Raw genomic sequence first — 60,948 nt, forward strand, 5'->3', positions numbered from 1 at the left:
CTTTGCAATTGGGGGGAATATAAATCCAACCATGTTTGCTGGAAACGTGTAGGTATGTCTCATCTCTGAGTTCCCACTTTTAAGGAAGACCCAAATATTCACATTACAATGACGGTGTAAATATTTTCAAAGAAGATCAAACAAAAACAAAAATTTAGTTATTTCTAACATCTGTCAAAATATATTTTTAGACCTTCTAAATATTTATAGATCATTTATTAAAGGATTTTGCTCTTCTGTGGCATTAAGTTAAGCATATTATTAAAAAAATATTTTAATATTATTTATTACTAAATATTTTTTTTATAGTATATTTAACCTATATTCTTAGAACACACGATAGCAAAATCTTTTATTAAAATAGTCTTACACTAACAATGAAAATTAAATTTGCATTATGAGATACGGGCGATTTATTTATTAGTAAATGATTCGGTCATTTTTTTACATAATTATAATTATAAATATTATGTTAATTGAAAACTATTTTAACTAACATGTATCCTTAAACATACATGCTAATGTTATTAATTAAATTTTTTTTATAAAAATATATAAAATTTAATTTTTTAATATATTTATTAAAGTAAAAATTTTACTTAATATATATTTTAAAATACAAGATAACAAAGCCTATTAGAAAATTGAAAGAAAAACATGATATTATATTTATAATTTTGGGGAATGGAAGATACACAGTCAGCAATGAGTTGGATAATGTAAATCTTATCCTTGAGAACCTAATTCCTGCTACCAAGTAAAGTATATGTCTCCACATTCTTCAACACATTAAAGAAGAATGAAGCGTTCAAGAAAGTGCAAAATCAGATCTTGGGAAAAAGTTAAGCAGGCTTTACTCCTAAGAAAAAGTGGACTTTTGAAAAATGAAAACCATAATATATAACTTAAGGTCTTTGCTGGCTACCCCTTTTACCCCAACTTGGTGTATACCTCTATTGAATGGAATGGGTCAACAAAGGTGACCCCATTTTTTGAATATCTTGATATTGCTTGAGTAATGCTCACATCACTCATTGTTTTGCATCTTCTTGTCATGACTCATCAGCAACTACTATTCCTTTTTGCATGTGAACCATGATGTATCCTCCTACCACACTTGAAGGGGCCTCTAATTTTATATTTAAATTTAGACATTATATTTTTATACCATTAATTTCTTATTGTGGGACTCATAAACTCAATTCTCATACAAGATTAGATATAAGATTGGTTTTGTTCGTCTGCTCGGGTTCTTCACCGATCAGGTTGAAGTGGTGTCTGAACAGATGCGAAGGGGGGTCGGGACCTGAGCACGAGTTGAAGGGTGAAATCTGCTTACAACGTTGGTTGGACGGCGGGTGAGGCCTCTTGTAAGGACATTCTGATGCCAAAGTCAGTATTCGTAATAGGAGAGGACTAATTAAAGTTAAAAAGGTGATTTAGTTTTGAGATGAGTAAGTTATCTCCTTTTTATACTGTGTACTTAGGTGGGCCCTTTGTGAACAGACCTACTTGTTTGGAAGTTTCGGCCAGCTGTCTAGATTCCTGGGAAAAAGGAGGTGTCTCCTTTTGGTTCGAATCGGTGGCTCGCGTCCGAACCTTGGTTCTTAGCAGGTTGGACCGGAACAGATTTAGTCGTAACTCAATTACTAATGTGCTATATTTTTTCAAAATTTATTATTAAAATAACATTTTTTAAAATTAATTATCTAACTACCCCACTTTTGTTAAGTTGATAATTAATTTGTCAGTTTATTTTTAATTAGAATTAATTATCATAATATAAAAAAGATGACATTTAAGCGTTAAGTTTTGGATTTAACCGTTGAATTTTTAATATAATTGTACATTTGTAGAACTTATTAAACTTAAACATATGGATAAACTAGTATAACTCTTTGGGTGTGTTTGTGAAACACGTTGAAGAGGATAAAAGTGCGTTTCAATGCTTTGAACGCTGTTCTTTGATGTTTGGCAACTTTTCTTCTCTCAACGCCAACGTGATTCTGCATCCCAAAAGCTCGTTCACTAGAAGCAATAAATTATAGCTTCTGCGTTTACTCAACGCACGTTTAGGTTGTTGCTAGTTATTATTGGTTTTTCCATAATTTTTTTTATATAAATACTGATAATATTAAAACAATTATTTTAATTTTTCATAATATATATTATTGTTCCTATTAAAAATGATAAATTAAATAAAAAATTAATTATAAATAATAATAAAAATATAACTTGTAAAAAATTAGAACCTAAAATAATAATAAAAATAAGATTATTAAGAGTACTTAAAAAGAGTACTAAAATATATTATTTTATATATTATTTTTAATTTAATAAATAAATATTAATTTTTATTATAAAAAAATACTTAAAAAGTTGTTAATTTTTATATGTTATTTTTAATTTTATAAATAAATATTAATTTTTATTATAAGAATAAAAAATTATAATATATTAAAATAGAGTATTATAAAAAATATTATATAAAAAATAATAAAAAATATATAAAAATTAAATATATTTAAAAAATAATATTATAATTTAATATTATATTTTTTTAGTAATTAATTAATTATTTATCTAGAAGTGATTTTAATTAATATTATCCAAATAATATTTATTTTATCAAAATCAATTTTAGTAAAAATTGCCAAACATAAATTATATTAGCACAAACTCACTTCTAACCAAAATCAATTCTACAAAATCACTTCCAATCAAACTCCAATTTGACCAACGTGAATCCAAACACACACTTTGTCAACTAAGATTCATGCTTATCTATTAGTTTGTAGTTACTATATAATAATATTATTATTATTTCTCTGGTTGGAGTAGGTAGAATTTTTTTAGCTTCAGATAGAGTAGGGTCTGATTGTGTATGTTGCAAGGTTCTATTTTCTATGTGCCCTTTCTTTATTTTCCATCTAAGGTATTTTCTCCAGCTAAAGTGGCCTGCCATAAAAAGACCATTGACCAAATTTTGGCACATACCCTGGTCGTTCAACACCCTTCTTTTTTCTTTTCATCTGGGAATGTACCCTCATAATTTTTTTTAATGGAAGATGTAAAATGTAATTTTTAATTTTTTTATTTTTTTATATTTTTTTATTTTATTTATAAAATATATAATAAAAGATCTCACTTTATCCGTTCGAGTGAAAAAAAAATCCAATCCCCCAAAACTAAGACACTTTTTTACCTTCAATGATGGATATAAAATCAATTTTATTCTGACAAAAAAAGATTAGCTACTTTGTCTTGGGTCTCAAGTCTCAACCTCGAGTTATTTTCTAAATTAGTAAATTCTAAACATAAAAAATAATAACTCTGCACAGATAATATATTAGAGATACTCATACACCTTCCTTGATAATTTAAAGATGAGAAGTGCAACGGAAACGAGAGTTTTTGTAATTTATAACCATCAATTAGTTATCATTAGTATTTTTGATAGTATATAATTATATCTAATGATATAAGATTACACACTTTTTTTTTGTTAATTAAATACTACCTAATTTTTAATAAAAATGCTGATCCCTAGACTTTCTTTTTAAAGATAATAGAACTATAAACTATCTAAACAAAATTAAATTCATTTATTATTTTCTTTTTGGGGTGTCAAGAAACAGAATTAACTTTTAATAACATCACTTTAGAAATAGTGAGGAATTGATGGGAATTGGGGATGGTATTTGTCGCAAAAAAAGATAGTGCAATTCTCAAAGTCTTAGAAGTCATTTATTAAAAAGAAATCTTAACAAACATTATTGTTCTTTCATAGGCATGCCTCGGTGTGCTTAGTTATGCGATAGCCGTTAACTAGGGAAGGTCATTTTGATTTAGATACAAATCCAAATGTCGAACGTAGACTGCATATTTCTCTACCATTTTCTTTACCTCATTAAGTTTTTCCTGCTTTTGCAACATGTTTTTAATATTTGCAGGAGGCTAAGTATATCTTATTAACTTACCATGATCTAATGACGAGAACATAAATCTCAATTGCAGTTTCACTATGTGGATTTTACCGTTTATTTTTTTAGATATGGGTAAAACTATGGTGTAATACTCAGTTATTAAATTTTTTAGTTTTTTTTTAAAAGAAAAAATCTAAAGAACCAACTATAATTTAACTCAACTTTTTTTTATTTTTTATTTTGAAATTCAAAAAATTAAGATAATGGGAAGTTTTTTTTTATATAGAAAAATCTATTTTTTAACTAATTGGCTAAAGTTGGGTTCACGCCGATTAGTTCCTAGCAGAACCATTTTTAAAATTATGGGGGCGGGACAATACATTCTGCGTATTATCTAGTCCCATAATTTTTAAAAAAAAAATCGCGAATTTAATAATTGAATATTGCACCAAAATTTTTTCAATATTTAAAAAAATAGCCGAATTTTTACTTTTATATTAAAATATAAAAAGAATAAAAGGTGCCCAGATTCCCGAGAATTTCTAGGGGGAGAATCTCTAACCTAATTGGGTTTCATCTGCCAAATATGACCGGATATTTTTGTTACCCAAACTAACCAAATGTCGACTTTTTGTAATATTGGTTGACATTTGGTATAAATATAATGCATTGTTATTGGAGGCATTGAAGAAAACGCTGCGGCTGATTTGTAGAAAGCAACAAAAAGACGAAAATAAGAAAGCAAAAAATGGGGAGCGAGTTGAGGTATGATGAGGCGATTTCATGTATGGTGAGAACGATTTGTAAGGAAAAATAAAAAATTTAAATATGAGTAAGTTATAATTAACAAGTTAGGAAAAATTAAATGGTCCAAAATTAAATGGTATCACATTTAAAATTAACACCTCAACAATCTATGATTAAAAAAAAAAAAAAAAAACACCATTATCAATCCAATATAAAAAATAAAGAGTGTCCCCTAACTTATTTATACCCACTCACATTTGAATATTTTATTTTTTTTTACAAATCACCCCCACTATACATGAAATCGCCTTCACCATACGTCAATTCGCCCCCTCCATTTTCTGCTTTTCGAAAAAAAAAAAATTCGCTTTCTGCAGTAATCACTACCTCCATTTTAACAGTAATTACACCAAATATCAACCAATATTAAAAAAATTAGCCCACCAAATGTAAGGGGTCAATGATGCGCAGCCCAACTCACATAAAGTCATAAACAATGATCAAGGGGCACTGCAATTGCTAAAAAGTATTGATTGTTAAAGAAAATATCTTAGGAAACATTGCAAATCTTAGAGAAAGAAAAAGGTGGTGGGGGTTCACATGCCATAGGTATACGGCGGGGATTCCACCTAGAGAGGTTACTTTGCTTCCTAGAACTGTGTATACTCATTCAATTAAATATATGACTAACTTTTATTTCAAAAATCTGAAACACACCATATCATACTAATAGTGTATAATAATATAGCAGATGACCATTCATTGGACATTGATCCAGGTAAATCATACCACACATCAATTTCAATTGAATACATCAAGCTATATTAAAGGAAACACTGGATAGTTTCCCTAATCAAGCAAATGCCCAGGTCATTCATTCATTCACAGGAAACCAGTAATCTTCAGAACTATTTTTCCAAAAGAGGTATGGTATTAAAATCATCCAATTTCATAAGCACTAATTCCACCTGGATAAAGTACATAGGTACAACAGCTACAACAATGGCAGTGCTTAAAGCATCTGCATTCCAATATATAATTGAACAATCCCATTTACATTCCACTAAGATATAAGACTACTTGTTTAAGGAAACCTTAATCTCTCACTGATCTTTTAAGATATTAGCAAGCTACTAAGATGGGTTAAAGGGATTAGCTTCTATCCTAGCGGCGAGACCTAGAACCACTTATGCTATCCAATGTTGCCCCAAAAGCTCTACGGCTGGACTCAAAATCATGGCCACTGTGGTAAGATCCATGGCCACTGGGTAGGTCAGTTACTCGGCGACGAGGAGCTGGCGTTGGGTGTGAAAAATTAAATAAAAAATCAATTGTTCAGCAAGCAAATTATTAAATTCCAATAGATAACTTCTAGTGACTGAAACGACAATGCCACCAAGAAACCAACGAGAGTGAGCGAAAGCATGTGTTACCTGCATAATCTGAAAAACGGTCATGTGCTGATAGCTTATCAGATTCTGAGTTATTAAACGGCACTGGATAAGGCCTTGATCTTTGAGAAGAATTTGATGTTGGTGTAACTCCAGCAGAACCGTTAGGGGTTTTGTCTCTCCCAGATATCTGTTTTTTAGTAGATTGTGCAAATTATTAACATAGCCCGACACCAGGACAAATAACTACATTATAAAATTTGAATTTATTATTTTACTGCATGGTTCACCAGTCTATGTACAAAACTATTCAAACATGTTATATGATGGCCCAAAGAATAGTTTCAGAAATGGATGCATCCAAAAAGCATAAATTATATCCAGCTACAGCCTATACTATGCTGATACATAATAGAGTCGTGAACTTTCGAAAAAAACAAAGCCAAATTTACATTTAATGATTGCTAATAGCGATTGAGAACATCCAGGGCACCACACATGTAAACCATAGATGTCAAGAACGCACCGCAAACTTCAGTGTTCTGTTGTAGAGTGTTACAAGGCCTGAGAAAAGCTTGACAGCATAATCCGCAATCTCCTCAGTTTCATATTCTGCAAAGGCAAAGCCTTTCGGTTTTTCTGATTCCTTATCTTTAGGAATATGTAAATCTACCACTCGTCCGGCTTGAATTAAAATATCATACAAGACTCTGTCTGTGACCCTCTCATCCAGATTACCTGAGTCAAATAGTAGACATTGTTATGTTAAAAACTCATTTTAGTAAAACAAAAAAACATATAAACAGCATCAATCAAACCTAACTATCGAGAACAGAAAAAGCATATATGACAGACAAGATTGAATGGAAAAGTGCATAAACATGGCACACGACTGTAGATGTTGAGTGTAACTATGAATAACAGAAATAATTTTCCATTGTCACACTGTATTGCACAACAGATCATCCAAACATAATTTGGGAAGCATGTTTATTATAGAATCATTTGCATTAATTGATTGACTTTTCTACACAGATTAATAACTTAACAAACTAAAAGAGAAAGGAGATACAATGCATTTTATAGGAAAGTGTCAGAAAAAAACTTCGTGAAACAAATCGTCCACTCATTAAAAGAGAAACATATCAAGATGTAAACAAGTATGGAGGGCATTTGAGCAAGCAAACTTCTAACCAACTGTCAGTTAATTTTCCACAGTGGCACAAACCCAACAAAATCTCCTGCCAAATGCATTATTGTTGAGTACATAAATGACACACAAGTCCCATGTATTTCCAAATGGAAAAGTTATCTCACTTTAATCAAGAATGACATTTTCAAAAAGCCACACTCAGGCAACCTATTTCACAACAGATTGGGTGCAAAGATGCAGAAGAGATTGAAGAGAAAGAAAATTAGTGAGCTCACCTATGTAAACAGTGCAATTAGTATTGCCGGACATAACTGTATCTAGATATAATGCCAAGTCCTGGCACACGAGAAACTCAAAATTTAGCACAAGAAGTGAACCAGCAGCAAAATAATACCACACAACCTGGAGGAAAAAATAAATAAAAAAGGGAACACCAAATTCTTAATAGAGACTTAAGTTGTATTCGAGATTTTTAGCAATCAGTAAAGGAAACAAAGAGTTTGATCATTGCAGGCAGCACACTGAAGTTCAAAGTAAATAAATAACGTTGCATATAACAATATAGAATTTCTGCAATCTATTCTCATAAAAATTATGGGAGAAAAAAGTTTTTTTTTTCCCCTTTAAATTTTATTTTTAAGTAAGCACATCAAATACAGGAAGAATAAACGAAATTCTGAATCTAGATTATGAGTGTTTCTTTCAACACTTCTTTTACTAGTAGGTGATGTATTAAATTACCCTGACAAGATCTCAGGGTACAAACTACAAAGCACAAAGCTCTAAGTATAGGTCTACAATATGTTTTAATAATTCTGAGGCCAGAAATTTCAGTACTTAGGAACCTAACAAGGTTAAATAAGCAAATACATTTCATTCCTCCCTCAATCTATGTTAATTCACTATAGATTGGTACCCTACCTGATAATAACAACTTGAATTCTAAGTCATATTTTTATTCCTAAAGTCTACAAACAAACTACAATCTTGAGTGAAATTTCTCCTTTAAGTTAAGAAAACAGAGTATTGAAGAAAAAATAACCAAGTAAAATTCAATAACAAAATGCCACATCTCATATACTTGCTCTTAAACAAGCTACAAGTCTATAACAATCTATATGAAGAAGAGAAAGTGCTGAAAAAGAAAAAGGGAGTACTGAAGCTAATTTAATAGTCTTGCCGAGTCTAACTTTCTCATATATGCTAAAAAATGAAATAACACCAATCATCACAAAAGCTATTCCTACGAATTTTCCTTGGCGTAACAGCAATATAATTATAATATAAAGCAGCTAAGTAAGTGCCAAATTGAGCTACAGTGAATAATTGTAAAGAAGCTTGCGTACCAGTTGAAGGGCGAAACAGCATTCGGAGATTCAGGGGTGCGATTGCTGGTTGCGGCAATGAACTTGCATAAGCTGAAGAAGAAATTCGAAGGGACTGGGGAATTAGGGATTAGGTAATACTGTAATAGGATTAGGGTTCGGAATTTTTTAGGCACGTGACTTAGGTTGGAAGAGGAAGAATCAGTGAGGACCAGATTATTCTAGAAGCGACGTGAGCGTGGACCAGTTTCCTCTTCCAGCGTGACATTTCCTTTTTTCAGTCTCTCTGCTGTTTTGTTTTTTATTTTTTATTTTTTTTATTATCTTTAAGATTTAATTTATTTAATTTTACTTTTAAAAAATAAAATAAAATTCAATTTTATCTTTCTTTTAATTTTTTAACAGTAATTTGTTTCTAGAATACCATCTCATCCGTCTCATCTTTGTGATTCGTAAACCAAACTAAAACTGAATTTTAAAAAATAAATCAGTTTAAAATTGAATTAAAAAATTAAAACTAATTTTGTAACATTTTTTTAATCAAAAATATAAGTTTAAAATTGGTTTTATATACAATATATTTTAGAAATCCAGTACTAGTATTTATCAAGTATGATTCATTCATGTAATAATTATTTGAGTAAACTACCATTTCTATTCATAAAAGTTTTAAATGTCGATAAATCTATCTACCAAAAACTAAAATTAAAATTGTATCCTTAGAATATGGATTTCGAATAACAAACTATCCAAATCCTAAAAAACCATTTGTAAACTTTAAATTACTCTTTTTCTAACCTTAATTCCTTTCACTCCTTATCTACCTCTATCCTTACTGCAAATACTATAAGTAACATAATTAATTCCATAAAATTATTAAAGACAAATTCAATCAAAGACCTAAATGTTAACAAACTTGTTTTAATTTGATAATTTTTATTGTCGACCATGCAAGAGAGTTTGACAACCTTGTAATCTTGATTGAGAGGATCAAAAGAGATAGCAATAATGACAATATAGACTGTAGAGAGAGTGGTAGTGACAAGGTCACAAGAGGCCAATATAGTGACAGACAGAAAGGTTGCAGAAGACAAGGGAGTGACAATAATGGCCGATGGTGATGCAAACAAAGCTATGGATGACTCCAACGACAAAGAATTTGTAGTAGAATGCGATAGGAGGGTAGAGCTGGTGTCGGAGAGAAAGGAATTGTCATGGCAGAAGGAGTGGCAAACGACAGCGAAAGAGGGGTTGAGGTGGGAGCCCTCATCAACTCGAGCTCCTCCTTATCCACCTCCCATCCCCGCAGAAGTCAATTTCTTAGCGGCACTAATTGCACTACTGTTGGACCTGCCAAAAGTATCTCAATAGCCTTTAAAAGCTCCCATTTTATCTCAAATTGCGTTTTCTTCCTGTAGCCAAGGCTCAAATATCTTGAAAACTTCAATGCTTTCAGGAGTTTTCAGTGGTACCTCTTCACCTTCATTGAGGCTCTTCTGATCTAAATTAGCTTCAGGAGTGAGGATTTTTTTTCCATAGCATCCAACTACAATAGATCTAATTTTATCGATGAGTTTTGTCTTCGATTTCTTTGTCCATGAGGATGAATTTTTCAGAGAAGCTAAGACTTTGTCAATGAAGAAAAGGGGAGGATGGTAGTGGTAAAGAGGAGATGACGGCGGTAATTATCATGACGATTGTACTGGCGGTTGTGATAGATGAAGAGAGTTGGTGGGGAAGAATTTCAGTGATGGTAAAGCCATAAAGGGTTAGGGATTAGGATGGTTAGACTAAGAAGGGTAATTTGGAGTTTTTAGGTAATTTTTAGGGTTTAAATAGTTTTATCGTACGGAACTGATCTTTTACAGGTGCAACTCAATTTCGTTATTTCGTAGATAAATTTATCAGTATTTAAAATTTTTGTGGATAAAAATAGTAGCTTACTCATAATTAACTAGTTTTCAATCTAATTAGTCATATATTTAAGAACACCGCTAGGGAGACAATGAGATATGTATACAATGTATACAATGGGCTCTTTATTAGGCTCAATTAATATTAATAGAAAGAATTAACCAATTAATAACCCTAATCCTATTTTAGCTGTTTAGTTTAACATACCACCCAATTTCTCATATTTACATTTTTTTCCCAAATCACTCAACCCTTTTGTTTCAGCGTGTTTTCCCAACCCCCCTCCCCCCCCCCACCCCCACCCAAACCCTTCCTAATCTTTGCACACACCACCAACGGCGCAGAACCCAAACCCTCCCACTCTTTGCACACACCCAAACCCATTTGCAACCGAGGAAGGGCACCCATCAACCCATTAATCCTCATCGTTGGCATCAAGGACGGCGCCCTCTTGGTCCTTAACTTCCCGCCGTCTCTGCAAAGGAGCCGCTGTGCGCGACGCCGCCAACCAGGAACGTAATCAAGGAGCGCTCACCCACAAACCGAGCAGCAGCAGAGTTTTCATCGCGTGGGCGCTTACCTCTCCTATCAACGGAGCAGCCGACCCGGGAACAAACAACCACCTGCTCGTCAACACACCGTTCACTGGAAGCACAAAGAACATCACCTCTAGAAGAATCATAACCATCCAATGTAAGTGGGTTTGTTGTTCATTTCTGGATTGGCAATAGCTGTTGCATGTTTGAAAGTAAATATATTTTGTTGATTAAATCACTGATGACCCATGGTGAAAAAGCAGTGGTTGCTGTTTATTATCACAGAGACTGTGGAGTATGTAGTTAGTCTATGATCTTGATATGCTTGGTGATTTAATTTTTGCGCGGGAAAGGTCGGAAAATGTTTTGGATCGTGTTTATATAGCAGTCAAATTTAAATCTTTTTTGTCCCTTTCCGTGTGGACCGTGTGCATGCAACGTGACGTATACAGGCTGACCATTGTTGAAAATGGGTTGATATTTGTTGGATGGTTACTTTAATAGTATGTTGGATGGTTATTTTAATAGTTTATTGGATGGTTATTCATCAAATTTTTTTCTAGTGTCGTTAATTTTTTTCCTATTGCCACTGCAACCAAAGAATTAGCTGAAACTGTTGTTATTGGTTTGTAATAAAGTTAAAGTAATTTTCATAACAGGCTTGGACCGTTAGATTTTTAAACCCGGACAAGAAAATTGTATTTAGGACACTCTAACAAGGTATTATATGCTGTATGGATCTAAGGAAAGGTTTGATGCACTTGAGGTGCAACTTGTGTGATGTGCTGTTGATATAACTTTTTATCTCATTTATAGATGGTGACAAGGGGGAAATTATGAGGTTTGATCTTTGTATGAAACATTTCAATTAAATGTTTGTGTCCAATATTTTTCTAAATGAACTCATTTTCTGTTATTTGTTTTAATTAAAGCAAGATATTAACCCATAATTGAACTGATTATCATGATTATATGTTGGAAGAGAACCTACTATTTAACCATTCGTATATGCTTCTTTGGCCATTTGTGGCCTTGTTTTTACATTATAGAAGATGATGTTTTTTACATAAAATAAACTATTTTGCATAGATACCTAACTCACTCTTTATTACTAGGAATTTTCTAGTTTCATGCAGAAGAACTAGTGCTTCTTTATGCTACTACATGCACCTACAAATTTTATTCATTCCAGGACAATTTAAGACTAATAGGATTCTGCACTATTTTGTTAACTACTTTACTCTAATCTCTGAAGATATTATACCTGCATGTGGATGATGATGAAGCAACCCATCATTAATGTGAATGTTAAGACTAAAATGGTAGGGAACATGAAAGAAGCGTGATGAACTTGAATTGGGCTGAACTGAAGTGATTACTATTCAACAAACTTAATTAGTAAACAGTTTTTTTTTTAAAGTAAAGCTAATACTACCATTTCTTTGTTGGATTGGTGGAATTTTACAAGACTGAATTATGCACAAGATTGTCCCAAGCATTTAAGTCAGCAGGGTTTTGTATTCTACTATACTTCTGCTACCCAAGATTTTCTTTATATGAAAAATGCTATAATCTTTGTGTTCAATATTTTCTTATTTGTCTGGATACATAAGTATGATATTGTCGTGCCATATAGCGTTCAATGATTAAGTTTACATCAATTGCAATGTAATATAATGCTATTATTTACGTTATTTGGCTGCAGTTTACCAGCTTCTTTTGTAAGACTTTACGACTCAGATTGCTGGCTGAATATTGCGTGTGTAAATTATCACGGTGCTCGACCAAACCAATCCCTAAACCGGCCGACGACACACTCAGATGGGTAAAAAGGTATCCCATTGATTACATGAATAAATGAACATAGTTGGTTATTTTTTATGAAAATATTCTGATCCTTTTTTGTTTTGCTCAACAGAAACTAGTTGAGACGCGATGCTCACCCTGCTACGTCAACAATTTATTTACCCATTTGGAACGACATAATGGGCAAGCTAAGTTAGCAGAGATTGAGGCCATTGGATTTGACTTCCTGCGCCGAGTACCACAATGGTATGTGAAGCAGAGCATCATGCTCCAACTAGCTAGGGCCTATGACGTGGAGACAAACACTCTAAAGGTCGATGCCGGGGACATTCGAATTACCGCCGAACTTATCGGCAATGTATTCGGCATACCTTCTCAAGGTTAGTGTAAGTTATGTAAGATGTAAAACTCCCGGTTCGTGGTTATGCTTTTTCCCATGTTGACACGTACTAATTGTGGTAAACTGTTTCGTTTCGCGCAGGTGACCCAATACCGGTATTGCAGAAAAAAATGAGTCGCATTTGGCAATAAAGAGAGAATTTTAGAAGATAACTACAACCCAGTTGCGGGACTTTCTGTTTGCCTGTCCGATGGAGACCGAGCAACAAAGGATGACCTTTAGAAGATACTTTATCTTGATTGTATTGAAAATGTTTTTTAACCCTACAAGCCAGCAGACTATTTCTCCATGGCACCTCCCTCCGATATTGGACGTCTCTAACCCAAGAAGATTTCATTGGCCGTATCAGATATTAAAGTGGCTGCGGGATGCGATAAGGAAATTCCAAGACGAAAACCGGGAAACATGCGGCGGGTGCATGTTCGTGTTGCTGGTCTTGCAAATAAATTACGTAAATTTAAAAACGATCTATGGCTTTATGTATAAGTCCTAATATTCAAGTTACTTGTGTATAGGTTTTGTACTTTCACCGCCTAAAGCATGATCCATTGCATGCATGTCGTGTGCCCGAGCCTTGGATTGTTGAATGGACCACTAATAAACTTGATAAGAAGGCCGACCATGTGATCTCACAAGTTCAATCTCTACTACTCTCTTTTTAACAGTACAGTAGAACACAGATGTAATTGGAGATTCACGTTGATTTTTTTCATGTATTTGTTGTCCCATGTTGAACACACAGGGTTGCGTAGTCAACAATGCAAGGAAACAGAAAAAAAAATAGAAAACAGACTACTAGTGAAGCAGTTAACGAGAAAGGAAGGAGTAAAAGGCCCCGCAAGGACGCTGACCAATCACCGTCTATCAAAGGCAGCACTAAATCTCAGCCAAGCTATAAGGAGTCGGATAAGGTGATCCGCTTTCTTTATGATATGTTGTGCGCTCATTTGAACTAGATATATAACTTGTGATTTATTTATTTCCATGGCTTTTTATGTTTGAAATAATTTATTTATGCGGCTACCAAGTTGATGGAGTGTGTGAAAATAGTTTGCATTGGTGCGGTTGTATGGTATGGTTTTATCTTGAATGCTTGTTTGAACATATTTGTTGTGTTTATATTTGTTAAGTTCTAATTTCGGTTGACTTAGGTAATTGAACAGATGCAGCTAACATGCTCAACTCAGGTTCTGATCTGAACTAGATATATGGCTTATGAGTTGTTTATTTCCATGGCTTTTCGTGTATGAAATAATTGATTTATGCGGCTGCCAAGATGATTCAGTGTGTGAAAGTAGTATGCAATGCTGATTGCTGTGGTTGTATGGCATGATTTTATTTTGAATGCTTGTTTGAATACATTTGTTGTGTGTTACTTTTGTTAAGTTTTTATTTGGGTTGAGTTTGGTAATTAAATATATGTAGCTAACATGCTCAGCTTAGGTTCTGATCTGAACCAGAAATATAAATTATGATTTATTTATTTCCATCGCTTTTCGTGTATGAAGTAATTGATTGATGCGGCTGCCAAGATGATGGATTGTGTGAAAATAGTTTCATTGATGATTTGTGTGGTAGCAATTGAGATATTTGATGCTCAACGATGGATGTTCATGTTTTTTGTAGCCCTTTTAGATGTTCACTTTAGTGGTGTTGTTGATGTTCGCTTTAGTAGGGCTTTTGGATGTTCACTTTAGTGATGTTGTTGATGTTCGCTTATGCTCGTGTTTTTCATTCAAATGAGGATATCTATTATGAAGAGTTATAGTATTCTTAGTGCAAGTGACGATATGTATGAATATACACCACAGGAATACAGGCCTGGTACGAGGAGAAAGTTACCTGTCCGCAGAAGCCGATCTAGAATCGGCACCAAAAAAGCAATTCCAAGAGAAAAAAACCTAGTAAGCAATGCTGCGGCATTGGTAGTCCTAGACTCTGATGAGGATGACCACATGCCGCTTTCTAGAAGGATACGATTATTCCAACAGCGGCCTCGGCCACATGATGCAGAACAAGCAGAGCCCGTGTGCAAGGCCAATCATAAAAGTCCGCAACAAGAAAACACTCAACACACGGATGCATCTCCACACACGCCACCAGCAGCACATGTCCAGCTCAGTGACTATGATTTTGACCGGTTAGTAATTTCAGGCTAACCATGCTGTATGTTTCTCTTCTTTATTTTTCATACCCTGCCTTGTGATTAGCCGTCTAGGTAGTCATAAATTGTTATTTTAGCTAACTTCATGTCGCATTCCTTTGCAGCAAATTCGACATCTCGATCGTTCAGTGTCCTGAATTTGAGGAAGTTCTGAATAATGTTAAAAAGGGGTGCGAATCAAAGGCCATAGTTATGCAGCCCCTGCAAACTGTATTGCCAAACAAATCAGGCTACCATACACTGAGTCCAGAGAGACCTAGCTTTTCACTCAGTTTAACTCAATTTGAGAAGACTCCAACCCCTTCCCCGATTCAATCAATTCATCCAAGCCTAAAAAAAATAAAGTTGGGAGAGACTAAGGAGAAAAAAAATCAGAACATGGATAGTGGACTCGTCCTTGAACGGAGATCAAGATTTAGCTAAGTATGAGGGACGGGAATATATGGTATTACAAAGGAAGGACTTCTGGTCCTTGAAACCCCGCAATTGGGTCAACAGCTGCGTAAGTATATGATCTTGATCATGCGTTTTAATTCCGTGTCTTTATATTGGGATATAGTTGACAATTGCTAGATAAATTGTTTAGGTAATTCAATGGATGTGCTACTCTTTCAACGACACCGACTCAACTAGGTTCAAGCGAGATTTCTATTGCGTGTCTCCAGGCATCTTGGTAATTTCATTCTTCTGGTTACACAACCGCTTAGTTTTTGTTTGGATTCTGACTATGTGTGTGGGTTTGCAGGAATCAGTGACACGAAATGATAGTCTGGCTTCATTTATTGACGGTGTGAGGCCAATTTATGCTGGTCTTAGTCCAAGCTTCGGTGAGGATACAAGGTTCTTTGACAAAGTAGTCGCAGCAAAGAGAAAATGGGTAAGTTGCTTTTTCAGTTATGAAATATTTAACCACGATTTGTATATGTGGCATCACGCGGTCTTTGGATTCAAATATTAAATACATGGTTAAAGTTGATTGAGTTTACTATACTATGCTGTTGGAAATGGGTTATCCTATGATGTGAGGATGTTGTGGTTCTTGAATGCTCGGGGTAGATCAATATGCTTTTTTTTTATCTTCAAATTTTTTTCTAACGAGATAGAGCTATTCATATGCACTGTTTGCTGCAGTGGTTATTTCCTTACTGTCGGGGGGGGGGGGTCATTGGTGGGTATATGCATTTGAGGTGAATGCGAAGCGAATAGCTATACTCGACAGTTTGCATTCTGCACCAGTAGATGATGAACGAGATAAGCTCGATACGTATGTGGTAATATACTATACTTCTTTTATTTAGTATACAGCTATATTATCTATTACGATAGCATGTTATAAGCGATTTTTTGGTTCCATGATTTTCAGGGGAGACTGTGTGAGGATATGGCAAGCATTGCTATTCCTGGCTTCGTTCGTAGTACGTACGGCCCAGCTCGTTCCTATGCTAAGGTCCCAATGCAACCGAACAAGTGAGATGAAATTATAACCCAAATTTGAGAATTTTTTAGTTTTCTTTAACTACTGTGGCATAGCACGTTACAGGTTTTTGAAATCCTAATTGTAATAGTATTTTGTTTTCATGTATCTTTTACTGTGGCATGTGCGTTATTAAACTAATGGAAAGGTGGACAGAAGATCGTGAACTTTACGAATGGAACCAGATTTGTTAAGTAAACATTTGCCCGGATGTCATCATTCATGTTGTATGAATATCACTGTAACGGTTCTTAATACCAAATTGCCTGATAAATGTTCTCCCAGGATTCACTCAGTTCATACAGGATGGAGTTGATGCTTGACATTATTTATGGCCAACACAATGTATTGATTCAGCAGCTTATTTCATTTTTGGAGGAAACGGTTACTGTTTGGCGCAATGCACCACGGAACAAGAAGAAGGACGTTAGTTCACCATACACTGCACTTAGCACGAGGTCATTGATTGAATGTGCGGAAGGATTACCGAAGGGGGCAATGCGTAAAGGAAGGAAGAAGTTGCTTACTTAGGCTTATCTCCAGTGAATTAAACTACCTTATTGTGATTATTTTACTTGCTGACGATATGGCTACGGATTTATTTATGTCACATTAGAATTACATGATTCTAGGATGAAATTTTCTTAGCTTGACATTAAAATGATACGTTGGTTATGTTACCGTGTAAGGGTCTTTGTTTTCTTGCAGCTTAGATTCCTGGAGTTATCAAAGCTGGATAGTAAAGTAGTCATATTTATTAATACTGGACTATAGGAACAATAACCATCCACAGATATAGTTAAACTAAACATCTTATAATGTACTATAATGAACATCCATGCGAATAGTGAAATTCAACATCCGCTCAAGAATAAGAAATTGTTATTTTTAACTTTGATTCGAAGTCTTGATAAAAACCAAAAATTTATAGTCCCCCGAGTGTAGAAACAAATAATAAAGAATTTTTTATGTAATATTTTACATTTTAATAATGTTTATAAAATAATATAAGCATCATAATTGATAATAAATATAATATATGTTCTCTTTCTTGTGAATTTATAACGAGGTAAATTATGTAAATTAACAATAGAATATTAGTTAAAAATACATTTGAAGTTAATACCATAGATATAAGTTTTTATTAAACTAAGATAATTATGTTTTGTGTTACTATTAAAAATTAAAGAATACTATGTATTAAAGAGGCAAATATTGTAATTTACTAATAACAGACATATATGCAAATCATTAAAAAATAAGGAGTATATATGCTAATGCACTTTTAGAACATAATAAAAATGCATTTAAAAAAATAATGACTTTTTATTAATTGAATAATGACCTTTCACGTATGGCTACCATACTATAGTTATGAAAGTTGCTGCTAATATGCTTAGCGATTTAGTTATGCCTAATTAGAATGACATGCTGATATGCCTAGGGATTTATTAAAGTCACCTTTGAATGATATCATGATTAATTTTGTTGTTGCACATGAGAAGAATTTAGTGGTTATGTTACCGTAAAAGACTCTATGGTTTTAATTCTCTTGCAACTTAGATTTCTGTGGTTATCAAAGTTGTTTAGTAAAGTAAGCATGTGTGCGTATATTGGAGTAGGCGGACAATGACCATCCACATATATAGTTAAACTAAACATCATATACTTTACTGTAATGAACATCCAGTATAACTTGGTCACATTAATCAAAACAAACAAACGCTGAACACAGAAATACTCACGGATACCCATCCATGCTTAGGGTGAAGACCGATACTCCGAAGTAAAAGGAAAACCATGGTATATACTAATTATGCATTCAATTCATTGGAATAAAATAACGCAAAAGGGTTCACTCGGGTGACATTAACATGCTTCATGTAATCAATCTAATCTTATTCTCTGATTAACTGCATAGAAACTTAAACCCTATATGTTTACCCCATCCAACCAGCCTCTTCCACTAATCTTGAAAAAAAAATGAATGCATTGTATAACAAATCTTAACTTTTGCTAAAGGAGCTTAACAAAGACATGAAGCCACCAACTTGTTCGGGATCAGCCTGGCCTACAACACCACCGAATCTTACATCTTGAGTTGACTCCAGACAAACCACTTGGTTAACAAAACAAAAGGTCAACATTTAACTTCTTCCATAGTACTATACCAAATAAAGATGCTGGGTCGAGGTTGATACACACATTTACCGGGGGGTCATGCTTGTTTTTCCTCCGAGCAGATTTTTTAAATGACTTCTCCAGGGCAATGCCGAGCCTCTTACTCTTTGGCCGGCCCTGACCTTCGATGGGGCTTGGATGTCCATCACAGCGGCAACGTTCGAACTTGTTGAGCCATTGTTGTTGTGGGAGTCCGCCACAGTCTCGTACCTTTTCTTGACACGGTGAGCAGTCAACTTAGCTCTTGTTTCTTCTAGAGCAGCATGAAGCAAGGCTGTTTCTTCATCATCGTTTACAAAATCCTGAGCAATGTTGTAGAAGTGTGCACATAGTCCCTTGAATGCAACATGACTCTCATCCGACCGACTGACGTTGTGACTACTCTTGACATATGTATGCTTGCGCTTTGTGTTCTTGCTCCAACGAAGGAGAACATATCGATTAGGTACTTTATAAACCTTGTAAGAATGGAAGACTTCAAGACAATGACAGCATAACACTCTTGAACTCTCAAATAGATTGCACTCACAACGAACCTCCTGTGTGGATCGATCGAAGTGGATGTCGTACGGAACACAAAGAATACTATCATTCACTAGTTTTTCCTCTTCAACCTTCATACATACCACTGGCCCCTCTTCAGCAACAACAGAGACCCTACAATTAGCCTTCTTGACAAACTCAATTTGAACATCCCTAAACATGCAGATAGTGTACTCCTGCTGAAATTGTCTCTCCATAGGTGAGGTCGTTGCACAAGGGATAACCCCCCTCGAGTCTGCTGCATCATCCTCCAGTTCCCTTTGCTCCTTAATTCCAAGAACATTGTCATATTCGTGAACAAATTGGACCAAGCTAGTCCGACTGTGTAAGAAATTTCCGTAGAATGAGTGCATACTCTCACTCCTTTGCGTGCTCCTCATGGCAGTCCAAAATTCACCCTTGAAGAATATTGGGACCCACATGCGTCGATCATCAAAGAGGTCTACAGAAAGAAAAATAAACTTCTTATTAAATCATATAAAGCCACCTACCAAAAAGATTGCAACTAATGAGCAAAAAATAATTGTACACTAACAGACCTGACAGCCATGTGTTGTTATGTAAGTTGTGCTCGTCTATGAATTCATACCAGTTATCCTCAAATGACTGTTCGGTCCGAGAGTTCCACACAATATCATTGAACTCATCATACAACTCTCTGTACCGGCGATAACCTCCAAGCTTGTGCGGTAACTTTTTCGTAATGTGCCAGATGCACCACTGGTGGCGTGTATCGGGTAACACATTTTTTATTGCACGAAAAATGGATTTGCATTGATCGGTAATGATCCGCTGTGGAGCAGTTCCCATGCACTTGACCCATTGGCGGAAAACCCACTCATAACTTGAGATTTCCTCATTTCCAAAAAGAGCACAACCAAGGATGGTCGACTTACCATGGTGGTTGACACCGACGAACGACGCAAACGGTAATCCATGCCTACATGAAAAAACAGTGACAAAAAACAAATATCAGTCACGACCAAGCTAGGAAAGAAAAGAATAAAGCTAACCCCATAAAAATAACTCCATACTTGTTTGTGTTGTATGTGCTATCAAGTGACACAACATCTCCATAATATTCGTACGACGCCCTACACCTTGCATCCACCCATACTGCACTCCGAAATTTACACTTATCGTCCAAATTCACCGCGTAAAAGAAGTTTGGATTGATGTCCTTCATTCTCATGAAATAGTTCATCATCTCTCTGACATCCACGTTGACGTTGCTGGTTCGGAGCTTAGCTGTAATATAGTTTCGTAAATCCTTTTCTGAATATCCCAGGTTAGATGGGCCCCCAGACTCATTTGCCAAAGCTAGGAAAGTCTTGTTTGGTCAAATCACAGCCTCATCATTGTCTTTGATCACGCACTTCGCATGCATGGTCAGCTTCCTATACTCATGGTAGTGCACCGCTTTTCTCGCTGAACATGGGTGCGAGTGACTCAACTCCACCTTGAAGAAAAACCAGTCTTGCGTCTCCTTGTCAAACTTCACGTATATCCTTGCCTTGCACCCAGCGGCTGAGATCATGTTCTTCCGCTTTGACACGAGACACACGGAACCCATTCCTATTATAGTGAATAGCTTGATTAATGGGTTGATTTGTGATCTTAGCACAGGTTGTCGTCCGTATCTTAGTAGCAAACCCGACTTTCTTTGTGTATGTCACATAGAATTCATGAGCCATTTGCAATTGCTCAAACCGCATTCCAACACATGGTATTTCATTTTCCCGAAGGCCATCGTGATCCGGTACCTAAGTATCAAATTTATTTAAAAAAAAATAAAACCGTTAAAGTTCAAATCAACCATGCGGTTCAGGACTACCAAAAATTAAACTTGAGACCAAACCTGGTGACCATGATCCATCTTTTCACTTCCAACCTGCGAAAGATCCAAAAGCGGCATGTCCTATATTCGCAAAATAAACGAACAAAATGTAAAATCACGATGGTTATTGTCCCAAGCATTATAATACAGGATGAAACTAGAATCCAAACCTCGTAACATCTATCTCTTCACTTCCAACCTCAGTAACATCCAATCTTGGCATGGCCTATAATCACGAAAACAAACACCAAAAATCATATTCATGAAAACTATTTAGATAATCCACTAGTAAATAAGATGCACAAAAATCCTTTTCAAACTCCATATATAAGGATACAAAAATATAACTGGACCGCATCATCCTACCCATATTAATTTGGATAAAAATGCATCGGTATCACCTATTGATAGAAACTATTATATTTAACCTATTATATAAGCATTTTAACTACTAATATCCTCTGTGCTACATCACACTGTGTACCACCGATATCAAAAAGCAGCACATACAACCAACATGCACTTATTTCATTACTGAGTTTGTGAATCCAATGTCACTAAAGTGGCATTTTTAATGCATATGCTATCTATCATGTATACTCATATATATAATATGTATCTAAACATGCATGACTCTTATTATTCTATTTATCTTACATTTTCGGGAAAAGTCTTTAACAATAACAATGCAGTTATTTTTATCTTATTATATTTAACAATATAATAATCTCCTCATCGTTTTATTCTCTTGGCATCAAGCACATCATGAGTGATTACTTCAGAACCTGCTATTTGTCCAGTGTACCAATTAAATTGCTTATACATGCTGATTTAAATTTGCATATTAATATTCCATGACTCATTAACGCACTCATATCCTTCATGCAAAGATGAACATCTAAATCTTATATAAATAAGCATCCATGGTGTGTTAATCTTTGTGTCCAAAATTTACCTAAATGAACTCATTTTCTGTTATTTGTTTTAATTAAAGCAATATATTAATCCATAATTCATCTGATTATCATGATTATATGTTGGAAGAAAACCTACTATTTAACCATTCGTATATGCTTCTTTGGCCATTTATGGCCTTGTTTTTACATTATAGAATATGATATTTTTTACATAAAATAAACTATTTTGCATAGATACCTAACTCACTCTTTATTAATAGGAATTTTCTAGTTTAATGCAGAAGAACTAGTGCTTCTTTATGCTAGTACATGCACCTACATATTTTATTCATTCCAGGTCAATTTAAGACTAATAGGATTCTGCACTATTTTGTTAACTACTTTACTCTAATCTCTGAAGATATTATACCTGCATGCAAAGATAAACATCTATAACTTATATAAATAAGCATCTATGGTGAACAATTCAACGAACCATTCTCACCTTATTAGGCTGCTGACCGTTGGCGAAAAAATGTTCTGGAGCTTCTTCCGGTGGTTTCGATGGATTGTGGTCAAGAATGGATGATGGAACATGACATAGAGACTGCACGACCTTACAAGCCATTTACGAACTACCACACGGTGATGCACGTATCAAAGGAGAGACAATATTAACTCCTTTATCTTGCACGATGAATAAACCGAATAGACCACAGGCCGGCTGGGCAGGTGGACTTGATGCAGTGCCGCCGGAAGGAGCCACACGTTGGGAATGCGCTTCTGGGCGTTCACCGGTGTGGACCTCGACGTCTCCGGGAGCGACTTCTGGTGATAACACACGAGCCAGTGAGAAGATGAGATAGTAACGTCAGCGAGAGGGGTTGGGTTCTTGGTTGTGTCGACGCCGTTCATAGAGAAATGATCATGGTTTGTGTTTTGGTATAACTGAATCCTAATTTTTTGAACCATTCAAATTAGAAAATCTTCATAATTAATGATTGTAACTATAATTCAATATTAATTTCAATTAAACCCCCCAATACCCATAATTTAATTTTAATTTCAATTAAACCCCCATTGTATGCATTGTATAATAAGAGCATTGGTTCCTCATACTTTTCCTATATTTAATTCCTACCTGCAAAAATTTGACTAAGTTATAGTCATGTATAATGTAGCAACCACACTTCAAGAAACACGCTAAATACCGTCGGATTTACCGTCGAATTTAGTGGCAGCTATTACCATCGAATTTAACGGCGATTTTTGTGTTGGATACAAGCTAGAATTAGTTTCCCAAATTAGTTAACATAAGATTTTATATTTGAACACTAAATCTGATGGTAATCAGTGGTACGAAATCTTATTTCAAATGCGAACTCCCTCCCCCTCACTTCTGCGAACTCACACTCTCTCTTCTCTCCTCTTGTATCCTCTCTTTTTCCCTGAAGCTGCCGGTGTCGCCACCACCAACTGGAGCCTCTGCTGCTGTTGCCGCTGGACGTTATCGTCGTTGGAGCTGTCGGTCACTGCTGGAGCTGTCAGGAACGTTGGCGCTGTTTATGTTTGTGTTCACTGCCATCGGTGTTGGTGACGTTGTCGTGGTCACTGCTGCCTCCTGTCACCACCACGCCTCCACCATCCCGCAGCCACCATCAAAGGTAATTTTGGCATATTTTTTATTTTTTAGATTTTTATGTGAGTTTAGAATTTTATTAAGTAATTTATAAAATTATTGATTAAATTAGTATAATGAAGTTTATGATTAGGATTTGGTATAGTTTTTTTTTTCAGATTTTTTTTGTGAGTTTAGGATTTTGTTAGGTATTTTATCATATTATTGACTAAATTAGTGTAATGAAGTTTGTGATTAAGGTTTGATTTTTTTTTCCAGATTTTTTTTGTAAATTTAGAATTTTGTTAGGTATTTTATTATCAAATAATTGATTAAATTAGTGTAATAAAGTTTGTGATTAGAATTTTTTATGTTAATTTAATATAAATATAAATTAAATTAAGCTAAGGAAGGTTAAGTAGGGTGAGATTAATAGTGCTCGAGCTGTTGGAAGACTTTGTTTAGTTTGGAGAATTAATTTTACCTTGTGAATTTAATAAGTTTTTTTATTAGGACGGTGTTATTTCTTTAAGTGCAATTGGAGTTCGCTTCTTCAGTATTCTATATATCCATGTTTCATGTAGGTTTTCTATCTCTAAATATAATCAATTGTTTAAGTTTTATCCCGAACTCACTTTTCCTAGGATAGAGTTTTAGGACGGAAGTGGGAGAAGTTCGTGTAGAGGCGCCTTCTCGAAATCCTTGTTTGCTGGAAAACTATAGAGTTATAAGAGATTGTGCACTAGAACGGTTAGGATTTGATGTGTTATTAAATTCGTGTTTGCTTTAATTTATGCTGCAATTGTTTTTCTATGAAAACTATTAAATTTATTCGGTGGATATCTCTGAATTAAGGGAAAGTTCTGCCAAAATTTTGTTTTTATTGTTTAAAACATATTTGGTTTGTGAGAAAATGATAATCGGATTTGGTTAGAGATTCTAATTATAGGAGACACCCTTCTGAATTTTCTAAAAAATTTAATAAGTTGTGTTTTTAGATGAATTCTAGAATGTTTGTTGCAAGATGATTCCAAGTTATCGTTTGTGGATGTATGATAGGGACAACAGTGGCTGAGGGGTTTAAAACATGAATTCTTTGAGGGGGTTGACATGTTTGTTGTGTATGTCTTCAACATGGAACTGTTTATGTCTCAAGGGTTATCTAGGTGTCCGTGCTATAAGTGTCATTTGACTAAGTGGTTAGGACCTTTGGATATAACACTTCACCTCTACCGTAATGGGTGGATGTGGACGGAACACGAAGAAGTAGATGAGCAGGGAGTTAACCAAAATACAAACCAAACTATTACATCAAAAAAGCATAATCATTTGTCTTCAGTCACTTTTGTCTCGGATGCTTGAACCCGAGATTGGGAATAAACTGGAACATCCTTGATGTAGTGCCCTTACTTGCCGCTACAATTATTTCTGCCAAGACGCTTTGACTTGGTCTAGGTGGTGGAATAGGAGATGGCGTATTAGACTGAACTTGTGCAAGATAATGTGGTCTAATGATAGGTTGCTTGACCCTTGCACTTTAGAAAATTATTGCTCCAAAATTTGCTGCACCCTATGATAAAGGAGATAGCATATGTAAAGAGTAAACAAAGCTATGTTAGCAAACCTAACAGTGCAGTAACACAAATTGCAGATCTTTAACTCCAATTTTACTCACCATACTAGACACAAAACCTGGTGCATTAGCTGCGGGCTGAGTTGGATTAGGATGATCAACCACATTCTAAAATAATAAAAAAATTAGCCAAATATAATTCCAAGTCAATCCTTGTGGAATTTAAAAAAAGACATATAAGTCCCCAATAATTTTTAAAATATCCAACTAAGTCCCTATGGAAACATTAAAAACCCAATTTAATCCTCGCGATCAATCATTAGTACATTATTTATGGTGGTTTACCTGCACCTGGGCTGCTGATTGTGAGACATGCATCTCCTCTGCTGCTTGGTTAGTGGTTCCAGCAGTTGACTGAGCATTTGTACTTCTTCTTGAGTTGGTTAATCTTCTATTTGGAACGGGAGGACCTTTGCATGTTTTCTAGTTATGTCCAGTCTTTCCACATTTAGAACATGTAACTTGAAATGTCTTTTTCACCTTTGAATCGCTTGTCTCATTCTCAGATGGCTCCTTCCTTTTTCTCTTCACTGATCTTCCAATTCTCTTCAATTTAGGTGGAATTGGATGAATAACTTCAATCTTGTCCCAATACTTTTCTGAATTCACTGGTTAGATGCAAGATTGGTATGTGGCACTTGCTGTCCCAATTTTTAGTAATGGATGTACATAGCCTTCAGGCCTGTCACCCCTCCTAGCAATAGCAGCTAAAGCATGAATGCATGGAATGCCTGCAATTTAACATTATTTGAGAATTTGTTACAAACAGATGCAATTATCACAATTGTAATATGGTATATTATTAGAGATTTTTACTAGTCAATTGTCACGCGTTACATGTACACTTGTTCTGGGCCAAGTTCACAGACAGCTTCTTTGTACCTCGCTGGACTTCGAATACTCTCCTATCGTCATCACCAACCCACATTGGGTGCCAATACTTCACCTCCTTGATGATATCATCTAGTCTTTTTCTGCTGCATAGGAGCCAAGTCAGTACCTCTAAATATGTCTAACACCTGTTTGTATTTTGTCATTCGTCTCATAATGTAACACCGAAACTCCTCACACGTTGTGAGAATCGGTTTTGCTCGGTAGTTAACTATCTTTACATTCCAAACCTTGCAAAGATTGTTGGTTAGATTGTCAACCTTTGGTCCATGGCTAAAATGGAATTTTGTCCAGCATGCAGGGTAGAATTTCACAAGGTACACCCATGCCTCTTCATTCACTCTCCGCAATCTCTCCATGCTTGCCTTGAACTCTACAACAGTTGTGCACTTTGCACATTCCCAAACCATGTTCTTGACTCGCTTGTCCTTGAATCTGTTACTAAAATTCTTTCAAATATGTCTGACACAGTTTTAGTGACGTGCATGCGACATCACCTCCTTCAAGGCTGGTAACAGGCCCTACATAAAACAGTGACAACAATGTACAACATGTTTATTGAACACAACATAATAAAACATGTTTATTGATAAGTCACTTAGATCGTGGGCCATGCACATTTCAATATAAGAGGCTGAAGTTCTATTCACTATATCAATTTTTTATTTTAACAAATACACATTTCAATATAAGAGGCTGAAGTTGTATTCACTATATCAAATTTTTATTTTAACAAGTCATATCAGTAAGCTTTAGCTTCTCAATCTCCCTGCCAATATCTTAATATCTTACAGAATGAGTCAGCTATCTCAAGACCAATTTGACTCAGATCAAGAAAGAAAACAAGTTGAGATCTTCAAAGGTTATAACATGAACTAAATATATAGCCGAGACTGAAAAAAACAATTACAACCCATCATCAAAAATAAAAAAATATTGCAAGAATAACAAAATTCAAGCTTCCCATGCTCCATGCAATATCTAAACATCACTATTTACCTAGATATAATATATTTTACACCTTATATACATAGAGAAACGGATATTACATTACAGCATGTACATAAAATAACCATCGACCACATATACACACAAACCAAATTCAAATATCTCCATTTTATTAAAATGTTGTTTATTAATTTAAAATGAGGATTAAAATGCTGTTTATTAATTTAAATGAGGATTAAAATAAAATTCAGTAAATGGACCTTTTGTTGATCGGATATGAAGTTCCAACCATGAATGTAATGATCTCTAAGATCCTCTTACAGCAAGATATGAAACCACTTCCAGTTTCTTTTGTCTCACTGTCAACCACTACATATGCAATCACATAAAAGTGATTATTCGTATCTTGTCCTATGGCTGACAAGAGTTGTCCATCAAAATAACCCTTCAGAAAGCACCCGTCAAGCCCAATCAGCTTCCTACAACCGACTTTAAAGCCTCTCTTGCAAGCATCTAGACATATGTATAGTTTGTTGAATATCGAAAGAGATTCAGGTATTGGTGTCACACCCAATAGTGCAGTGCTACCAGGATTACTCCTCAAAATCTCAAGAAGGTAATGTCTCAGCTTGCTGTATTGTGCTTTCTCATTCCTAATGACACGCTCTCTGGCTTCTCTAAGTACTTTATAAATCATCTTCCCGTTGATCATCATATTATAGACAATTTTGATGTGTTCATAGCTAGGCTTCATTCAATGTCATGTGTGGTTGAGTCCAATAGCCTCTTTTCCAACTTCTTGGCAACCCACTTCTGGTCAGCCATATTACTCCCAAACTCTCTAGCGCATGTATGATTAGGGACACAAGTCTTGATCTGGCATGACTTGTGTTGATTATCCCAAGCACAATAGATAAGCCATGAACAATGATTTGGATTGATAGCCTGAGTTGTCCCGGATACTACAATGGTTGAGCCATTTGTCTCTTTAGCAGTTCCTTCACTTCCACCATCTACATGTCCCTCCTCCACAGTTGCAAATTCTTCAACATTCTCAAAGTCACCATCAATTGCATTTTGATCGTTGTCCTTGTTAGACTCTTCATTCTCTTTAGATGCATCCTTGTTTTTCTTGGATTTTTTTGGCTTCTTAATCCTCTAAACCTCATATTCACAATCACATCTGACACTCCTTTGATTATTTTTGATATACCTAATCTTCCTCCTCTCAAATATCACATGGTCCTTCAAAGCATTCTTGAAGGGCTCAATTGTTGCAAATTCTATGCCGAACTCAAAGTAAACCTCTCCAAACCTGGTGCTTCATTGTATTGTGGAAACTCATACTTCTCTCTTTCATCTTTAGCGTTTTCTGGTGTCATTAAAGTTTCTAGCTCATACTCAAAAATAGAGTCAGGCTCAACCATGGTGGAATACAAGAACCATAAAATCCTCCATCACTGAACATAATCCTTAATAAGTTATTAAAAACAAGCACCACTACAAAGTTCAATAAAAATTCCTACTTTGTTCATTTTTTTTCATTTTATGTTGTAATAATAACCAAAACAAAGAGAATGAATAAACTATTACAATATTCCATCACAAATTTTTAAACCCTAGTCCAAATAATAAAATACTCATCACTATTACTATAATGGTAGCTAAGAACAAATAATGAGTTTCTAACCTTCTTCAATGCAAGTCTTCAATGATCACATCCATTTGTTCGTTGCGTCTGACTCGACGCTAACAGTAACAGCGACGAACAGAATGGTGACGTTGGGGGTGACACGGTTAAATGTGGGTGACGAAAGTTGAAGGTGAAATGGATGAAATAGGATGATGGCAATGATGTGGGCAATGATATGGGATTTACATTGAAGAGTGGTTACAATTCTCTCTATAAATTGAAGAAGAAATGGTGGGTTTTGAGTCTTTTGATTTTTAAAAGAGGGAAACACACAGGATGTACATGGGCCAATTTCTAAAATGACACAGTTTAAGTCCACATCAGTGTTTTCCGTTTGTTATGGACGGAAAAACATTGCTAGAGACCGATTTGTGTGCTGGAGTCAAACTTGTGAGAGTTTTTTGTATATTTCATAAGTTAGGGAACTAAAGTTTTTGATTTTAAAAACCTCGAGGACTAATTTGGGTAATTACTCTTTATAGAATTATGAACAAAAATCTAACAATTGGTTATTTTTGTTGAACGAAACTTATCTTCTTATATGAGTATAATTTTAATTTCAATTTTTCATGGTCATTTTTATTAGCATCCGAATCTTTCGTAATAAAAAATGACTATTTACTCCACAAAATAATCAACGACATAATAAAATACAGAGTATGAGTTCTCGAACGAAAAATCAATGAAAATTAGAAAATTAAAAGTAGCATTAGCTATACCAACTTAGTTCAATAAAAATAAAACAAAAGAAAAAGAAGTGCTAATAATTAGCACAAAAGTTAAAGGAATTGAAATTCATAGATTAGCAAAGAAGAGAAAAATACAAACAAGTATAAAAGACGCAATAGAAGTAGCAAAAAGCAAGAGTGATATTTTTTTTCAACGTTTTTAATTTGACAAATTATTGATTAATTTATCATGAATTTAAAATTCTATTTAAAAGTCTAACACTAATCAATAAATTGTTATATATAAATGATAAAATTTAAATTTTAACACTTATTTGAACTGTGATTATTTAAGCGAGTCAGTGAGTTGTTTATCTGAAAACCTAAATTAATTATTAGACCCATGTTTTAAGGTGTGTACAAATACGTTGAAAGGAAAGAAGCACAGATAAACTTTTGAAAACTTCAATTTTTGGTTTGACAAACTTTTTTATTCATGAACGCATAAGTAATTTTGTATTTATAAGGAGCAACAATTTTTAGCTTATGCAAGGAGCAACTTTTTTTTTATTATTTATTATTTTTCTTTTTGAGAAAATATGAAAAACAATGAAATTAGTATACAATGTGCACAATACGGATAAAATTAAAATTAAATGATAATTACGTTAATTAATTTTTAATAATTTTCAATTTAAAAATTAAAATAAATAAGAATTTGTAACAGTTATCTTCGCTTCAAAACGGCCTCCTTCTCTTCCATGCGAGATCTCTTCCCTTCTCTCTGCGCCGCCATCAACCTCAGTCGTCGCTGCCCATAGCACCGACGCTGTCCTGCGCACCGCAAACGTCCGAGCAGCACACAACAGCTACTAATTATATAACACCAAAATTATCCCGTGATGTTTTTATTCAGAGGTTGAGGTTCATAGTTGGAGATAATCTCTTGAGAACTACAGTACAAAAACTTCAATACAAGGTATAAATAACTTGAGCATTACAAGCAATTCCTTGCTTTTAAGGATATCACTTTACTTGTCTTCTGCGGCTTACACCTCCTAAATAATTAAATGGTTACTTGCACAGATACCGCGGAGTGGTGAATTAAAGATACCAGCCAAGGAGTAACCATGATATGCTTGAATGAGGAAGTGGGGATCTTTGTAGTCTGGTTGGACTCTTCAACTTTTGAGTAAGAATAAAGTTCTGAATGTTAAGTCGTAGGCAAAACACACTCATCTTCTTTTGTTCTCATTTTCATTCAGACCTTACTTCATATAAGATACCAGTACTTTAGGTGATTGGAAGGTATATACATTAAAAGACAAATTTAAATGTTGAATATTCAATTTACTAAATATGTAGATAGTTATTTTAATTTTTAATTGAATGGTTATTTTTTTTTATTCAGTTATTATGTGGAGTTGTTTGATGGCCGATGAGAGAGCTTTTAACGTCGAAGAGGTGAGATGATTGATGAGGGTGGGGTAGAAGACGATTTGAAGAGAGAAGAGGGTGTTTGGGTAAAAAATTAGGGTTGTAATGGTTATTTTTTTGAAATAACTATTTGGGTCTTTTTCTCTGGTATTGAGACAAATTCAAAACCCATTGTACATCTTGTCAAGATTTCTCGTTGTCTCCATAGTAGAGTTTTTTATTTTTTGTTAACTATTTGTTTGACCTTATACACTTTTATAATTGTAATTTTTGTGTATTATTTTTTTTATTATCTTTTTATAATATGATTTATTAATTCCATTAGATAAAGTAAATTAAACAAAAAATTAATTATAAATAATAATAATAGTAAAAAATTATAACATACTAAAAAAAATTATTAAGATTCTAAGAGTACTAAAAATATACTATATAAAAAATAGGACAATTTACGTAAATAAATTGTTACACCTTCAAAATTACGTAAATACATTGTTTCCAAAATGAAGACGCAAATACATTGTTTCACGTATCTATATAAACTGCTACTGGCAGTAGCGATTTACAAATATACAGAAACCGCTAGAGCCTGTCGCAGTTTCTGTTTGATTTGGTTTGGTCATAAATCGCTACTGCTAGTAGCGGTTTATGTGCGTTGGTGTTCGTGCATAAACCGCTAGAGCCTATAGCGGTTTACGTTCAGTATGTGTGAGCATTGCTGCCTATATAAAATGTGGAAGGGCCAAAGGTGGAGGAAGAGTGTTATTTCTCACAAATGGATGGTGAGGAAAATTTTGTGGCTCTAGTCCACTGCTCTGAAAAAATTCAAAAAAGCAAAAGGCATGGTGTGAAATTCACGAATAGAGAACCGTTTAGTATTTTTATCCGATCTTCGAGTATGTTGGCGGAGATTAAGCTCAGCATATTACGGAAGCTCAGTGCATGTGGGACGAAGTGGATAAAAAAGTTGTTTTACAAGATTCCCATTGCCGTTGTGTCAGTTGGTGTGAGATATAAGACCTTTGTGATATGGTCGGATGAAGACCTGCAGGTCTTGTTTCACTGCCGGCGTAGTTTTCCCGAGGTGAGAATACCTGAGCTGCTTGCAAAGTTGGAAGATGGTGTCGACAACTCTGGGACATTGGCACCGAATCCTCAGTCAACCACGGTCGGTAGTGCCTTGACATCGATGCCTGTGGTAGCAGCGACAGTTCTGATTCCTAAGCCCCAACGTGCTGGCGCTGTTCATGCTAGTGTGCCTCCTGTTGTGCCTGATTTTGAATTTGAGGCCGGACCGGATCGAGTTGAGAATGCGTTGCATGACGATGATTCGGATGAGGAGCCGGTCGATATTGGTGGGGACCGTGATGATGATATTCCAAGAGGTACACCTACAGCCCATGGAGGTTCTGGTTCTAGAACACAAGAGTACCCTCCGCATCTGTCGTCCTTGAACTTGGAAGCCATCGGCCAACACCAGAATGTAGAGGCAACTTTTGTGGGGTAGGATATGCATGATGCGAATCCTTTGACAGAATTTCAGATTGGCCAATTGTTCCAGAGTAAGGAGGAAGCTGTGCTGAGTGTAAAAGATTAGGAGGAAGCTGGCGTGGAGTTGAGTACAGAGTTATAGAGTCAGACAATCTGAAATACCAAGGGAGATGCAAGGAGTTTGGTAACGGGTGCACGTGGTTGATTCGTATAGTCATGCGAAAAAGAAAGAGCACGTGGGAAGTTAGGAGGTACAACAGACCACACACGTGTATGGCCACATCGATATCGAGCGACCACAAGCAGCTTGATTATCATGTCATATGTGCGAGGATCTTTCCATTGGTTAGAGCTTATGCGTCGGTGTCGATTAAGGTTTCAAATATATCTATTTTAAAAAATTTTAAATTATATTATAATCCAGTTAAATGATTTAAATTTAAAAAATAAAAATAACCGTTTGTCAATTGTTAGGAAAGATGGATGGGATAGTGGGGAGAGAATTGAAACGGGTTATCTCTCACGTGGATAGTAGGAGATAATCGTTTCAATTCTCTTCCTACTATCCATCAACCTTTTTAGTACTAAACTAATTGATTAAACATATCCATTTTAATCTCTTCTACTAACTTTTTTATGTACTAATTGCATGCTAAAAGTTTGGATTATTGATAAAATCATAAACGCTGAATTCCAAAATAATATTAAGAATAAGATTATTGAGAGTATTAAAACAAAAATACGATGTAAAAAAAATACTAAATTAACATTTTCACGTTAATATTTAAAATTTAAAAAAATGTAATATATTTGATTAAATACTCTTATATATATAATTTATATTTTTTATTTTTAATATAAATATATTTTGCTAATTTTTATATGTTATTTTTATTTTAATAAATAAATATTAATTTTATTATAAAATTAATTAATAAAATTATTTAAATATCTAAATTAAAATGATAGGATAATATAAAAAAATATTTAAGTTGATGCCTATTCTAGTAATTTTTCATCTAAAAGTGTATTTTGAGTAGTGTAATCTAAACAATATTTATTTTACTATAATCCATTTTGATATGAAGATGGCCAAACATAAATCACTTCAATAAAACTTACTTTTCATCAAAATTAAGTTTGCAAAATCAATTTTATACAAACTCCCATTTGCAAATTGTAATCCAAGCACTAGGGGTGTGCATGGCCCGGCCCGCCCCCGAACATTTTAGGGGCTAATTTGGTGTGATTTCATCTAGTCTAGGGCCGTGTACGGGTCTCAAAAATAGACCCGGTCATTATTTCAGATCGGGTTCGAGCCTTAGCTCGGGTCACCCGAACTCGGCCCGGTGGCCCGATCATCATATACAATTAATATTTTGTGTTATTAGTGATGGATGATGGCTATTCTTATGTGGAATTTAAGTATTGTAAATCTTAATATTTTGTGTTATTAGTTATTATAAGACTATAAGTTAATGTTTTATGTTTAACATGCATAAGATTTTAGACTAATGCATAATATTGTGTTATTTGTATTGATTTAAATATTTGGTGTTATTAGACAATATTAGTATTGATTATGGTTATGCTTTAATTTCAGAGAAGAGTTGGTTCTTGTTATACTTTTCTAAGTGAATTTTACCATGTCAAATAATGGTTGGAATCTTGAAAATTTGGATATTTTCACATGCTAGTTTATAAGAAGCTATCAAGGTAATGTAATGTTAACGGTCGGATTTTCACCTGATTTTTATCCGATATAATTGTGGCACGAAAGTGTATAGGTTTCATCAGGTCTAGGGCCGGGTTCGGGACTAATAAATAGGCCCGGTGTATATTTCGGGTCGAGTCTGGGTCACATCAAACCCAGTTTCACCCGACCCATGCACACCCCTGCCAAGCACACACTTTTTTATTAAACACATCCACAAAAACACTTCTATTAAACACAATTTTGAATAAGAATTGGTAGAAGTTGGCAGAAATGCTGTTAGTAACGTAGCAAAATTGAATTAGTATTGTTTTTAATTTTTTTAATAAAATTTTTTCAATTAATAATTTTAATATATATTATATTATAAAACTATATTTTAATTAAATATTCTCCATTGGCAATTTTAATACGCATCTAAAAGAAATATTTTAATCAAATCCTAAAATAAATAATCACAAGATTTGATCCATGGTGATTAAACGAAGGAGGCCACTCAGATAAAGATGCCTAAAACGTTTTTTTTAAAGATATTTTTATGTTGTGTTTTAATTAGTTTTTGTATAATTTATTCGGTATTCCTCATCACATATTATTAAATTTTTTAAAATATTTTCTTTCCAGAAACAATAAAAAACATTTAATTTAGACTAAAACAAAAAAATAATAAATTAACTATTAGATTTTTTCTAAAAGATTATTTATATAAAAAAATATATCACATTCATCAATATATATATATATATATATATATATATATATAATAAAAAAAATATTTTAGACCAATGAATAATAACTCAAATGGCATAAACTCTCCATACTCAATTAAAAGGCTGCGGATTCTGAGTCTCTTATCTTTCCAAATTCTTTGAGTGGCCTCCTTAAAGGAAACTAACGAGCAACAATGAAAGAAGAAAAAGAGAGAAAGGTCTCATAATTAGGCAGCAGCACTGGTTGAACGAAAAGCCACGTGGCAGATCCAAAGTCATCGGTGACGCCATGCTCTCGTCACTACACCCTGGAGTTCCCATTTCCCAACACAAGAAAACACCGTAAGCTCCGTCATCGCAGTCGCAGAACAACAATTCCGTTTCCATGGAGTGGTTCGGTGATTGCTCGTTCCGTCTCGATTCGCCGCCGGACTCGCCCTGCAATGCGTACCGCCTCCTCCTCCGATCTCTCTCCCTCATCCCGGTCTCGCACTACCTCATCGCCGCCGCCATCTCCCTAATCACCTTCCTCTACAACTTCATCGAGTGCCATTTCCTTCAAGACCTCTTCTCCGGATTCGCCGGCGATCCCATCCACCTCACCTACCATCCCTCCTCGATAATCTACGAAGCCGTTGTCTCCAAGTGCCGCATCCTTCATGGCAGGTCCTTGCTTTGCTTCTTTGCTTTTCTTCATATATAACAATTCGTGACAATAGTCTTATACTTGTTTGTTTCCACTTGAGTGTTGATGATTTTGCTGTTTCTTGTTTTGTGATGTGAAAACAGGTATTTGGCGACGCCGTGGTTGGCGAGTCCGCATGTTCAGACTTGTTTCTTGAATTTCTTCGGCAGGCCTCCGCGTTTCAGTTACAGAAGGTCATTCTTCATGCCTTTCTTTGGGCTATTGAATTGTTGTTGTTGTTGTTGTAGTAGTAGAGAAATGTTGGGTGTATCTTTCTCATTATTGGGGTGAAATATCCGTGTTGTAAAAGCTTATTACTACTCTGTTTCATAATGATACTCACTTTTCATTGTGATGCATTACTGAATCTATCATTGTGTTGTGATTGCTGAAAGATATACCATGCTGAATCCTCTATGTTATGAAGCTTATGTTCTTCCAGTTGTTTCCCTTTCCTTTATATTCTGGTGTTAGTTGAGGGGCATAATTACACATGTTTCAAGCCATTCCCCCACCCGCCCCCCTTTTCCCTCCATATCAATCTTAGTAATGTCTCAATTTATTAATGGCTTCATCTAACAACTGCCCATATATCATTTTTCAGACAACTGTTTAATACTCCTGATGGTGGAACCATAGCTTTGGACTGGTTAACAAGTTCTGATGGTATGTATGAAGTATTCATTTAGTTTTGGAAGTCTTCAGCCTAAGACATCCTCCCCCCCAAGTTTATCTTTCTGATTTTTGTGTCACGTCACTTTGCAGTTTCTGGTGATGTTCTTCGTACGAACGATGTTTCTATAGATGAATCGACTCCCATCGTTGTAGTGATTCCTGGTCTAACAAGTGACTCTTCATCTGCTGTAAGTTCAAGGGCTTGTGATCTCTGGGTGTTTTATCCTTGTCTTTTTAGTTATAGCATTGGTTGAAACTTCACATTCTGGTGGCTATATGGCTGTTATGTCAAAGGCTTGTGTTTTGGTATTGTAATAGCATTTATTATTATTTATTACTACATTGCAAGACATGTACTAATAGGACGTCACTGTGTTATCAATTGGGTTTTAGTTCGAGGTCCTTCATTTTTCCCAAATTGAGAGCATATGTTATTATATTTCGCCTTTTATTATGCTTCAAATAAAACTTTACATATCTTACTAAAATGCCTTAAATACTACATGACGCTCATTAAGGTCCTCAAAAAGTGCTGCCTTGCCATTGCCATGTAAGTGTTTCAACTGAAGCGTGGGGACTAGGGATGTTAAAATCTCAAATGATGACCTTATTGACATTTGATCTCCCTATAGTTCAAGCTAACAAGAATTGACACAAAGACAATACCAGGTTCACATTTGATGCATTGCATATGCTAAGGTGTTATTGCTGAACAAAAGAAGCACTAAAAACTAGAAACAAGTTTCTCTAAATGATATTTGTCAAAATGGAGAAGCATAGTCGGTACTATTGACTGACTGCAGTATCTTTTATGTTTTGTCTTTTGTTAGGCATCATCTATATTAGATGTCCCTCTGTACCCTTATGAAATGTTTTAAATTCCTAATTTTCACTTCTTTTTTTATTAGGAGATTCATTTATGTTATACTGACGTCTTATAGTTTAATTTTCTTTCTTCGTTTTCTCTCTGTTAGTATCTCAAACATCTTGCATATCATACAGCAAAGTGTGGATGGAACATAGTTATCAGTAACCACCGAGGACTGGGAGGCGTTTCAATCACGGTTAGTTATTCTGCAAGCTGGAAATATATATTAATTAACAATAACAATGTGGATACGCTTTGAATACATAACTTGAAAGCTTTAGTAGAGTCATTCACGGCTATATTGCAGTTGCCCTTGCACATCTAAATCAACCTAAATTCTTAGGCTATGTTTGGGAGTTTCATAGAGGATGGAAGGGATTGACTCAATAGAATAGAAATAAGGAGGGGCAGAAGAGATCATGCCATCCTTATATCTGGACATATAACTACTTTGATGAGGGAATGGAACAAAACTGTAATCATTCCTTCCTTGAGACCCCCCCCCCCCCTTCTTTTATTTGGAGGGTCAATGAACTTGAGAGCTTGTGTGGTAAGGGAGAGATAAGGTGTGCCTTCAGAGCCACTCCACTCCCACCTTTAAAATCACTCACAAGCACACTTTTAGTAATAAAAGACACTCCCTTTCTTGTCATTCCCTCCATTATTCTATATTATAACATAGTCTTAACTTATTAGATGACGTCATATGAATAGTTATTATATATCTACCAATTGTAAGCTCAGCACCCTACCAAATATCAGTCAATTAATAATTTTAAAATTGACCAAGTAAACTCATTAGATAAGTGATTTGTGCTAATCTATGTGCAAGTAAATAGAGAAGGGACTGTTTTTGAAAACTATAAAGAGGTTATGAGAAAACCTTAGAACATGGGATCAACCGCAGCAAAATATCGCCATTCTATTTTTTCCCCCTGTTCCTTTTGTTAGGATGTTGATATTCTTGTAAATCTAAATCTCATGTACATGTTAAGCTATAATAGTTTTCTTGTCTTCTTTCCTTACTAATGCAATCTTTTAATTTAAATCGATCCAGTCTGATTGTTTCTACAATGCTGGATGGACCGAGGATGTCCGCACGGTGGTTAAATATCTCCACAATGAACACCCCAGGACACCTTTGTTTCTTGTTGGTACTAGTATTGGAGCTAATGTTCTGGTAAATTCATTTCTTGAATCTTTTTGCAATTCTTACATCAACTGCCTTCCCATTACATGCAATTCTTAAAATGCTCTAAACCTAGAAATTTCAAATAATGACATGCATCTTCTAGTGCCATTTATACCAAAGACCTAGGAGCAACTGAATTACTGTTGATATTTCTTGCTTTTCAAATTGGTCCATATTTCTTCCAAACTATGACCTATCCTGATAATTCCTACTTTATCAAATTGGTTTAGGGTGATCATGCTCAAAATTTTAGATTGTTGTTATGCTATGCTATGATCATTTCCTACTTTTGAATTACTATTCACCTAGGAGTTTACATTATCATTGATTTATTCTACATTGTGTCATTTGTGGGAAGAACCTGGTTTCTGCACTCCACTGTTTGATTTGAAAAATTATTTTCAGGTAAAGTATCTTGGTGAGGAGGGTGAGAATCTTCCTGTAGCTGGGGCTGTAGCTATTTGCTCTCCTTGGGACCTTTTGGTTAGTACTTTTTTATTTGAAAGTGATTCTTTAACCTTGGACTCTGAATGGTGTGAGCTACTGCTAATATCATGCCATGGAAAATCACTGTAATGTAGGCTTCATCTGAAGTTAGACCCAATATAATTATTCTCATTCTTTTAACATTGAATTGAAAATTATTGGGAAAAGGGAAGACAGCCGTTTCTGATGAAGTTAAAGATATTTTTGGTATGGAAGCATTGGAACATGATAGAAATTATTCTGAACTTCGGATTAAGGTTGTTCTTTTAGGCTTTAGCATACAAGTTATATGTGTTTCAGGTTTGAAATTTTGTTGTGCATATTCTTCTCTTTGATATAATTGATGAGGTTTTGTTGAAAGTTTAAATTATTTTTTGTTTTTCCCGATATGCTATCTTAAGTAGATGTCATGTTACCTGTTTTATGTTTGCAGATAGGCGACAGATTTATAAGTCGTAGGCGTGTGCAAAAGTTTTATGATAGAGCACTTGCTTTTGGACTTAAAGGATATGCAAAACTGTATGTTTGCACCTTCTTAATTGAGTTTAAGTATATCCTTGATTAGCTCTTTATTTTCTGTGTATAGACAGTGGTACTAACGTACATTTTAGTTCTTATGACTTAGTGAATAATTCGGGCATATACTCAGAACTCAGATGGTAAGTTTCTTTGTAGTACATAACTGGACTTGATTTGACATTTTCCCCGTCAATCACTGCAGGCACCAGCCTCATTTTTCTCGGCTTGCTAATTGGGAAGGGATAGAAAAGGTAGCCATCCTCTCTATAATTCTGTATATACTACTACTATCAGTCCAATTTTATGCTAGTCAAGTCTACAGTGACCTATATTCTTACAGTCACTTTCTATCCGAGATTTTGATCACCATGCTACCCGCGTTGTTGGGAAATATGAGGTACCTAAATATCACTTAAGATTTGTTAATCTTCTACCTTTTCTTTTGAGTCTCATCTCTTCCTATACCTCCTATTGGTTTCTTAAAATAATTTTCTGTTTAGACGGTCGATACCTACTATAGACGCTGCAGCAGTGCTAGTTATGTGCAATCTGTTTCGATTCCACTTCTCTGTATTAGTGCTCTGGATGATCCAGTTTGTACTAAGGAAGCTATTCCCTGGGATGAATGCAGGTATGCCACTGTATTGTTTTGCTTGGTTCTAATTCTCATTTGCTTTCTGTTCCATATCTTCAGTTTTTAATGCAATATTCTCTTGTTAGGGCAAATAAGAATATTGTATTGGCTACTCCAAAGCATGGAGGACATCTGGCTTTCTTTGAAGGAATAACTGGATCTAGGCTGTGGTAAGTGACTCATTTTTTACATCTGACTCTTCAGTCTTTTGTTACTTTCATCAAGCTTATCCTTTAATATAAACTACGTTTTGTGTTGATATTCATCAATGTCAATCTTATGTCTTCTGCTTGTGATGGTTTGATGGAGTGTAATTTGTGTTAGCTATCATTTAACTTTTGCTGTGTTAGTTTAGGTTGTGATTGATTTTTATTGTATTTTCAATCATTGGAACAACCCAGTTTTTAAGGGTCCAATTCTTGCATCTCTTTTAAGCGTTAGTACTTGATATCATCCCTTTATTGCTTGGTTTAAGTTGTAACATACAGGAATTTTTACATGGCAATTCTTTAACCCCTCTTGCAGGTGGGTAAGAGCTACGAATGAATTCCTTGATGTGCTACATTCTAGCGAATATATGCACGTGCAGAAGAAGGTAAAGATAATATCATGTATTTAATCATACAAATTAATAGGTTATTCATCCTCTTGTACTGATCTATTTTTAATACAAAAACGTCATACTTGTTTTCATATTACATAGATGTACATCAGTTAGTTCTGGTTGGAAAAAGAAGAAAGAAAAAGTTATATTCCCTTTGGAGCAAGACACTAGCATTTCTACTGGCTAAAATTGCTGTTTTCTCTGTTAATGGTGATGCAGATCTCTAAACCAAGCACACCATTGGTAACGTCGATTGATCAGGGACCTTATGTTAATGTTACGGATGACGGAATGGTGGCTGCATTGAACAATGAGCCAAGCACTGACAATGTAGAAGAATTACATGCAATACAAGAGGATAGTACTCATGGCAAGGTCCTGGAAGATAAAGTTAATGAAAAAGATGATCCTGTCGCTAATGCAAAGCGGGGAGGTTCCTCTAGCATGGCTCAAACGAGTAGCGCACACGACTCGGTACTAAATGATGTAATAACACCTTTCAAAACGTACCTAGGCCCGTTAACTCGACAAAGTCGATGGTCAACGTGGTTGCTTGTTTACATTGCCATTGCCACAAGTTGGCCATTGGTTGGTTCAGCCCTACAAATTGTGTTTGGGAAAAAGCTAAGGAAGACCTCAAGGGGTGGTTCGGTCAGAAGATAAATTCATGAACACAGAGGTTATTGTTGTATTTAGAGGGTGAGTCTTGGTGTAGCAGAAAAGTTATTACCTTCTGATAAGGAGGATTATTCAACCAGTGAAAACTGAAAGCAGCCTCTCCGCTTAGAATTGGGGTAAGGATGCATGTATTTATTCTTTTCAAATGCCATTGATCTGGTGTACTAGATTGCCCTATATATAGATGTTATTGTTGTATTTGATTCTGTAGATTTATGAAAATAAACATACTTGTCCTATTATTCTTTTTGAGTTGGTCACATGCTATATCTGCATTTCCATGCTTATGTTGAAATTATTCGGGTGTGTTCGAAAAGTTTTTTAACGTGAGAAAAATTTTCTATTCTATTAAGAAAAGAATTTATTTTTATTTGAAATTCAATTTCATAGTTTGAAATGATTTAATATATTAGTAGAATTGAATTCAATTCTTTAATTTGATGACTTTTAGATGAGTTGAATTATCTTTTTTTTACAATTTTATCTTTGATAAAACTATTTTCATTGAACACTTATTTATAAGTAGAGACATTTCAAATATTAAGTACGATTGTTGCGATAATTGATTTGAAAATGTGATCTGATTTATTTGTTTCAAAGCATGAAATAAAAATTTATTTTTGAGTGAATTCTAATTCTTGGCAATTCAAACATATTCTTATTATTTTCAGTGATTTATACTTGTCAATTTGTCATTCAAGCGATTGGTTTTTAATCTGTTCTCGTGCTTCCCTTCATCCAAGAGGTACAACAATCATGGTCAAAATGATATAAGATTGTGTACCATGCTATACCAAATATGTGAACAGAAAATGTATGTCATGCAAGAACTGTGACCCAACATTAAAGAAGTTAACATACAAGGATAATAATATGAAAACTAGGAACCAAGTTGGGTTAGTTTAATGGTTAATTCACTAATCAACTTAAGTAAGTGTTGAGGGTTTGAATTTTGTGTATGCGGCAGAAAAAAATATGGTATAGTAAACAAAAAAATAGATAGTAGAGTAAACATAGATTAACTAACAAAAATAGATAGGTGAGTGCACAAAAAAAAAAATGCAAACTAGTATACCAAAAAAAAAAAATGCAAACTAATAACTTCAAAATAGATAGTAGAGTGAACAAAGATTAACTAACAAGTCATTGCATGGTTTGATTTTGGGACTTGAATTGCCTGCGAAAGAAAAGGGAAAAGGCTCTACTATGTAAAATTGGACTTTCTATTTAATATTGCTTAGAGAAGGATGACATATATATGCATATGTAGCATCTTATATGACTTTACGCTTTTGATTCAAGACAAAACAAAAAAGGTTCATCTTGTAAGATAAATAATGACGTATTATTGTTGCAAGGGAATCAAACCACAGCTAAACCAGTCCAAGACAAATATGACGTCCAAGTAATAATAAAATCTTTTAAAGGAATAGAAGTTTCTTAACAATCTTTTATAGAAGGACCCTCAATAAATTAATTATATTATAAGTATATTAAATTTAAGCTAGATTAGTAGTATCGCATTGTTTTCTCAGCCTCTGTCCATTGTGGAAGTTTTCTTTATATATATTTTAATCCATGATGCTTGGATGTATTAAATACCTTCTCTCCTTAAGTTTTTGATATTGTAAGGGATCTAACTTTGTTAATCCCTCTTAATCTTTGACTGCATATATGTGAAGTATCAACATTTTTCAGAATATGCTATTTTTTATTACACCCAAAATAGCATATCTCAAAAGCGAAGCATTCAAGCACAAGTTAAGTCTCATTTTGATATCTTAGATTTATGAGTTGCATTAATTTAGTTTTTGACTTTTTAATTGTTATAGTTTAGTACCCCAAATTTAAAAAAGTACATTAATATAATCGTCAACATCGTTAGTGAGATAACTCAAGTCTTGTCATGTTGGATATATTAAAACAACGTACACATTTTGACGCTAAAAGAGTACTAAATGATGTCATTTCAGGGTTTGAACAATACTAAAAGAGAGGAGTATAACGTTTTAGTATTGTTCAAACTCTCAAACGACGTCATTTAGTGCCTTTTTTAGCGCCAAAACGCATACGATATCGTTTTAATATGTCTAGCGTGACAAGACTTGAGTTACGCTACTAACGATGTTGAATTCCGGCAACAGAAAATATACGAGGAACTACATTAATGTACTTTTTTAAATATGGAAGACTAAATTATGATAATTAAGAAATCAAAGACTAAATTTCCAAAGTGAAAATTAACTCACTCAAGCAAATAATCTTGTGTTTACTTTGGTTCAAACAAGCCATTTAATTTCCAAAATCTTTTTTCTTTAATTTTACATGGCATATTACTATTTCAACAACTTAAGGTGAATAAAAAGATTAATTAAAAGATTATTTAAGACACTATGTGCCTAATGTAAAATATGCGATACTAAGTATGATTTAATTTGTTAATTACATATGAGAGATATATACATGTTTTCAATAATTCAAGATTAATTTACATACTAAACTTTGGTGTGAAATTTAGATTTTTTTTTGAGAGAGATACTGATTTTTGGGTACTTCTTCCAACATTCTAAGAGGTTCTGGCTTCTTCAAAAACCAGTTCATATTAGAGCTCATCATTATACTTCTTTTATATATATATATATATATATATATATGTATGTATATATTATTCTTACATTTTTCCAGTTTTATTATCTCTCATTAAAAAAATAAACAGAAAATTATTAAAAGAAAAAGAAATGTTATTCAGCATTTCTTGAGTTTGTCAAAATAAATAAAATATAAAAACCTAGCGTGGAATGAGTATTGATTATCTCATATCAGTGAACTAAGCTAGCTACTACAATAAATCAAGGATTTTTTTAAAAATAAATTTTACATTTACACATATACAATTATTTACATATTTATATTTTATTATTTATTTCGTTTACACTTATTATTAAAAAAAATACAAATACCTTGTATGTTCACACCAAATTAATTATAATTTGTGTTTTATTACTTTAAATTTATTTTTTAATCTCATTTTACTAATAAAAACAATCTTTTAAAAATTTAATTTTAATACATTGTCAGTATAAAAAAAATTTTACGTATACATCTAATTACATAAAATTATATTAATAAAAATAATTATTTTTTATATTAACAGTATGAATAATTATTTAAAAAAACAAATATAATTGAACCACTATATAAAATATTTTTCACCTTACATCAAAATTAAACTAGTATTTGAAAAGCCAAAATTAAAAATATTCCAATAGTAATAATGTTGATGAGGGTGATAGTCATAGGCATAGCATCTAATGATAACACAACATAGAGAGTCATGATGATAACTATTTAGAGAGTGTCAAAGATGCCAAAAGTAAGAGTTGGAGTGCAAGAATCGTAATATATATATGTATCTGGAATATCCCCCTGAAAACTTGTTAAGAAGTAGTGCATGCTCATAATTACACCCACAATATCATAACATCAATTAATTAATATTAATTTAATTTGGAGTTAGACAAAGAGCTGTGGAAGCAAATAGTATTGCATCTTAGGATGCAGACAATTAACATCTGGGTGATGGTGTTACAAATAAAATAAATGAATTCTCAACACTCAAGAAAATACATACCCATGATTTCACGGATCATGTCATATGAATTTGAGGGCCACAACTTCACACATCCCTTTCACTGTTTGCTGCAAAATCACATCTATAAGCAATCATACATTTTTTTATTATTTAATTAACTTCTTCACTCTATGTCATCATCATTCATGCACGCATTTTGTTTTGCTTGAACTAATAAAGATTCTCATCTTTAATCATGCAAAAGAAAAATTTCACATATTTTACATAAATATTCAATTATGTGTGAATGAAGTAGTATTTAATGATTAGATAATAGTGTAAACTTTTTTATGTTATCAATGTAATATAAAATTATAGGATTAAGCACATAAAAACAAATACTATATATGATCAAGACATGCAATAACACGTGCTATTGAATCCATTGACATTAACATATCTTTGTTAATCATATCTCCAAACTAGTACTATGATTCTACTTAGGACTACGTACGTACTAAACTATCCAAATAAAATGAGAAATATTTATTGTTCTTTTGAAACAACCGTGAAAGATGTAATTAATAACATACATGCATATTAGTTTATATAATTTTATTAAAAAATGTCATTTACTAATTTCTTTATTTTTAATTATTATGTTCATTATTGGAGTTTGGCTAACAAATATCTTAAAGAATATTAAAACATAAATACAATTTTAAATATTTTTACTGAATAAAAAAATATGCACTCTTATTAATTAAATAGAATTTAATTCTTTATTATTATATTTTATATTTTATATCAAGAGTTCATATCTAGATTTAGGATTTAGATGTTAAGATTGGTGTTTTATTTTTTTGTTTTTTTATACTTTTAATAATAAGTTAATTTTAAAAAATATTATATTATTTATTTTTCTTAGTTTATTAAGATTCGTCTTAATATCATTAAAATCTTGAAAAATTTATTTTGTTCTGTTTTATAATGATTTTGAGGAAGATTTTGAGGAAGTAGTGATTAGTATTTTGTGATGATGATGAATGAAGATTGAAGAGTGAGTGAGTTACTTGCTACACTGCTATTTCTCCATCCATCAATTTTTTCTTTTCTTTTCTTTCTGTGATGAGTGATGACTGACACGATTGCTATGCAGAACCGACCACACCTTCTTCTCTCTCTTTCTCTCTTATTATTATTTTCTTCTTCACCTTCTTATGTTTATTATCTATGTTTTGTATGTGCTATGTTTTAGAGAGAGAGAGAGAGAGAGAGAAAGATTTCTTCTTTTTCATTCCAGCACGCAAACATCTCATCCTCACGCAAAGGGACAACAAATACAATTCCATTTTTTTTATTATATTTTTTGGACTTTTATTTTTGTCTCTTCTATCTCATTATCTTTTTTGTTTTGTTTTAAGAAAATGATGAAACCAACAAGAAAGTAGTAGACTCCACAAAGAATTTATTTTCTTTTTTATTTTGATAAACAAAAATTTAAATACTTTATTCTGAAAAAACTCAAACTAGGATGCTACGTTATTAAATTATTTCGGTAACTAAGTTAATCAACTTGTTCAAAAATATAAAGATTGATGACTAGAAATCTTAGTAAAACAAAAGTACTTACTTAAATTTAATTAAAAAATAATTTATTCATTTAATATTTTTTTATTTAATCAAGTAGTAATATTTTGTTTATATATTCATGATATTTTTTAGGGTAAAGTATATTTTTTGTCTCTGAAGTTTGACAAAAGTTTTAAAAATACTCCTAAGTTTTATTTTGTTTCAATTTTGTCCCAAAAGTTTTCGATTTGCATCAAATATATCCCTACCGGCTAAATTTTCAAAAAAATTAAGACTAATATAACAATAATGCATGAAAATTATGCTTGATTTGCTTGTGTTGAGGGTTGTTCTTATGAAATTGTTATTGAATTAGTCTTAATTTTTTTGAAAAATTAACCGTTAGAGTTATATTTGATACAAATAAAAATATTTTGGGATAAAATTAAAACAAAATAAAATTTAAGAATATTTTTAAAACTTTTCTCAAATTTAAAAAAAAATATACTTTACCCTATTTTTTAATCTAACATACCAATAATTAATCTATTGTAAATTTAAATTTATTATTTGATAATTCGTTGTTTAAATTATTATATATAAAAAATAAAATTTGATCCTTGTTTTATAGAAATAAATCAGTATTACTAATAGTAGATATTGCATAAAGCAGAAAATAGAGAGCAAGAAGAATGAGTAAAGAAAAACATTTTTAAGGAAGAAGAAAAAGCCTCACGTGGGGTTGTCTGACAGAAGCAAAAATTTTGCCACTAACCTGAATGAGAGAGAGATTGAAGTACTATGTCCTTTATTTGCTTGCCACCTTGTTTCTAACACTCACCACACCACTCACCACCCATTCCCATCTCTTCAGTCCACTTCATCCTTTCTATTACACACACGTACCCTTTTGTTCTTTCTCTTAAATATTATTTCTTTTTCTTTTTTTTTTTTTTAATGTGGTTAGAGATAGAGAGTAGTAGTGACCTCACGTGGGTTTATCTGACAAGAAGGCATGTTTTTCTACCTTACCACTTTTCCATCTTTTCCTTTCCTTCCCCTTTTTACCTTTCCATTCATCTACTTGAGACAAACCGGGTTTCTTGCACTTGGGTTTTGCTCTTCTTTCTTTCTATATATTCTTACTACTATTTACTATTTTTTAATTTTGTTTTCTTTCATAATAATAATTAGAGTAAATATTATTTTCAATCTTCGACCATTTGTAAAAAGGATAAAACGATTTTTAATAATTTAAAAAATTTTAATCAATTCACAACTATTTAAATAATTAGTTTAATTAATTTATTAAATCGTTGTTATTTGATTTTGCGACGGTTTAAAATCGTTACTAATAAAAAAATTGTCAAGATATCTTGTATTTTCTTGTAGTGTCAGTAAGTTATTATTTATAGAGATCGCTTAATTCAATTACTTGAATAGTTAGACTAAGCGATTTTTATAAATAATGACGAATTAAATTAATTATTTAAATAAAGATCAAATAATAATTTTTAAATTTTAAAAGAGTGCAATGAAAAATTGAAAAAGATATTTACTTTAATAATTAGTATTTGAAGATTTTTATTATTTATAGTATGTGTATGCTTGCTTGCATTGCATGCTCTCCATAAATATTGTATACTAAGTACATTATATTATCAAGGAAAGGGGCATATGTCAGTCTCAAATTGCATGAGACATAGCATATAGTATATGATTTGGAGCATATTAATGGTAAGTTTATGTGTCCTCCATTAACAAGACAATCAAGAATTAAGAACTTTCAATTCCCATGTTTGATGTGACCTTTAGAGGATCTACGGCACTTCTCTCTATGACTATTTCAAACATCAATACCGATTCCATGCATTGATTTGAGTTAGTATTGGTTAAGTAGTTAATTTGTCAGTTAGTTAAAGATGCATTTAATGGTGTGTCTTTAGATCAGAATTATTAGTATATGTCAACTCATATCTTATTTATTTATAATTTATTTTTGTGCTAAAATTGAGGTTTGAAATGGATGCTTGCATTGCCTTAGCTTAGTTACTCTATCTTCTGAAGAGAAACCCTACCTAAGTCTTAAATTCTACATTTCATATTTTATTATAACTTTTAAGTATTCAAAGTGTAAAAGAGTTTTGTTTTTATATTTTATATTGAGAAAGTTTATAGGTTCGCACTTTTATTAAGATTTGATCACTATTTAACCAATAAAAAAAAATGAGTAATTTTACATCATTAAATATAATTTTATATCATTAAAATTATTAATAATAACTAATTGATAACTATAAATCACAAATCTACTAACTTCTTAGTACTTATTTTTATATTATTATCTTTAAATAATTCTATATTTATTTTTGTATGATCTTAATGATAATGCATTAACTATATATTTGTATCAAATCTCATCAGTACAAGACTAAATGTATATGTTATGTGTAAACTCTTTTCATTTAAACCATTAGAATATAAAAGAAATAAAAGACAAACTTATCCACAAATAATACATGGTTGAGTTTAATTGCTATATATATTTATGCTTATAGTACTTTTATTTAACCAAATATTTACTATTCTAATGAGACTTTTAAGTTAGTAATGAATTAAGTCACATATATTTATTTATATATGTATATATTAACAATAATACATATAAATTAGGTGCAAAAATTGCTCGTATATACATATATATGTTTATAATTGGAGAAAGTGTCATACTATTTGATTTTTCATGGTGTTAAAAAACTAATTTTTCGTGAATTTAGTTTTTATTTAAAATTTTTTATTCGTCAATAGATTATGATATACACTATACGTATTTTAAATTCCGAATGAATTGATCAATCAATAACTCAAACTGATTAGCTAGGAAGTGTGATATTATAAGTGTAGCACATATTTTTGTGTATGATGATGATTGCACTGCATGCTACAAGACATAAATTAAAGATATATGAGAAAAGTTGAAAGATAATGAATTGGAACTCATAGCAGATGCTTTGTGGTTTAGAGTAAAACCTTTTTGGCATTGAATCATAGCCCACGTTTTACTACCAAAACAAGCAAAATCAAGTTGAAGCATGTAGATATATAGTTAGAAATTAGAAAAAAATACAATATATAGATATAGTAGTGTAGTTCTTCATCACAAGGGGAAAGTTGAGTCACTTTTTTTGTTAGCTTCCATTTGTCTTGGCATATTATGACGATAAAGCATCAAAAGTTTTTCTTGGCAGAGGATCCCTATGTACTTAAGGAATATATGCTAGCAAAGCCAAAAATCCTTGTAAGAATAACCTCTAAATAGCACCAATTAGAAAAAAACTATCTTGAGATCATAGAGAGGAATAAGGGATCATCACTTTCTTTGTTTCCATCAATGGCAACATAACAAGTAATTATAACAAACAAGAACTTGTATTGAGATGCATCTATCTCATTGACCATCTATATAGTATTATAGCATGTAGCATATATATATGTATCTAGCTGAAATTTTATTATAGTGAAGGAAATTCATTCCAATAGAAAGACAAGAAATTAAATTAGGAATAGGAAGGAGACTTGTTAGGGCAAGAATAATTGAATTAGGATTGAAAAAGTGTATAAAAGACAATTCTTACAAGGACGGTACCTTTGATTCCCCATTGACACCGCTGTCTCTTGTCCAATTCATATGGCATCTTCCAACCCTTCTCAACTACCAAAGGAAGTAATAACAAAAACACACTCACTCTCAAAACACACCACCATTATATTCTAATGAATTTTCAAAATCATCCCATTATATATATATTTTTTTATATAATTAATATCAATTAGAAAATATCAATGTGTGTGTATGCATGTTTTCCTTACCCAAGACACTGATTCTAAAGAATATAAAGATACCCTCCTTAATCTCTCCGTCTTAGCATAGGAAGGGAAACAAATTAAAAATGTTTAACAACAACAAAATTTTCTACTTGATTTTACTTTTCTTGTACTTATTGTATATTCATTATTTTATTTGTTTGGTGTGTTGATGGTATATATAGGCATGTGATGACATGAAAGAATTTTTGTGAGTCTTACCCCATAAAAGCTAAGTCCACTACCATAAAAGTGGGTCTTTATATTATGTGATAGATTTATTACCTTCTCACTCAACATACACGCTAACCCTTTCTCTCTCTTTCTGATTCTCAGATCATCAGATATGGAAGATTCAGAGGAAGAAGAGCTCCTGAACCTTAGCCTTTCAGTGGCTGCTGATAGGGAAAGAAAGAAAAAGAAAGGAAAGACCATCACAGATAACAACAACAACAACAATATCATGATGATGATGAGTTGTAGTAGTAGCACAACTATGATTACCTCCTTTGATCATGAGGCCTATGAAGCTAAAATCTTTAGGCTTCTACAAATGAGAGATCAAATGCTTAGACAAGATCATAGGAATCATGATAATAGAAACAAAGGAGGAGGAGGAGGAGGAAGCTTTGTTGTTCTTGGGAATAACAACAGCAATGGCCTCCCTTTGATCCATTTGCTTCTCTCAACCGCCACTGCCGTCGACGGTAACAACTTCGGCGCCGCCTTGAACAACCTCACCGACCTCTACCAGAGCGTTTCCCTAACCGGTGACTCAGTGGAGCGTGTTGTGGCCTATTTCTCTGATGGCTTAACCGCAAGGCTTCTCACAAGAAAGTCACCTTTCTATGACATGATCATGGAGGAACCAACTTCTGAGGAAGAGTTTCTTGCTTTCACTGATCTCTATAGAGTCTCTCCCTACTTCCAATTCGCTCATTTCACTGCCAATCAAGCAATCTTGGAGGCCTTCGAAAGGGAGGAAGATCGTAACAACCGTTCCATTCATGTCATCGATTTCGATGTCTCTTATGGCTTCCAGTGGCCTTCTCTGATACAATCGCTATCAGAGAAGGCCACTAGTACCAGCCGTATTTCCCTGAGGGTAATTATATCTAACTGCTCTCAACTATCAAATATTATTACGTTGTTATTTATTACTATTAATGGTTGTGCAACATAGGTAACGGGATTCGGGAAGAATCTGAAGGAGCTGCAAGAAACGGAGTCAAGATTAGTGAGCTTCTCTAAGGGATTTAGCAACCTAGTGTTTGAGTTTCAAGGGCTTCTGAGAGGGTCAAGGGTGATAAACCTAAGGAAGAAGAAGAACGAAACGGTGGCAGTCAACTTGGTATCATACTTGAACACGTTGAGTTGTTTCATGAAGATCTCAGACACATTGGGCTTTGTGCATTCACTTAGCCCCTCCATTGTTGTCTTGGTTGAGCAAGAAGGTAGCAGGACCCCAACAAGGACATTCTTGTCAAGATTCACAGACTCGTTGCACTACTTTGCAGCCATGTTCGATTCTCTCGACGATTGTCTTCCGTTGGAGAGTGCTGAGAGGCTCAGGATTGAGAAGAAGCTTCTTGGGAAAGAGATCAAGAACATGCTCAACAACTATGAAAACAACAACATTGGTGATTGTGCTAAGTATGAGAGGATGGAGGCATGGAAGGCGAGGATGGAGAATCATGGTTTTGTTGGGAATAAGATTAGCTCCAAGGCCATGATTCAAGCCAAGCTACTTTTGAAGATGAGGACTCATTATTGTCCAATGCAGTTTGAAGAAGAAGATGACAGCGACGGCGGCGGCGGCGGTGGCGGTTTCAGGGTTTCGGAGAGAGATGAAGGAAGGGCTGTCTCTTTAGGGTGGCAAAATAGGTTTCTTCTTACTGTCTCAGCTTGGCAACCACTTTCTCTAATCTGATCTGGGATGCTAATAATCTTCATTAAGGGTAATTAATAGTACTTATTGCTGATTTCTTTAGGGTAAGTACAATTAAGGAACTAAGGAGTAAGGTAAAATATATATATATCTAATTTATAGGAATGTTAATTAATGTAACCTATTCTATTTTTTTTTCTCTTTTTTAAATATATATGATGATGATAACCCTAATTTCCCTTTGTTATTAGTTCTATATATCTTTGGGCTCAAAGTAGAAAAGCCCTAGTTTGATTATTTTCCTGCAGTTTGTTTCTTTTAATTTACCCTAAATAAAATGTCATTAATTGTTATTTTTCTGTGTATATGGATCATTTAATAAGTGAAATTGAAAGTTCATGATGGATTCATCATGATGAATGATGATCATCTATCTATCATACTATTCATTTGAATGTGTTGGAACAGTGGTCATCCTTGATGTAAGTAAAAATAAAAATTCTATAAATGGTAAAAAACAAGAAAAAGATGAAAAGTATTTATTGCTCTGATCTCTACTAGACTTATTTATTATATCATTTTATATATCAAAGTTGGGGGTATATATATGTAGGGATTTAAATGAAATTCAAATGAAGGAATAATAACAATGAAGCATAAACTATTAGTAACAGTTTAAACATACAGTAGTGTCAACACACACACACATATATATATATATACAAGTGAAAGAATTTGACTTCACTGTATGTACTTAAAGGAATCTTACACATACATAAGAGAGAGCATGTTAATAAATCTATATTATTAAAAACAAAGTATAATATAATGTACATACATGAAATCCATACTTATTTTATATCAATCCTTAATGATCGTCAGTGATAACTTTAAAGCATGCAGGTAAAAAATAATTAATAATTAATAATTAATCCGTTAATTGATGACTTTCATGCAGATATATAGGAATAGGATGTCAATGGCGTGGGAGATCTGTTGCCATTGCCAAAATTAAACCAACTGAAATGACTTATCCATTGTTATTATTATTTATTATATATATAATAGAGATTATTAAAAGAGATTTTATTATTTTTATTCATAATATTTTACATTTTGTTGTCATTTTTAATACTTAAGTTCAAAATCTCCTTAATTAGAGTGTAACGGTGATTAACATCTTGAATAATCTCACGTTATAACTTATTACTTGAGTTATATATGTACTTATTGTTATACTTGCATAAGGGATCAATGAAACCCTAGCAAAAAAATAATATTACCGGATGATTATCAATTTTATTTTCCAAAAATACCTATCAATTGAATCTGCATGGCTATAATATTTCATATTTGTCACTTGAATTGGTACATATATACTAATAAATAGTGCATGAAGAAGGGAAAACATTGCATTTTGTTTAGTTATTTAACTATATGTTGGGTAACCAAATTTGAATAACTACGTTATCACAAGCAAGATATATATCCTACTTTTTGAATTTTTCACATTTAATTAGGATCCGAGCTCCTCTACAATTGTAACGTAACAGTAAATATACAGATTTGTCTGCAAAACTAGTCCATAAAGGAGAAACAAATAAGAGTTACTCTTTCAATCTATGTGATTTATTTTTTCATTTTTTGGTTATCCACATTATATTCTAATATGATAGGTTAATGACTAATCCACCACGAATTTGAGCTCTATTTAAGAATATGTTACTCGTGAATGAGTTGTTGCATACACAAGACAGAATTCAAACTTCCAACACTTGTTTAAGCGAACGAGTGATCACTCGACCAATTCAAGTTGGTTGTCTATGTGATTTGATAACTTATCATAAAATTATTTATTTCGAAAAAAAAAATCTAAAGAGCTAACTATAACTTGAGCCAACTCAAGCCAATCTTTTGTATTTTTAGTTTTGAAATTCGAAAAATTAAGATAGTGAAAAGTTATTTTTTCTTTTTTTTATAACATACCTCTTATTTTTTAACTAGTTTACTCTAGTTAATTACTTCCTAGTTGATTCCTAACAGAACTATTCTAAAAATTCAAATAAATTAAATGTATTATATGAAGGTTATATTTAACAGGTTGTTTTATGTAAAAATTTCTTTTAAATTTGTGTATGCGATTATTTTTAAATTTTTTTTATTTGTCAAAATAGGAGTAAGAAAGATCAAATTTCATATCTTATAACCATATAACCTCTGAAATTATATTATGTAATAATATAGTCTAAAAATTTAAATTGATATTGATTATTAAAACAGAATTATTTGCAATTATTGGACATATATAATATGAAATTTAAAATATTTAAAAAATCTACTTCATATATATAATTTAAAATTCATTTATAGCACCTAACATAACCCAAATGACACGAAATACCTTGAATCAAAGCTCCTATATGGCTAGCTATGATTCTTTCTTCAATATCTCCTCTATATGTGTATATATAGCATGTACCTTATTTTGGTTATCCGTGTTAATAATAAGATTGGGTATCCTATGATGAGGCTATATATGAGTGTTGCATTGTTTTTTTCCCTTCCTTTCTACATGTATGTTTCTGAATGTGTCACCATGATTGATTGTTATATATAAACTCTAAGCCATATTTGGTAATTATTGTGTCATGTTAATTTGTGCAAAAAAGAGAATAATAATTAGAATGACTAGTCACACATAATAATCATAGAGATATTTTGGCTGCAAAGACAAACTTGGTGTTATATATGGATCCAATCCATTCATACTTATATGTAAATGTGTATGGCTGCATGTAATATATATATTCTAATAAGTGGATATATATATACCATATCTCACATATAAATATATAATATCTACATACACACTGAAAAGTTGTTGCATTTATTATTTAGTGTATAGGTTAGCTTGTAGATTGCATTTTGCTTGTTCCTTGTGTTGTGTGTGTGAGATCTCTTTGGGGATTGTGACCCATCATCTTCAGGAGCAGAAGCAAACACTATCTATCTATCCCCCTCTATTTAATGTCAATGGAATCTCTTGTGGCAGCGACAAAGAACCACAACATTGTTAGCCATTTGAAGCAATGAAATAGTTAATGCATTGCATGTCTCTATACTGTATAGTACATACAACAATAACCTAAGGGCTGGGCAAAAATAATTAATGTGCTTGTTGTACTACAAGCTAAGGGGCAAACACAAAAAGAAATAATTATTCGTTTCATTTTTATAATTTTATTAAATTTATAATTTAAAAAATATTATTCGTATATTAAAATTAATTACTAATGTATTTGTATATAAATATATATATGGTTGAATTTATGTTCAATGTGTATTTATATTTTAATATATATTTTATATTAGTAGTTAACTTTGATGGCTGCTTTTAGTGTACACGTAGCATAGTCAATTTATAATTAGATTTTTGTATTTTTTTTCTTTTAATTAGATTCATATATTGCTTATAATTTTATAATTAGATTTTTTCTAATGTAAAAAATATTAGATTTAACTAAATATTTCTTCGCAAATTGAAAATATTCATAATTAAAAACCTAATTTAATCTTTGACCGCATGTATTTTGGGAGAAATATTCTATTAATTTTAACGTTTTTTATATGAAAATGACCTAACTATAAAATTAAAAGTAGTGTAAGAACTCAATTGAAAATAAATTATAAGAACCTAATTAATAATTTAGTGAAACTATAAAGATCAACAAAATAATTAAACCTAAATACAATGCAATGCCTTTAGTAATTTAAAAAAAAAGTTTAAATTAGATTATTCTTTATTTTTCAAAGTTAGGAATGAGACTCGAACCTACAACCTCTACGTGAATATATAAAGATAATGCCATTTAAACTATAGTTCATTAGTCATTTTTTATTATTCTGTCGTTGAATTTTTGAGAAAATTATATATAACTTTAGTATTTGTTACATATAAGTAAATGGTTACATTACAATGACTACTTTGGAAAAATAGTTAAGCCTAAAATGAGTAGATTTCTCCAAAGACCTTGGACCCTCAATCTATCCCACCATAATTATAGAGAATGAATATGTCATTTTTGCAGCACATCTCAGACCTGAGAGTATGAATTTATATATCGAGCATATAAGTTGGCGTATATATGCATATAGATCTGACAATTTTGACAGCTGAAATTCATTTCCTTAAGCATCTATATGACTATTGGAAAGAAAAGTAATAATAAATTTTCATTTAATGGGGCTGTTTTTTTTTTTTTTTTTGGAATAATAAGGATGATTTTTAAAATAGCCTATTTCGATATTTAATCTTTAACTAAAAACTAAATTGTAATTTAATTTCTATTTAATTTTTATAATTAAATTTGAGTATCCAACTCAAAAATAGATAGTCACAAAAAAAAAAACTCAAAAATAGATTATTCATCAGACAAAGACTAACCTATAAAAAAAATTTAAATATAAAAAAAGACACACAAAATCCAAATATCTGCTGGTCTAGTTGTATTTATCCAATTAAGATTCGAAACAATTATATCTTTTAATATAAACATACAAAAAAACACACCCAACGAACTATAACTCAAATAATATAGTCTTCTATATTTATTTAGAGGATGCGAATTCGAGTCTTTTTATCTTTGGTTTCTATACTTTTTTTTTTTTTAAATTAGGTCTCTGTACCAATTTTTTTCAATTAGATTCCTCTTAGTAGTAATTGGCTTAATTGTATAAGGACTTAACTAAAAAAAAAGGGATCCCGCTAGGGAGACAATAGACTATTTGTACAATGTGTACAATGAGCTATTGAGTTACAAAATGAACATCCCCCATACTATCTAGAATAACCATCCGACTATTAGGGATAATAAACATCTTCCCAAAAGTTTAAACCGATTTTGGGGTTCACCAAAAGAATCAAACTTTTGACCTTTCGGATCTAGAGCTCTAATACCATGTCATGATACCACTCATCCCAAAAGTTTCAGCTGACGAAAAAAGCAACACTAATGGTTATATCTCTAATACTCTCTAAACCTCTATTATACAAATTGTACAAATATTCCATTGGCTCCTCATACTTTTCCAAAGCGAAAACATTATCTCTTTTTACAAAGAAAGCATTTATTTGTTCAGTTTCTTTTTTTTATCCCAAAGTACTTCATTTGATACTCTCGAGAAATAGGTTAAATATGTAGTTTTTTCTTTAATTTCTCGTGAAGTATCTTAGAATAATTTTAATGAGAAATTCTCTCTCGTTTTTATTTACATCCATTTATCAAAAAAATAATTTTACACAATATTTTTTTGTTATAAACAATAAATATAGACTAAAAGAGTTTTTTTTAATAGGAGAGACTAACTTTGGTTTCTATTGCATATTTACCTATTTAATTAATTAAAATAAAAATAAATTAATATAATTATTAAATTTATTTTTTATACTGTTATTATTAAAATTTATAAATTAAAAAATAATTCAGTATTATAAATTAATAATATATAAAAAAAATTAATAACTTTATAAAAAACAACAATAACAAATAATATATAATTCGATTTTTAACTAATTAGCAACATTATTTTATCACCGCTTGATGATTTCTTTTCGTTAAAATTTTCAAATGTTTGTACTTTTTTCTTATCATTTCTCTTACTCTTTTTTAATCTTTGTGAGTGAATAGGAGAATCAGTATATGGTATTTTTGGATTTAATGACAATAAGTATGTTTCAATTGCATTGACTTTGGTTCTTTTAGAATTCTCCCCTTAATGTCCAAAAAAAAAATCTTTCCTTTGTATTGATAGTTGGCTTTTTTATTTTTATTCTAAATAAAACATATTTCAATGTCTCTTAAAAGCGAATTTTTTACTATAATTTATAAAATAGAGTTTATATGCCACCTCCTTTATATTATCAGAGTTCGAACCACTTCTTCCACTTCTTATGTTTCGAGTAACTTGATTATAATAACTAATAAATTGTGCAACTCCTTTGTTAATCTTTTAACATCATTATTTCTTAGTTGTAACTCTCCTCTCTCACTACAACAAAAGCAGGGGATGCCTGCAGCAAATTTCCTGCGGTGTCACCAACAGCAGCAATTCATGTTGGATAGCTGCGATCCCTTTTCAAATCAGCCTACCGACGTTGAATCGCTCTGATTTAGTGTCGAATCCACCAAGCCCGCTGCTAACCCCAAACCATTTAGTGATGATTTTACCCAAATTCAATTCAGAATACCCAAAATCAAGAATTTGAGGAACCCACCAAAGGAGAGTGCAGAGCGCGCGAAACTCTTCCCTACTCCACCGTGCCCCACTCTGTCACCGTGGAGTCGCGTGGATGCTAATCCACCCTTCTCCCCCTGCCGTCGACCCTTCCCAGAATCAGATCCGTAGCTTAGATTCTTCTTCGCGCGAACACATAAGGGGCAGATGCACGAAACACACCTCCGCGCACGAATCCTTGCCGTCGTTCCCCTCCGGCCGCCAATACCAGCTGCATTGCGCTTCCCGTTGCCGGATGGTCCATCGCCGATCAGCTTCGTCGATTTGTCTTCTGGTATGTACAAAACCCCTCTTCAGAAAGTAAGGTTCCAGCTTGTTCTTCGTTTGTTATCTTTTTCTACCATATGCTTTTTTTTCGTTTTAATTTTTTAAAAATTACCTAGTATCTGAACAGGATAGATCTTACTTTTTAGAAATCTCTTCTAAAGATTAAAGCTGAACACTTATAAAGGAACATGCAAACTAACCATTAAAGCTAAAATCCAGTTATTAAATATATGAGAATTTATATAAATAAATAAAGATAGAAGAATTTTTTTGGATATGGTTTGGTTTGCACAATTTTCTGTTGCCTAATTTAAGTTTCTTAACAGTTCTATGTGCTTCCATGGAAAGAGGAAGAAAATTGATTGAATCTAATAAGAGAAGTATAAATGTAGGGGTCATCTTCTTGGTTAGGAAATCCTATTTACTTTCTTTTATTTTATTATCCTCTATATTGCATCGAAACCGTGCACGAAAGGCACAAGAGTGGAGCCACCACGTCAGCAGCCTCCAACTGCACCTCCTGCGTCTTCACCATCCGCTGACGATGATTGGCTCATCCCCCGCCCCCCCCAGTAATAGTGGTGTCTCCACAGCGGCTCCTTTCCGACCTTTTCGTTTGCCCCAGAGTGAACCAAAACCTGAGCCACAGACCACTAACGGTGTACATGTGACGGAACCGTGCAATGAAGACATGGACCTGGAGGTGAATGAGGTAGATTCGTTTGACAAACATATTGACAAGATCAGGATGTTTGCTGCTTCTGATGCTGAAAAGTGCAAAGGACGAAAGATTATTGAATTTTGGGATGTTGATCTCATTGGTAACAAGTGTTGAACCATACGACTTTTTAATTGATTAGCTAATGATATTGTTATGTTTCTAACATGTTGGGCACATTGGACACATAAATAAGATTTTTTTTATAGATTCTGATGGAATAGTCAAGCAAGCTAAAATGAGTGTGAGGGAGGCTATGGAGCAGTCTCTTAATGGTAGCAAGATCATACTGAGATTCAACGAGGAACTGCAAGCAGTTGGAGATGGATCTGGCCTGTTGAGTGGCATTCTAGGAGCGTTGGGTTCTGATTACAGCAAATTTTCTATCCGTGAAAAAAGTTGGACAAAGGTGCAGGGCAAAGACAGGGTTTATGATGATTGTATAAAGGTAATGACTTTCGGCATTGTTTAATCATATCAAACCCTTCAACTTACAATTATTTACAGTTGGACATTGTCGTCGCACGAGATGTTCCACTTTCAAGAAGATAGCGGTGATAGAATCAAGAAAATATTTTTGCAACAAATGGGGAGGTCTTGGAAGGATACAAGGGGCTGTATGACTCGCATTACAAACCAACAAGGACACTTGAGCAGAATCTTGAAAACCGCCCGGAGAAAATTTCTAGAGAGCATTAGAGGTGGTTCATTGATTATCGTAATGATCCTGCAACAAAGATACCCCATTTTTTAAGTAGCCCTTGTCTTTAATCCACCTATGTTCCAGATAAACGCATACAATACCAACTAATTTTCTATCTTAGAAATTACTTTATTGTATTCAAGTTTTTTTGGAGTTATATACATTACTTTTCAAAGAAAAATAATTTTTATTTAATTTTTATAAATAAATATGAGTATCCAACTCAAAAATAGATTATTCATCAGACAAAGACTAACCTATAAAAAATAAATTAAATATAAAAAACAACGACACACAAAATCCAAATATCAGTGCTGGTCTAGTTGAATTTATCCAACTAAGATTCGAAACAATTATATCTTTTAATATAAACATACAAAAGAATACACGAACGAACTATAACTCAAATGATATAATTTTCTATATTTATTTAGAGGTTGCGGGTTTGAGTTTTTCTATTTTTTGTCTCTATACTTTTTTTTTTGAAATTAGGTTTTTGTGAAAATTTTTTTTTAATTAGGTTCCTCTTAGTAGTAATTGGCTTAATTATATAGGGACCTAACTAAAAAAAAATTTGGTGCAAAAACTCAAATAAAAGAAAAAAAATGTAGAGACTCAATTAAAAAAAAAGTAT

The 60,948-nt window shown here is 33.0% G+C and overlaps 4 protein-coding genes across 6 annotated transcripts; 2 read left to right on the forward strand and 2 right to left on the reverse strand.

The window, feature by feature from the left end:
- Positions 1-5,584: 5,584 nt before the first annotated feature.
- LOC107619268 (RNA-binding (RRM/RBD/RNP motifs) family protein) lies at positions 5,585-8,811 on the reverse strand. 2 transcript variants are annotated; one of them, XM_016321524.3, is made up of 5 exons: positions 8,564-8,811; positions 7,493-7,619; positions 6,591-6,802; positions 6,107-6,254; positions 5,585-5,968 (listed from the first exon to the last, which is right to left on the reverse strand). In XM_016321524.3, the coding sequence occupies exons 2-5, from the start codon at positions 7,524-7,526 to the stop codon at positions 5,838-5,840; spliced, it is 525 nt and encodes a 174-aa protein (XP_016177010.1). In that variant the 5' UTR covers positions 7,527-7,619; positions 8,564-8,811; the 3' UTR covers positions 5,585-5,837. The 2 variants fall into 2 exon arrangements, with proteins under 2 accessions (XP_016177010.1, XP_016177011.1); XM_016321525.3 differs by having other exon boundaries at positions 7,493-7,553; positions 8,564-8,808.
- Positions 8,812-18,842: 10,031 nt separating this feature from the next.
- On the reverse strand, positions 18,843-22,921 carry LOC107616369 (protein FAR1-RELATED SEQUENCE 9-like). Its single transcript, XM_088499347.1, has 8 exons — positions 22,799-22,921; positions 21,597-21,623; positions 21,419-21,478; positions 21,074-21,323; positions 20,595-20,835; positions 20,100-20,500; positions 19,122-20,002; positions 18,843-18,941 (listed from the first exon to the last, which is right to left on the reverse strand). The coding sequence occupies exons 1-8, from the start codon at positions 22,919-22,921 to the stop codon at positions 18,843-18,845; spliced, it is 2,082 nt and encodes a 693-aa protein (XP_088355473.1).
- Positions 22,922-35,273: 12,352 nt separating this feature from the next.
- LOC107618483 (alpha/beta-Hydrolases superfamily protein) lies at positions 35,274-41,679 on the forward strand. 2 transcript variants are annotated; one of them, XM_088499493.1, is made up of 14 exons: positions 35,274-35,762; positions 35,886-35,975; positions 36,386-36,447; positions 36,547-36,644; positions 37,431-37,520; positions 38,382-38,504; positions 38,922-39,003; positions 39,440-39,521; positions 39,724-39,772; positions 39,862-39,918; positions 40,022-40,152; positions 40,242-40,325; positions 40,681-40,750; positions 40,979-41,679. In XM_088499493.1, the coding sequence occupies exons 1-14, from the start codon at positions 35,482-35,484 to the stop codon at positions 41,420-41,422; spliced, it is 1,743 nt and encodes a 580-aa protein (XP_088355619.1). In that variant the 5' UTR covers positions 35,274-35,481; the 3' UTR covers positions 41,423-41,679. The 2 variants fall into 2 exon arrangements, with proteins under 2 accessions (XP_088355619.1, XP_016176063.1); XM_016320577.3 differs by having other exon boundaries at positions 38,922-38,999; positions 39,436-39,521.
- A 9,111-nt stretch (positions 41,680-50,790) lies between these two features.
- LOC107616368 (scarecrow-like protein 23) lies at positions 50,791-52,374 on the forward strand. The gene is made up of 2 exons (XM_016318333.3): positions 50,791-51,549; positions 51,628-52,374. Exons 1-2 carry the CDS (start codon positions 50,791-50,793, stop codon positions 52,372-52,374), a joined length of 1,506 nt encoding a protein of 501 aa, XP_016173819.3.
- The last annotated feature ends 8,574 nt before the right edge of the window (positions 52,375-60,948 follow it).

This window comes from Arachis ipaensis, chromosome B9, assembly GCF_059453495.1.
Source record: "Arachis ipaensis isolate K30076 ecotype BB chromosome B9, ASM5945349v1, whole genome shotgun sequence".
Classification (NCBI taxonomy): domain Eukaryota; kingdom Viridiplantae; phylum Streptophyta; class Magnoliopsida; order Fabales; family Fabaceae; genus Arachis; species Arachis ipaensis.

What these genes read in the sequence shown, in the direction of transcription:
- LOC107619268 (XM_016321524.3), bottom strand. Translation starts at nt 7,526, where the DNA reads ATGTCCGGCAATACTAATTGCACTGTTTACATAG. An exon ending in ACAGAACACTGAAGTTTGCG is followed by an intron (nt 6,255 to 6,590) that starts GTGCGTTCTTGA and finishes ACTAAAAAACAG; the next exon opens with ATATCTGGGAGAGACAAAAC. An exon ending in CCGTTTTTCAGATTATGCAG is followed by an intron (nt 5,969 to 6,106) that starts GTAACACATGCT and finishes ACCCAACGCCAG; the next exon opens with CTCCTCGTCGCCGAGTAACT.
- LOC107616369 (XM_088499347.1), bottom strand. Translation starts at nt 22,921, where the DNA reads ATGGCTTGTAAGGTCGTGCAGTCTCTATGTCATGTTCCATCATCCATT. An exon ending in TCTCAGCCGCTGGGTGCAAG is followed by an intron (nt 20,836 to 21,073) that starts GCAAGGATATAC and finishes TGGGATATTCAG; the next exon opens with AAAAGGATTTACGAAACTAT. An exon ending in TAACAACACATGGCTGTCAG is followed by an intron (nt 20,003 to 20,099) that starts GTCTGTTAGTGT and finishes TTCTTTCTGTAG; the next exon opens with ACCTCTTTGATGATCGACGC.
- LOC107618483 (XM_088499493.1), top strand. Translation starts at nt 35,482, where the DNA reads ATGGAGTGGTTCGGTGATTGCTCGTTCCGTCTCGATTCGCCGCCGGAC. An exon ending in CAAGTGACTCTTCATCTGCT is followed by an intron (nt 36,645 to 37,430) that starts GTAAGTTCAAGG and finishes TCTCTCTGTTAG; the next exon opens with TATCTCAAACATCTTGCATA. An exon ending in TCCTTGGGACCTTTTGGTTA is followed by an intron (nt 39,004 to 39,439) that starts GTACTTTTTTAT and finishes GTTTGCAGATAG; the next exon opens with GCGACAGATTTATAAGTCGT.
- LOC107616368 (XM_016318333.3), top strand. Translation starts at nt 50,791, where the DNA reads ATGGAAGATTCAGAGGAAGAAGAGCTCCTGAACCTTAGCCTTTCAGTG. An exon ending in CCAGCCGTATTTCCCTGAGG is followed by an intron (nt 51,550 to 51,627) that starts GTAATTATATCT and finishes TGTGCAACATAG; the next exon opens with GTAACGGGATTCGGGAAGAA.